The sequence below is a fragment of the Amborella trichopoda genome, chromosome 2 (genome assembly GCF_054954075.1).
Source record: "Amborella trichopoda isolate Santa Cruz 75 chromosome 2, AtrichopodaSantaCruz75HAP2 v2.0, whole genome shotgun sequence".
Taxonomy (NCBI): Eukaryota; Viridiplantae; Streptophyta; class Magnoliopsida; order Amborellales; family Amborellaceae; genus Amborella; species Amborella trichopoda.
Genome location: NC_142337.1, coordinates 37,774,804 through 37,846,892, shown reverse-complemented (window position 1 = coordinate 37,846,892; position 72,089 = coordinate 37,774,804). Strand labels below are relative to the sequence as shown.

The 72,089-nt window shown below is 36.7% G+C and overlaps 2 long non-coding RNA genes across 3 annotated transcripts; both read left to right on the top strand.

Annotated features, from left to right (window-relative positions):
- The first annotated feature begins 38,958 nt into the window (after positions 1-38,958).
- Positions 38,959-53,719, top strand: LOC110006377 (uncharacterized). 2 transcript variants are annotated; one of them, XR_016050560.1, is made up of 2 exons: positions 38,959-39,270; positions 51,014-53,719. It is a non-coding gene; the product is annotated as an uncharacterized LOC110006377 (long non-coding RNA). The 2 variants fall into 2 exon arrangements; XR_002279286.2 differs by having other exon boundaries at positions 50,522-53,719.
- Positions 53,720-61,551: 7,832 nt separating this feature from the next.
- Positions 61,552-62,804, top strand: LOC148783208 (uncharacterized). Its single transcript, XR_016050556.1, has 2 exons — positions 61,552-61,871; positions 61,961-62,804. It is a non-coding gene; the product is annotated as an uncharacterized LOC148783208 (long non-coding RNA).
- The last annotated feature ends 9,285 nt before the right edge of the window (positions 62,805-72,089 follow it).

Below are 72,089 nucleotides of genomic sequence, written 5' to 3'. Positions count from 1 at the left end.
CACTTTTCAGACGTGGTGACTTTTGATTGCACATACAAGATGAACTTATTTAACATGCCCTTTGCTCCCATACTTGGTGTGAATCACCACCTCAGCACAACCTTTTTTGGGTTTGCACTTATATTTGATGAAAAGATGGAGTCATTTGTATGGGTATTTGAAATGTGGCTAGAAGCAATGAGTGGCCGTTAATTAGGTGTAATTATCACTAATCAAGATTTTGCAATTACTACTACAGTGAGATAAGTTCTAAAAGAAAGTAGGCATCACTATTGTAAATGGCACATACTTGTAAAGGTGAAAGAAAAATTGTGCCATGTATTGGGTTGTCATCTCACTTTTCCAGAAATTTTTAAGAAGTGTATAACAAGCCCAACCGTAGAAGAGTTTGCGATAGATTGGAAATCCCTTATTGAGAAATATAATCTTCAATAAAATGAATGGCTCATTAAAATATACAATTGTCGAATGCAGTGGGTTGATGCATTCACAGCAGGTATGTCAACGAGTCAAAGAAGTAAAGGCGTAAATAAGCACTTTAAGATGTACTTAACTCCCACAACAAGCTTGCACTCTTTGTTGCATGAAAATAAGCTTTACAAAATGAGGGAGAATGACTTACAGAACATCAATTCTACCCTTATTTTGAGGACCTCTACTTTCATAGACGCATAAGTTTCGAAGATCTATGCACACAAAATGATGAAGTTTTTTGGGGAAGAAGTTGCAGATTCCTCAAATTACAATATTGAAGCTATTGAAGACAATGACACTATTGCCACCTATAAGGTGACAAAACCTGAAAGTGGATCAAGTGTATTTGTTGTGGAATTCAACAGTCATAATCAAACTGCTTCTTGTAATTGCTACTTGTATGACAGGTTAGGCATTCTTTGCAAGCATATGCTTAGAATCTTTTCGGTAAATAATATTTTTGAGATACCATCATATTTCATAATGAATCAATGGAAAAGGGATGTGCTGAAAGGGGCTGTAGTTGATGAAAGAGGCAAAAAAATTCAAGTGTCTTCTGATCTAGCCCGGTCCATTCGTTATAATGAAGTTTGTCAAATGGCTCGAAAATTTGCAAAGAATGCCTCAGAAAGTGTGGAACTCTATGAATTGATAATGTCATATTTTGCTGCTACATGTTCAAAAGTTGATGCCAATATTGCAAGTACGGTAGATTCAAGTGATGTTAATAAGAACCCCAATAGCAGCATAAGAAATGAGGGTTGCCCTCTTCAAAATATCCTTGAGCCCTCGCGGGCATGAACAAAGGGACGACCTTGTCTTACAAGATATAAATCTTTATCTGAGGTAGAGACAGAGAAGGCTAAAGCAACAAAAAAGGATGGTACTAGAAAGTGTGTAGTATGTAAGAAAAGTGGACATGACAAAAGATATTGTCCATCATTCGCTCATTTAAAGTATGCATAAATAATTGTTCCATCTTTGTACACTTTGTAAATATAACATGGATTTATTTGTTTATAAGGTATTTTCTTATTACAGGTTAAACGACACTATGGTAGCTATTGATGGGAGCTGTGAAAACATGGAACATATATAGTAATGGTGATGAATCATGTAAGTGTTGGGTTATATGCTACTGAATTTGTTGTGTTCTAATGTTGTGTTGTGTTGTTTAGAAATTTGCGACATCCATTAATGTGATGTAATGATCTTTTGTTACAGGAAGTAGAGTTTTTGCAGTCTTATAATTCGGAATAATTTACAGTATGCAGCTCTTAGTGCATTGAGGAGCCTCCCATTGGATCCAGGGAATTCAGCATTCCTTCATCGAGCCATTCAGGGGTATGAAGATTTTAATTTTATATTCTTTGCAAGCAGGACTGTATATGGTCCATCTTGCCATTAGAATGAAATTTCACCTTCTTCATATTCTTCAAAAAATTAGGCCAGTCTCGTCATAATTTTTTAGTTTCCATCTCTTTGAAGTTTCAATGTTCAACCATATTGTTTCCATTTTCTACTCATTCATTTGCATAACTGGATTTACAAATAAATTACATGGGTTGGTACAAAGAGTTTATATGTTTGCATGTCTTTGAAATGGGGCTTGGTATATTGCAGAATATTGGACTGACCTTTCTTTCCCTTTGTGTCGTTTATTCGTTTTGTTTTCTTTTGGTTGCAGCAAAGCATGTAGGCCCAGGAGGTGGGTTTGCTTCTTAACTATTCTCTTAGTTGTCTTATTTTCACATATCTATAACTGGATAATGACATATGCCAATTTGTGTTGTGCTGTTTAGAAATACGCTCCATACATTAATGTGATGTAATGATTTTTTGTTACAAGAAGTAGAGATGGAAATTGCCTTTCAATATTCAAGAAGAAGCTCAGAAAAGCCAGAAGCAGAAGTCACTGTCTTGTTCGGTTCCAATACCAAAGCTAAAGTGCCAAAAAAGTTGTTATAGTGGCATTTGATTTTCTAGAATGCCCTCTTTTAGTATATTTTGGCATACTAAATGTACAATGATGATTCACATATAAAGCTTCTCTGCTTTTCTATTTTTCTTTACTTCTTAAGAAATATCAACTTTGATGAATGACGATGCATTGCATCTTATGGTTAATGAGCTTTCATTCACTTCATAATAGCATCATGATCTTAGGACCTTATTTGTTGTAACTTTTCTATCTAGCCCAAAGTTGTTGGATGTAAATTTTATGCCCAGCATTTACAGTTGAAGTTACTGTCTCGGGTGCTTTATTTTTACGTGTTCATATTATTATTTATGTGTTCATATAATTGTATTGTTCAATTGAATGTGACTCTCGCCCCCCTCTCTCTCTCTCTCTCTCACACACAATCTCTCTCACACACAAACACAGGCATGCGTGCATACATTGTATCATGAGAATTTGAATGTCGGTAAGTCGATTATGTCATCCTTATCTTCAATTATGGGGGCTAAAATGGCTTCCTCAGCAATGACATTAGCAGCACAAATTTTATCTCTCTCTCATCTCTCTCTCACATACACACACATGCACACACACTTAGACCATGCAAAATAATGCCTTAAATTAATGAAAGTTACAATGTTTTGTGGAATGGCCATTGTTGCCAGCAAAGGAACCAACAAGAAAAAAAATTTCACTTAGCATCCACTACCCCCTATTCTTCTAAACATGTCTCATGTCCCATTGAAAATCTGCAAGCAGTTGTCTGGAATTGCTACATTACAATAAGCCTATCATTGGTTGATACCTTCCCTCTGAAAGCATTGTTGATTTATTTAATTCCAATTGGCAGTGCTTGACTAGAGCTCTCTGATGCTAGAGTTTCAAACAAACTATGTATTTCCTGTAGAACTTTCAATAAAGATATTGCAAATGACTAAATAGAAGGCTGATTTTACTTGATTTTCCCCTCCTTTCCCTTCTTCTCTTATTAAACCTGAACTTTTGAAGCCAACTATTAGCTATTCAAGTGAGAAGGTATATTATGAGATTAAGTATTTTACAGAGACATTAGATCATTGCAACTAGGTTCCATGGGGCTATGAAACTTTTCAGCAGAAGTATCTAATTAATACTAAACATTTCAACTATGTTTCTATGATAAACTCTTTGATATTTCAATTGTTAAACCACAGGGACTTCGAGTACCCTGTCCTGCTCATATAGATGCTAATGAGGTGCCTCGGATCAAAACCACATGCATTTCCCATAACCTTTTGAGCTCTCAACTATCACTGCTCAGAAAAGGAAATGCACGAATGACTAGGGTACGAATAACTTTGAAGCCAAAAAAATGAGAGACACATTGCTTTTTTTAAATGCAAAATGTAGTTTATTTACGACTAAGTTAGAGAAGTACACCTTACTCCTTTTTTATAATGAGAAAGAAATATACATTATGAAATATTAAACTCAAAGCTAATATGAATATAATTACACGCTTCTCAAAATTCTCTTGGGTAGTCAAACATTGTTGGTTCTCTAATAACTTGATCAATGACTTGAAGTTAGATGCCGTTGGCTCCAATATATTGTAGTTTTGGGAGTACCAGAGATGCATGTCAACCCACCCATTCCATAAATTACATGATTTGCACTTAAGGTACTTCCTGATTGGATTTTGTTCGCTTCTAGATATGTACATCTCACGTTTGTGGCCACAATTGCTGCAAATCTTGTCTGGATATGCCATGGTATTGCTTGTGGATAAACATGCCATCTTCCCACCTGCACCAATTAGAACACAATTTTACATCAGATTACAAGCAATTAGAACATAAATTCACAAACTAAACTAGAAGATTCAAATTACAAGCAAAGCAATTCTGCACCATACATTTTACATCATAATTTTGCACCATACATTTTACATCATAGAGTGTGGACTTCTTAAACTTAACAAACAAAAGAAATAGTGTGATTTTCCTAGAATACACAAAGAAAAAAAATAAATAGTCTTCTAGGGTCTAAGCTATACCCTTACATGAACAACCCTTCTCTCTTTGTCTTTTCGATCTTCTCATATCCCAAATCGATAGGCTTCTTCCCACCATAATCCGCAACAGATGACTTATATCTAGTCATGAATAAATTCCACGCTAAAAACATAGAAAGTGTAGCTATGACTCCAATGCCTATACTCCAAATAAGTGCTGCCTGAGTTCTACAAATTACATTTATTCTCCCTCCAAAACTTCCATTTTTCACTTCAAATGTCCTTGGATCAACTGACATTGAATGCAATTTCTTCCAGTTGTACCCAACATCAAAGCTCCATGAGTAAATGGCATTGGTTTGAGTCGAGTTCCCATTTGCACCAGTGATACCCAACATCAAAGCTCCTGAGCCTTGCTGGATTATTGCGAACTATTATAGTTTAAAAGGGCAACATGAAAAGGCCACCTTATATTTTTGTCTGGCATTGAGATTGAACTGTAAATATTTATCGGCGTGGTCCTCTATTGGGGAGATAAAACTAAAGCCGAAAGAGAGAGAGAGAAAGAGAGAGAAAGATGAGGAACGTACATGGTTTAGCAGTATTGCACGAAAGAGGGTGCAACAATCTTGAGCATGAGAGGGTGCTCCTGTAAGAGAGACCCTGGTTTTGCTATGGTTTTGCCATGGTTTTGCAAAGGTTGGAGGAGGAAGAGCATGGTTTTGATGGAGAGAGAGAGAGAGGAGGAGGCAAGGCAGGGCGAGGGTTTTGCAGCAGGCACAGTCACATTGAGAGAGGAAGAGGCAAGGCAGGGCGAGGGTTTCGCCGCAAGCACAGTCACATTGAGAGAGGAGGAGGCAGGGTAGGGCAAGGGTTTCATCGTTGGCATCGGAGAGAGAGAGAGAGAGAGAGGAGGAGGAGGACGCAGGCACGGGGGAGAGAGAGAGGAGGAAGAGTACGGCAACATCAAATATGATGAGAGAGAGAGTATTGAGGTGAGAGAAAGAACCACCCTCTATCAGGTGTCAGGAGAGAGAGGATTTCACATTAATGAGAGAGAGTTTGAGGTGAAAGAAAAGCCCACCCTATGTCAGTTGTCAGGAGAGAGAGGATGTTACATTAATGGAACGGATTTAATTTTGCAACAATATCGTTAGTCATTCATTCCATGACCAGTGGTTAATCACCGTTGGTGTATTCTCCTTAAATACGCGAGGCTGCTTACTCTATCTTTTTCCATATATATATATGAAAAAGTCTTCCCAACGCCTATGGGCGAAAATAAATAGTGATTTCGCTTCCTTTCATCACCGTCCAAGGTTCATCGCATAGTCACGATTGTCCGGTAATTTTTTATTTTTCATTTTTTTTACGAATCAGAATGATATGAAATTTAAAACGTGTGTACATCTTATTAAGGTGCACCAAATAAAAATATATAAAAAATAATTTGTGAAAAAATGATTGACCAAAATACCCTATAAATATTTCGGGGATATTTTGGTCAATTTATTTCATGTAAAATATTTTTTTGATAATTTTCATGATTCGCCTATTGTTTATAAACACAAGCTTCAAATTTCAGATCATTTTGATTTGTAAAAAAAAAATGAAAAATGAAACACTACCAGACAATCGTGACTGTGAGATGAACTTTGGATGGTGATGAGGGTAGGTGAAATCACTGTTTATTTTCGCCAAAATAATTGTTCATTTTCGCTTATAGACATTTTCATATATATATATATATATATATATATATGGGTATGGTTGTATAGAGCCTAGGCTCTAAACAATCAAATTAGAACCTACATTCAAATAGTGTCAAGAAATATGGTTTCAAAACTGGAAATCTTTTTGATAGCTTTAATCTTTATTTATAAAGTTTAAAGCTTCAAAAACAGTGTAGATTGAGAGATCTATGAAAACTTGAAAATCTTCAAAATTGATAGTCCAAAAGTGCGTTACAAAATATATTATTTCCAAAACTTGAAATCCATTTTTTTCTCAAGTCCACGCATCTTGATGTCGAAATAATGAATTTGAGGATACTTGAGAATCAAAACAATCTCTTCTTATGAAAGTTTTGAGGTAGGCTCGAATTTGATTGTTTAGAGCATCGGCTCTATATAAACCTTTCCTGATATATATATATATATATATATATATATATATATATATATATATAGGAAAATACTAATAGACAAAAAAGAACAGTGATTTCTCCTATCCTAATCATCGTCCAAAGTTCATCGCATGATCAACATTGTCTGATAATATTTCAATTTTCATTTTTTTTCTACAAATTGGAATGACCTGAAATTCGGTGCGTATGTACATCATAGTAAGGCAAACCTAATAAAAATATAAAAAAAAAATAATTTGTAAAAATATTAGACCAAAATACTCCCAAAAATGTTTGGGGATATTTTGGTCAATTTTTCATGTAAAATATTTTTTTGATATTTTTCGTAGATTCTCCTATTTTTTATGAACACACGCTCTAAATTTTAGGTCATTCCGATTTGTAGAAAAACATTGAAAAATAAAATACTACCAGACAATCGTGACCGTTCGATGAACTTTGAACGGTAATGAATGTAGGCGAAATCACTGTTCATTTTCGCCTATAAACGTTTTGTAGTCTCTTCCATTTCCATATATATATATATATATATATGGGATTTTTTCCCACAAGTTTAATATAGAAAAATCAGAGTTTCTTACAAGGTATCATATCAAGGTTTCATCTCAACGCACACAAACTGCATAATGTAACCATCCTCGTATACATATATGAGGTTTTCTCGCAGTTCAATACAGAAAAATCAAAGTTTTTTTACATGGTATCATAGCAAGGTCTCATCTCAACCCTATTCATATTTTCTCGAGTATGATGCTCTCTGTTCTACAATTGGAACCCTGCCTCGTTATGCTATCCCGGTCTCATTTACAAAATTAGTGAGGCTACTAAATCGATCTTTGACCTTATCGATCATTGTCGCGGAGAAACCTGATGAAGTAATTTGAAAGAGATCTTGCTATCAGGCCCCTCACTCGCAATCCTTCGTCCTTTATTTATGCCTAAGATTGATTGCAATCAGATCTAGAAATGTTGTTGATCTGCTTTGCTCCATCTTGCTTTGTCATTGCCACAACATTAAAGATTTTAACATTTGTTAATTTGAAGAGCGAAGGACGAATCATAAGGCGCCAAGGTTTGATTTTGTTTTTCTCTCTCTACGGCAAAAAATTAGAGGCCGTTGATGCCCCATGGATTAGAGAGATGGTTTGGACAATTTGGGGTGCAAATACTTAAAACCTCTTTTTTCTTATGTAGTTTTTTGGTACACATGTCAATTGTTGCATCCAAAGCCAAATATTTGAGTAACCAGGTTTTAACATAACCAAGATTTGACATAACAAGGTTTTGATTTGAAACCGGGGTTATAAACCCATGGAGCCAAATAAATCCTAAATTTTTTTTGAAAAATTCGTTGATTTAACCACCTCATGGAGCCAAATGAGTCCTAAAGTTTTTTTGAAAAATTCGTTGATTTAACCATCTCATAGGTTTTTCAGTGCTTTGACCATGTTAATGATAATGTTCATTTGAATCCAATGTAATCTAGGCTTATAAATTTCCATTTTAATTAATAGTTTGTACACTCTGCTCTTGCAAGAGCATATATTGTACACTTGTCCCCTTGAGCATGAGACTAACTTGAGAAGGATTTTTTTTTTCTTTTTATTTGATATAAAATTCTCCGACCGACATAAAATAACTAGATAATTATGGAAATAAAATATTTTAATTTCGAGTTTTCTAGCACTTGGATTTCATTATTCAAATTTTGGTCTTGAAGTATTAGTTTTTAAAGACTATATATAATGCAATTTAGAAAATTTTTTATTGAGTATAGCATATAGGTTGAAGAGGTAATAACCCCAAAAATTGGAGCCTTAAAAATACTATTAAATTGAATGTTGTCCATGGGATCAAATGGACAATATGCTCCCTCAAGAGCATGAAATCTTTTAAAAATTTATGGTGTAAAGTGCAAATCCTCCGCAGTTGACCTGGTGTTATCGTTGATGTTGGTCGTTTGGAAACTTGTATATAAGAATCCTGGGTTTACCTTGGGTATATCTGAATGCCTCTGTTTTTTTAATTCCGGCATATATGTAAAAGCTGGTTTTGAACACAATGTTGTTTGTCTGGCTGCAAAAAGAACCCAATATATTGTTTCCTCTTGCACAAATTAAAATAATTGGGATCACCTAAAACAAAATGAATATCCACCATTCACCAACACCATGATCGACCAATGGATGCTGCCGTCGTCCACACCCATAAATATAACACCATGATCGACCAATGGATGCTGCCGTCATCCACACCCATAAATATAAGTATGGAGAGAGAAAGAATCAAGTGATCTCATTGGCTTGGACAGGGTCCAACTCTACTGAACAACAAAGAAAAATTTGTTGAGGTACCTCCCTTTTTTCGACTCTGCAACCATCTTGTTCTCTTCTTTTGTCATTTACATAATCACTTTAATTAATAACACTAAAATTTTGAATTTTCTTAATATTTATCTGCATCAAATAGGTATGTTGTGGTCTCTAGGCGTCACGCCCCAAGAATTTACAATACTGATATTCCTGAGATGTAACAGTCAAAATATATATACATCTTGATATGACAAATTTACAGTGACGAAATCTTACAAAGTAACAAAAGAAAGTTTATGCACAAGTACAATATCTTCCAAGGTTGATCCTGACGAGCACTCAAAATAAAATCGCAGTTATCCTTAAAAAATGTTTACCATAATTTGATGAGTTTGACTAATCAGTAAGTGATCATCATAATCCTAAAAATAATCATGGTTGAAAGATATCAATATTTTCAAAAAGGAGATCTATTAACAGAAATGCATTAACAGTTTCACTTTCAAAAATACATAATTAAGTATAATCCGAATAATTGAAATGCATATAACATTTTAAGGGTAGTGCATAATTCAAAGGATTTCACAAATTATCCTACTGGCATCCCAAGTAGGTCACCTATATACCCCCTCAGCATCCTGATGGGTCCACTTAATCCTTATCGGGGCCCCAGATAGGTCCACTTAATCCCTGCAGGTCCACTTATCTCTCAACGGCAAACCGGATGAGTCCACTTGCATACTTAAAGTATTTCTAAATCTCTTTAAACATTCGAAAGCAGCAATATAAATTACTCAACATATCACTGAAATTCTTAATATGAATGTCACTAAAACCATTAATAACAGTCACTTTCAATAACATCTCAAAAATAACCAGTTAAATATTTTGGGCTCAACTTTAGAAAGGTAGCAATTCGTAAAGACATTTTAGCATAATTGCCAATCTAATATGTATAGAAAAATTCTTATAGAAATTCAAGAATACGGAATTATCACAATTTATGGGATGTCAATTTGCAAATAAACATTTCACAGACAATACTATAATCAAATGCAAAAATATTAGGTTTCAAATAATAAGGCAGTCATGTGCACATGAATTTTACAATGTCTAAATATTCAAAAACAGTAGAAAGAAATCTCACAATTTTACTAAAAGCAGAAATATCACATTTATTTCTAATAATTTTACAGTATCTAAAATTTTCTAACAACAGACAAGAAAAATAAATAAATTTATTTTTCTAAGAATTTACAGCATTTAAGATTTCTAACATAGATAAAATATCACAATTTATTAAAAAGATTACTTTTCAAAATAATGAGGTCGCTTGCGTATAAAATTTATCGCGCCTAAAATTCATGATAATAAGCATAAGTAATTATTTCATTTCATTTTTAAAAAGAACGGATTATTTTTTCAAGATAATGAAGTCACTTACCTAATATATTTGAGAGGAAGCTTCCGATAAAAATTCAGTTAGAGAGAGAAAGAGCTCACTGCGTTTCGACTAGAGAGAGAAAGATCTCAAAAATTTTCTAGAGTGGGGGTCATCGCCTCTCCTATTTAAATTCTTAAGATACCTTATTATATTATCTTATTAAGTTATACCTCATACATGAGGTATAACAATTATATTACACCTGAACGTTTAAAGCCCACGTCCACTAAAGGACGTGGCAAGGCGGCAAAAACTTAAACCAAAAGCTTTTAAAAGTAGTGATGGTCCCTAAGGACCATCATGCTCATATGGCCCATCACTTATTAAAAGTTTCCTTCTTTTTTTTTTTTTTTGAAATTTTAGGATTATTACATTAGGGCACATGAACTCAAGAAAATAGCCAATTTCAAAATTGGGGTTTACAATGCTTTAGAATCTATTTTTTTTGAAATAAGCCGGACTAAGGTAGAATATATAAAATGCATGTTTAATAATATAGGAGTAGAAATTAGAATTAGTGAATTAATTGCTAAGAAATACCCAAACAAGATTATTTTTTATATTTTAGGTTGATAATCCATTAGAATGGAGAGATTGAGGAAGATGTCGCACATAAATTAGTGTTGGTAGATGAAGTGAATAAATATTTCCGGAGTCTTATGTGATCGTCCCATATGATTGAAATTGAAAGAGATGTTTTATAAGAGGATAGTAAGACTAGTTATACTTTATGGGACAAAATGTTGGGCGGTCAAGAAACAACATTGTAGCTGAGATGATGATGTTAGGATGGTTGGGTAACAAAATAAGAAAAGATAGAATTTAGAATGAACACATTTGAATGTACTTGGGAGTGGCCTCAATAGGCGATAAGATTAGGGAAGATAGACTTGGGTGGTTTGGACATATCCAGTGTCGACCTAGAATAGCTTCAGTGAGGGGTCATCTGGCTCTAATGAAATGCTCTAAAAGGGCAATAGGAAAACCCACAAAGGATAGAGATGGAAGCAGTAAGAAAAGATATGTTGACTTATCATCTAAATGACAGTCTGACACTTGATAGAGCAAAATGGCAGAACATGATTTGTATAGCCGGCCCCAAATAGTTGGGACAAGTCTTAGATGATAATAGTGATAATAATGATTTGCAGGTTTAGCTTATTTTGAAGGCTTTCACAATTTAAAAGAGCCCCTCGAAATATGACATAAACATGTATAAAAACCTAATTTTTGACATTTGGTATTTTTTATTTTTACATGTACAATTTTAATGTTGTTAATTGTAACTTGCTAAGGGCTTTATAATATAAATTTGTAAAATCTCTTAAAATGTATTTATGAAAAAAAAAGAAAGAGAAAGAAAAGACGAAAGAAATTTGTTTGGTGAAATATTTTCTTTTTTTGAAATTTTTGTTTTTTTTAATTGCAATTTGCAATGACTTTGTGTTTGGGTGATGTTTGTGTAAGGTACTTTTATACAATAAGGAAGGCAAACCTCCAAATGTTGCACAGAGAAATAGTCCAGTATTGGATATTTTATGATGTCTTGAAAATCTATTTTCATCCCTTATTTTGAAATTTGAAATTTCAATAATGGTGCAGATCAAGCAAATATATAAATACTTAAAAATTTAAAAAATAGACAATCTAAATAATTTGTGTTTTAGGGCATAAAATTATTATTATTTCTTTATAAACCATGCAACTAAGGGTTGAGAAGATCAATTTGGAGAGTTTCCCAAAGTTGGAAAACTCTCTTCTTAATAATATCTGATATGCACTTTACTTTAATAGCATAAGGTTGATATTATATATATATATATATATATATATATATATATATATATATATATATATAGGAAAAGTCTTCCCAATGCCAACAGGCGAAAATGAAAAGTTATTTTTCCTACCATCATCACCGTCCAAATTTCATCATGCGGTCACGATTGTCCTGTAGTGTTTTATTTTTTATTTTTATTTTCTACAAATCAGAATGAGCAGAAATTTGGAGAATATGCACATCTTACTGACGCTCATCTAATACAAATATAAAAAAAAGTATCGACAAAAACTAATTGACAAAAATACCTCCAAAAATTTTGGGGGGTATTTTGTTCAATTGTTTTCATGTAAAATATTGTTTTTATATTTTTTGAAGATTCTCTTAATTTGATGAATACACGCTCCTAATTTCAGGCCATTCTGAGTTGTATAAAGAAAATGAAAAATGAAACACTACCAGACAATCGTGACCGCGCGATGAACTTTGGATGGTGATGGGGATAGGCAAAATCACTATTCATTTTCGCCTATAGACTTTGCATAGTATTTTCCATATAAGCAGTATTAATCACCTCTATAAGGGGTAAACTTAAAATTTTAACTAAAAGACAAGGGTACTCTACAAAAAAAATTCAAGGACACTGACTTCCAAAATGTCATTTTATAAAAATTTCAAATTTGTCATTGCTTAATGATAAATTTACCTATTTAAATAATTTTTTAATAAAAAAATAATGATTGGTTTGATAAATACACCCATCACAACCCCTTCTGACTTGAACCTTTGTATTTTGAGGGGGTTGTTAACTCTCGACAAACCAATATATATATATATATATATATATATATATATGAAAAAGTCGTATCCATGCTTATAGGCGAAAATGAACAGTGATTTCGCCTACCCTCATCACCGTCCAAAGTTCATCGTACAGTCACGATTACCCGATAGTGTTTCATTTTTTATTTTTTTACAAATTAGAATGACTTGAAATTTGGAGTGTGTCTACATCTTAGTGAGGCGCACCTAATAAAAATATAAAAAAAGATAATTCGTGAAAAATAATTGACCAAAATACGCCCGAAGGTTTTCAGTGGTATTTTGATCACCTTTTTTCATGTAAAATATTTTTTTTGATATTTTTCATAGATTTGCATATTTTTTATGAATACACGCTCAAAATTTTAGGATATTCCGATTTATAAAAAAACAATAAAAAATAAAAAACTATCGGACAATTGTGACCATTTGATGAATTTTGGATGATGATGAGAGTAAGAGAAATCACTATTCATTTTTTGCCTATAAGCGTTTTGTAGTATCTTCCTATATATATATATATATATATATATATATATATATATATATATATATATATATATATATATATATATATATATATATATATATATATATATATATGAGCAATGATCCAATGCAACAGTTGTATAATACTATAATGCAACGACACTTCCAAAAAACTATGTATGTGGTATTTATATGACCCCAAAATTTGCACACACACTCTCTTCCTCTCAATAATCAATTCGCCCTAAAAATGAACTTCAATTTGAATCCTAGATATGGTCAAAATGAGTCCTCTAAAAACGAAAATCTAGACCATTCATTTTGTAAATTTCAAGATCTTAGCCTTTATAAACTCTAAATCATTTATTTCTTTTTTAACATTTTTCATCTAATGATAATAAAGCAATCCAAAAAAATTGGAAATAAAAAAAATCCTTTTAAGGCCTAGATCTAAGCATCTCACCAAAATGAATGGTCTATATTAATTGAGCTAAAAAAAATATTTTATAGGTTGTGTTTTCAATGTTTTATTTTTTCGTGATTGTTCATTAGAATGAAAAGAGTGTATATTTCAAAATTTGGATCAAACAAATGGCTATAAGATGGTTTTTTCAGGTTGTTACAACATATTACTATACAACGGTTGCATGAAATCATTGGCCTATATATATATATATATATATATATACACTATAAATGCAATTAAAAAAATTGAACTGAAATTCTAACCCTATGCAAAACAAAAAATCAAAAGAGAGTAACACAAGAAACCCACATAGAAAAGCACAAAAACATTTAAATGGTAAAAAAATTTAATACTAGAATCAGAATTAGCACATCCAAGAACCATCAAAATGAATGAAAGTTTTTGCAAAGAGGGGGAGATAGAGAGAGAGAGGATGATGGAGAGAGGACATTATATAAAAAAGAGGATGAGCAAAGAGAAAAAATAGAGTGAGAGAGTGATGGAGAAAGTGGAGACACAGGATGACAAAAGAGAGAGAAAGTGAGGGAGAGCTCAGAGAGGCTGATCTAGGTTTCAGTAGAGTTTGGAAGCCATTACTATAGGGGATTTGAAAACCGTTGCAAAGGGTAGTTTTTAGGACATACAAACCACGTAAACTTTTACAAACCACCTAATATTATACAACTTTTAATATTGTATAATAAGTGATCATTGACCTTTGTCATGAGGAAGTTACAAGTAACCCTAGCCATCCAATTTCAAATTTGATGGCTGGAGAGGTGTCACAAAGTTTGAAATATTTTTCTTTGAACTATCAACCACCAGATATTAAATCAGATGGACAAGAACAGTTGTGACCTCCGTGTACCAAAAGTAATTGATCTCTTTTTATAACTTTCCACGATTTAAACTACATTGTTGAGACATTTTGATACGAACTTCAAATATATAGGTTGAAAGATTGTAAGGAAGAGATACGAAAAAGATAGGGATATGAGGAAAGAGAGAGTGAGGTAATTTATGAAAAGCGAGGGAGGAGAGATTTAGGAGAGTAAGACTTGCCGAGAGAATTAAAGAACTTTATGGAAAAAATTAAGAACTAAGTAGACAAAATTAGTAATAGACAAGATAAATGTTGCAAAAATAGGCAAGGTCCTTGTAATGTTTAATATAAAGTAGAGAAAATTATGATCATGTCCCTTATAATTCACATCATTTAGAATTTATCTAAGGACCTGTTTGGGTACCTGCATTGGACTCTCCAGGATAACGCTATCTAGGTATTGGGCCTTTATCTCTTGTTTGGGTAATACATTCATGCATGGGTAGCTGAATCCCAAAGAGTGGCCAATCCACGTTTTTGGGCAAAAAACGTGGATAATGCTATTACGCCAAAATAGGTGGAATAGGGCTCACAGTTTTTTGGATTGGCCAATCCATGTCGGACCCGAAATTTTACAATCCATTTAAGTTAATTTGAAATATTGAGGTCCACGAATCACAAAGCCATTTAACTTAAATATTATATGATATATTATATATAATATGATAAATATTTATATTATCTATAACAAAATATATATTAATAACATAAATATATAACTATATAAGATATATGCCTTATTTTATAATAAAATATATATTAATAACATAAATATATAAATATGTAAGATCTATACCATAATATAATATGAAATATAATGTATTTTATATTTATTTTTATTAATGTATATATCTCCACCCCCTAAAGAGAAAGTAGTTTTTGTTACATAATATAATATATTGTATTTTTATATCATATATGATACAATTAATATGTAGATTATATATAATGTATATAATATGTACATTATAATATATATATATATATAGTACTATATAAATATCATATATTATATAATCCAATTACATTAATAAAATAAATATAAATATATAATGCATATAATAAAATATAATATAATACAAATTAATTTATACTATTATATATTTATATTATAGTATATTATAGACATCATATTTTATTATATATTTATATAATATATATAAGATATAAAATGTATTATACTATATATTAATTATATAATATATAGTATAAAAATATCATATATTACATATATTATACATAATAATTATATATTAAATATAATACAATTAAATTATTAAAATAAATACAAATATATAAAATAATATATTATTTTTATAAAATATTATTTATATATTATATATTAATTATTATTGCGATATAATTTATATATTAAGGATACAATGGAAAAGAATAAGAAAAAAATAAGGACTTCATCTTAGTTAAGAAATAATATTGAAGTTTGGAATCAATGGGAGAAGTTAATCATTATAAAATTAAATGTAGGGTAATAATATAAAAAATGCAATTGAATATCCATGGATTCACATCTTCTAGGCAATCCAAATAGAGGACTGGTTAGGTACCTCGATCTCGCCCTCCGGATCAGGATGATCGGGCGTCACGTGTCTCGGGTTTCAGGGGAACCCGAGACTTAAGATCACTCTCTCGGGAATCTTGCTCAAGAGCAAGGGCAGGTGGACCAACCGATGAGAGAGGAATTTAAAGTGAGTTCGGGATTTACTCGAGCTAGCTTGCGTGGGCGGCCTCTTAGATCACGAAGAAAGCCCCCCAGTCGTAAAACTAGTATGGAATCACCTCCCTTGGCATGTATTCTCATGTTTCTGCAATCACACACATATAGCAAATGTTACAAGACAAGTGGGTCAAGGGACCCCACTTTGCCTTTGGGGAACATATACGAGCGTGCACATTCAAAAAGAGGAAGAGAAGAATGAGAGAATAAAGATTGGGGTTAGAAGAATTCGACCAGTTGGTGAGATTGACACAGTGACTAAACTAGTAAGTAATTGACACGACGTGGCAGTAAAATGGGCTCGATAACTTAGACCGGCACAACATAATTATTACTAAACGACAGTACCAATACCGACTAGCTAGCCACAATGGCTAGTCTGTTGTGGCGATAAAGCGGGCACAGTAACTCTGACCGGCACAACGACATTAGGGCTAAACGACAGGACTATCATGGAAGGTTAGTCTCCACCTCTCTTGGTCAAACGAAAGTGTAAGAGAAAGAAAGAAGAAGAACAGAAAGAGAGAGAGAAGAGAAGAAGAAGAAGAAAAGAAGAGAAAAGAGAAGAAGAAGCAGAGGAAGAGAGAAAACAATGAGAGAAGAAGAGAGAGAAGGGAAGGAAGGGAGAAGGAGAGCATGAGAGAGTATATAGGGAAAGAAAGGGTAAGGACAGACTCAGACGGCAATGAGAGATTGAGAGAGAAAACTTAGACGGTGTTGTGTCCCCGTTGGCTATGACATGAGGAAGAAAAATGAGGAGGAAACACAGGCAACAACAGGCTTCCGCCAAATGTGATATGAGAAAGAAGTAGAAGAAACTCAGGCCACGATGGTCCCCCGCTGATTGTGACATAAGGAGAGAAGAGAGAGAAAGAACACAGGCAGCAATGTGCTTCCACCGTCTGTGATGGAAGAGAGAGAGAAGGAACACAGACGGTAATAGGCTTGCGCCGTCTGTGACAGAAAAAGAGGAGAGACAAAGAACACAAGCGACAATAGACTTGCGTCATCTGTGATAGAAGAACAAGGATGGAAAACACAGGCGGCGCTAGGCTTGTGCCGGCAGTGATAGAAAAGAAGAAAAAGAGAGAGAAAACAAAGGCGGTGATAGGCTTTCGTCGTCTGTGATAGAAGAGAGAAAGAGAGAGAAAACGCAAGAGGCGATAGGCTTGCGCCGTCTTTGACAGAAGAGAGAATTTTGACAAAGGCCCAACATACTATTCATGACGGTAGGTCCGCCATACGTGAATGGAGAAAGAAAGAAAAGTAGGGAAAGAGATATATGATAGACCAGATGAGGAAGAGGGAGAAACAAATAAAGATGAAAGCATGAAAGAGAAGGGAAGAGACGAGAGAGAAAAGAGGAGAGAGATAGAGATGAGAGAGAAAATAAGAGAGAAAAAAAGAGAGATAGAGATGAGAGAGAAAATAGGAGAGAGAAAAATAGATATAGATGAGAGAGAAAAAGAGAGATAGAGATGAGAGAGAAAAGAGGAGGAGAGAGAAAATGACCTTACTAAGGGGTATCAGCCCTCGTCTTCTCTCTCTTCTCTCTCTCTCTCTCTCTAAGATGCACCCACGAGCTTAAGCAAGAATTGAAAACTTTATTGAATGATTGAAGAATGAACCAAATGACCTTTTACAATTAGGCTTTGCATGTTTATATAGAATTGGACCCAAACATGGGTGGATGCCCAAAAACTATCTAAAATTGAAGATAATTACAATTTAATTAAATTAAAAGAAATTCTAAAAATGGGTACAAAAGGACTGTTTTGCCCCTGCCTAACAATGTGTGGAATTCTAGAACAGTCCTTGCTGCTGCCCAAGAACTTGCGTGATCTTCCATGATTGATCCGAAGTTGCTCTAATGCCCGTTTGATCGAAAGATGATTTTTTTCTTGTAGGGTTCGGCGTGACGATCGATTTGATACTAACTTCGAGCTATGAATCATGTTTTTAAGCCATGATCATGAGACTTGAAGTTTGGATTAATCTTGAAAACTTCGGATCGATAGTGCGCTTGCTCCTTGATGTTTTTCTTCAGTTTCTTCATTGAATCACACTGAGCATGCCATCACGGTCACGTTGCAACAAACGCAACTCGATTTTGTGTCCGGACGAAGATTTCGTCGTCTTGGGTACGCGACCGTCATGATTTAGCTGCTTGAATGAGGCGTACTACTGCTGATTTTTTTGCAATTTTCTTCAATGATCAACAACTTCTTTCTAGTTTTTCTCTCTGTTCGGGCATCGTCATTGGGCGCACATATAAAAACGCTTGTCATGTTGAGACGAACATGCTCACAAAAATTGAACGCGATCTGATTCGGATCGAGTGAAATGTAGGCCCCGAAAGTCATTTCCCATGACTGTGAAAACAACCACCTTTAATGGTGTTTTGGTGCAGGGTGGCCACACGGGAATAGTGTGCGACCTACCCCTTTTCGGTATTTTACCCATAACTTTGTCCTGGAGTGCCCGATTAAGCCAAAACTTGACCCATAAGGAGTTTCGACCATGTTGGATCCAATGGTGGTAGTCCCATAGTAATTTGACGTACTGAAAATATAGTTCCAATTACAGGGTCCATTTCAGGGTGCGAGAGGCCAACTTTTTCGAAATTGTTTAATTTGTATTCATTGCCTTAGACATGTCGGATTGGGATGAAACTTGGCAAGTAGCCTTTTGGAGTGCTTATGAAGATCTTGATCAGTTTTGGTATCATTCTGAGGCTATCAAAATTTCCACTGTACGTTGAGGCTTTACTGACTTGCTTCCTCTTTATTCCGCATCAGGGAGCAAGGTGCTGAAAAATGTGTTCAAATAGCTTGCCCCATCGAATGTTGTGCTTCGAAAGAAGTGAGAAGGGCAACATTCGAAAAATTTCCTTCGGCTTTATTACTTTTTTCTTCATGACCATAGGACCACGTCAACGCCGAGGAGATTCATGCAATGCTGCAACTAGGATGCTCAAACGTTTGGATGCAATGTTTAGGTCCATCTGTGGAGACTTTAGGGGGAGAAGAGACTTTTTTGAGGGATCTTGTGGAAGTCATCACCCTCGCATGGGCTGTTTGTGATTCTGAAGCTGAGGAGTTTGTACGGATCTCGTTAGTCAGAATCAGGTCCATCTGGGAGTCGAGTGCCAGCTGAAGGGCATTTTTCCCATTTGGTCTGGGTTTGTTTTTTTTTTGGTTGATATCAGGTTTGCTTTTGACAATCAGGATACCTTTGTGGGCCCCATATGTTGGGTCCAATCTGGAGCATTTTGTTAGCCTGTCTCGAAAGTCTGGGTCTGTCGGCTAGAGGGACTTGTGGCGAGGCGGACTGAAGTATCTGACAGGTTCACTCTGGCTTTGTCAGTTTCTTGCCTTTGTGGTGGTCTTTAGCATTTTTAGAGTGTGTTTGTGACCTCGTGGGAGTACTGTCCTTCTTGGCGAATCTTCTGTCCTTCGAGTCCCTTTCATAAATAGACTCAGGCAGTCGGAATCTTTTCCTTAGAGCTCGTATTTTTGGATTCTGGTATTGTAACCCCAGGGATTTTTCTTTGAATGTGGGTTGAAGCCGCCTGTTGAGGAGAATGTTGCATTAACTTGTTTATTGATCCTAAGCGTTATTTGCAGATTTTCACTTGGACTTGGGAAGCAGAGCCGTAGAGACAGTTTTCACCAACTTCCTTTTTATTTGAGGCTCTTTTACCCATGACCTTTCGGCCATGTCCACCATTATTCTTTCATTGTTACTCATAGTGCCTTTTTGGGTTTTCACCGTGCCTGGGTTTTTTTATTTATAAAACTCTGTTACCTATGGTTTCATGACCATGCCCGTCTATCATTTTTACTCGTGGCGTTCCCTTGTTCAGGTATACACCATGGCCGCTTTTTTTCTCTTCTTCTTTTTTTTTTTGTGTGCAAGCGTGTTTAAGGTCATGCCTTCGGGATCTATGCGGAGCCTTTTATCGTCATGCCCCCAAGACGTGCACTACAGTTTAGGGTCATACAGATGGACCGTGATAGTGTTGAGTGGTAGTCTGTGGAGGCCATGGAGTGAGTATGGTGGTGGTTTCAGCTCACTTTGGGGAGATGGCATGAGGCGACCTGTGAAAGATGGATGATGCGTGAAACGTGGGTGAAAAATGATGACCCACTAGCTTTACGACAAGTATAGGTGGCGGGATGGTTCGCCATTTTGTGAGCACGGGTGAGACTCATTGGGGAATGATGAAGGATGATTGTAATGACCCTAATTTTTAGAACTGATAAAACAATAATAATAAATGTGATGACCTTAAAAAATGTAATGACCCTATTTTTTTAGAACTAATAAAACAATAATAATAAATGTAATGACCTTAAAATTAAAAAGTTTTAACTAAAAAATAATAGTGAACATAAGTAATAATGATAAAATAATAACAATAAAAATAAATAAAATAAAATAAAAATAAAAACAAAATAATTATATAAAGAAATAAACTTTTCTAAGAGTCCATGACACTAATAATACACCTGGGGACCATTAGGTTATGAAAAGTTCCATTTTATTCCGTTTGGTGGATCATACGTATAGCCTGACCCAAGAAGACCACTCCACCTTTTTCCTTTGGATCTTCTCTACAAGGTATAATTTCTCTTACGTGTTGGCCCTTGACAATCCACTATGACATGTAAGTAAAATTAAATGTGCCATTTTTCTACTGTAGAACCATGAGATGTGTCCTTTTAATTAGAACTTTTCTCTCTCTCAATGAATCGAAGCAAAAACAAATATAGGAAGATGAATGGGTCGCAGGGGCTGGAGAGATAGTAATAATCATTATGACAGTTATATATTCATAATAATAGGAATAACTCATTATGATAGTATATTTCTATAGGATGGACCTTTGGTCTACCATCGTTTCTTTTTGTTTGTCATTAAGTGCTGTGATATTATTGTTAACAGAACTAACTTAAATTTGATGGTCTAATTTGTTTTGGATGGACCTTAAATCCATCATATCCTATTTTCAATGTTTTCTCTTCTCATGGCCGCTCTCCACTTTAGTTAAACTTTCACTCTCTCCCTCTACATGGCAACTCATGGTATCATTATGTGTGAACACTCTCTCTCTCTCTCTCCTCTCATCCTGGTTTTATTCGAGTTCCTATTTTGTGAGATCTTTTGAATGATGCATTTATGTTAAAATGTTTATATGCATTTTAATCATTTGGATTATGTTTAATTGTGTATTTTTAAAAGTGAATTGTTATCCGTAAATGTTGTTGCTCGCAATGCTCTTCCTCAAGTTGTTTTTAATATACATTCTTTAAAAAATGTTTATATCTTCTAACCATGATTATTTTTGAGGACCATGATGATCACTTACTGAGTTGCCAAACTCATCAAACTATAGTAAATATTTTTTAGGGTAATTGCAGTCTCATAGTTCTATTGCAACAAGACCATGTTTGAAGAATTTGTAGGCATGATTGACCTTCCCCTTGTAACTTTGGACTCAAATGCACCATTGTCATTTTTGTTATATCAAGAAATGTATATACATATAGCCTTCATGTAGGTATTAGTTGTGAGTAAACTTCATTTTCCTCATCATTTGATGAGCCTGCTCACTATAGATAGTCCAATTAGGAGGGGCCTTGGCCTCCATTAGTGGTGCATTCACTTTAAACCCATCATAGCTTTTGGTCTCAGGAATGAACTCCTTGAGATGTTTTGCAGTGATATGCATAACCTTCAATTGGCTCTGAAGATTGCGAACTTCGCTTCTTAACTCTACTAAGGGATCCTGCCCTTGAGGGGAAGAAGACCGTCCTTTCTCAAATTGTTTTCCTGCCAAACCAGGGAAGTGCCGAACTTGTGACTGGTCACTGGTCTGTACCAGCCCTGTTGTGGGACAAGGAACATCATCTATGCTTATAACACCCGGGTTTTGAAAAATATTTTGTGGCGGTTGGCATGCCACTTCTGTTTTCAAGAGTGCAACAGGGATATGCAGGACGTTTTGATGGTCTGGAGTATAGGTGATCTTTGGAGCTGAGAATTCTATCCCCGTGACTTGCTAAATCTCAAGATTGACCTCTGGTTCATCTTTTGGCCAAGGTGGCTCAGAACTGGGGGCAGAGGGCAAAGACTCCTCTCCAAGTGAAGACGGAGTTTCGTCATGGATAATTATGGAGATGCTAAAATGAATCGGGGTTAGAGGGAGATTTCTGCCTTGCCTTTCTTCCTCTTTGAACATGTGTACCAATGTTCTCCCCACATCCTCATCATCTTCATGAGGCGAAGATCCTGTCTTCATTGTCGACTTGTGATCCCCATCATTCGGCTTTTGAGGTGACACCAGATCTGTGAAGTAATACTTAGCATTTGCATAGTGAGTTTCGGCTACATGAAACGGTCTTTTGTCAGCATAGACCGTATGTTGTCTCCCATCTCGACTATACTTGAGGCACTGGTGCAATGTCAATGGAACCACTCCTTGGTCATGGAGCCATGCCCGATTGAGGAGATTGTTGTAGGAAGTGTTAGTGTCGATTACATGAAACTGAGCATAATCATTCTGCTCACCGATCTTAAGATGAAGGCCAACTATGCCCGCTGGCTTCTCTCTTGATTGGTTGAACCCTTGAACTGTGACGTGGGTCCGAGTAAGATTTTCGGACCCTAATCCCAACCGAGTAAGGATCCTCCAAGGGATAAGGTTGACTGCCGACCCTCCATCTAACATAATTCGGTTGATAGGGCAAGCATGTAATTTGCCAGTCACGAAGAGATGGCGATTATGAAAATTTTCTCCCAATTGCAGGTCGTCCTCTGAAAGGGTGATTGGCATACATCCTCCTAAAATCGTCAGGTCCACCGCAATGAGTCCACTTCGGTCTCATACACCTCTGGATTAGAGAGAGCCTGAATCAAAGCCATATGATAATCCTTTGAGAGCATGAGGGTGTTGTAGACGCTGAGAAGGGATGGAAGCTTTCGTAGATGCCTTATCACATCATATTTCACCTTTTGTTGGTCAAGTCTTTGTGATCGTAGTCCTGCCACTGGTTTGGGTGGTATGCTGGGTTGGGGAGCGGGTTTGGGTGAAAGAGGTTTATTTTGGCCTGCTGGCTGATTTGATTGCACAGTGGGCTTAGTTTGGGTAGGCTAGTTAACCGGGATAAGGATTTGTTTAAGAAGAGCGGGTGTTCTAAGTTGGGTCTTAGAAAATGATTGAGTTTATGAGATCAAAGGTATCCTAGGGAATTGGAGAATAGGTGGATTGTTTGGGGTATTCTGATTAAGGAGCCTAGAGAGCTGTAGGATAGGCATATTGGTATTTGGATTAGGGAGAAGTGGCGAACTAGGAGACTTCAAAGTGCCCGACTTTTGCGGTGGAGGTTGTAGCGTCTTCACCGATCTAAGGCTTATTTGCCCCTTGTTGGGTGATGCTCCTGAAAATTGCACCACATGACAAGCCTCCTGAGAATAAAAGCTCTGCCCCCTTGGTTCTCTCAGTCTCCGCTTAAATTCAGGCTCAGGGGGCCACTGGGGTTTCTTGGGCTTTGACTCTTTGTGCTCCTTTGAAGAAGGTGACTCTGCTTTGGCTTTAGCTACCAGGGCATCAACAACTGTTAAGAATCCAGCTGCCTGGGCCAGGATCTTTTTCAACCGCTTCTGTTGCGTCCTGCTTATGTTGATTCCTTCAAATTCTCTGTCGAGAGTCTCGAAGTCTAGACATTTCAAGGTTGTACCTGCAGGAGACATTAGGGAAGAAGGATGAAAAGCAGAAGAAGGGTCAGAAGGTGGGGGACTTTTAAGGTTGTTCCCCCTCATCGGACTGATCTGGGCAGCTTTTTATGTCATCACTAGGGTTGGATGTGTGCAGGGAATCTTTCAGGTCTTTCCCCTGCTTAGACCGTTGGGGTGCTTTTAATGTCATCATCCTCATTGGACGTAATCTGAGGAGAAGATGACTCGGGGTCGTCCTCTTGATCGGATGGGGAAGGAAGATCGTGCTAGGGATAAAGTCCAGTAAAGTTGGCAATGGGGAAAGGGGCCTGAGAAATTCCTGCTCGACTGTCGGTTGAGCCATCTTGTTTCTCTGACGAGCAGCCCTTAGTGCCCGTCTCCTTCTGGTTTTCTGAGGAGGTGCTTCATCTCGCTAGGCTTGAGAATAGGCCTAGCTTGGAGAATTGCTTCTCGCCTTAAAGACTTGAGTCTGCTTCACCCATGGTGGACTATCCATAGTTGGGAAGTCAAGGGTTCAACAAGATCTATGTCATCTTTACCCAGGTCTTGAGTTGGGAGGTCTTACCGTACCGGTGGAGTAGTGACTTGGGGATCACTTACTGAAACGTTGTAGGACTCTTGACATTCCTGTATTTTTTGTGTTATATCATGGAAATTGGTACATTCGCACAAGTAATGCCCCCATATCTGATGGTATGGGCACCAACCGTCTTCAATTCCCCGGGCAAGGCATCGGGGCTACCTTGTCGGTTTCGGTGTGATAAGACCTTCTTGAAGCATTATAACGAAAAAGGCGTTAAGGAGACTAGGGGCTTCGTCTTCATCTTGGACCGTTACTGCATGGGAGGCTTCTAATGCCCCGAATGCCCTTTTTAACTCTTCAAGCTTGATCTGACCATTTTGAATCAGAGCCTCGATAATGTCTTTCAGTGTGAAGCAGTCATCTGTGGGGTGGTTGACCCTTGGATGGTAAGCATAGTAATTCGCCTGAGTATCGAGCCCAGCTTGTTCAGGGAACTTGGTCTCCGAAAGCTAGATCATGTTTTGTTCCAATAATCATTGAAATAGCGCAGGGACCCATTCCTTGTCAAAGGGGTAGACCTTGTTTATATGATTAGTCCAATAGTCATCCCGATTAAGATTCGTAGGTGGGGGTACTCGACTGTTGTTGCTTGCCTACCTGAAGCGTTGTCTTTGTTGTGCTCACGCCTTTGGAAAGGTCCAAAGTTTGAGAGGAAGCCTTCTTTGGATAAGTGACCGTGACAGCTGCACTGATCACTCCTTTTTGTTGGTTGCCCTGGGTGTTAGTCCGAGATCTACAATTGCCCGGATTGTTTCCAGAGCTTGCAGACGGTTGTCGTGACTTGCCATGGTGACGTGATAGGCTTTCTATGCGGACTGATTTGGAGATCAGCTCTGACATGGAAGTCTGATTGGAGGCCTCAACATGTAGAGCGATTTTAGGTCACATGTTCCACACACAAGTTTGAACTGCTTCCTTCTCAAGCATAGGATTGGGATGGCGAGCAGTCAAATTTCTCCATCTTGATATGAACTGGTCTACGGGCTCATTGGGATCCTGGGTCAAGGTGAGAAGCTCGATGGTTTGAACCTCTCTCTCGACCTCGTAGAAGTGCTGGTGAAAGAGTTTCTCCATTTCCTCCCAAGTATGCACCGAGTTCGAGGGAAGTCGAGCATACCACTGAAAAGCTGGTCCGTCAAGGGTTTCGGTAAACTGATGGAAGAGGAGTCTCCCATCAGCCGCTGTTTCTTGACACGTTGTTTGGAAGTGAGCGATATGCTGATTCGGTGACATGGTTCCATTGACTAGGGGAAACTTCCCTTTCTTGTAATATGAGGGAAACGACACCTGGTCAATGTGTGAAGGGTACGACCTTTGATAAGGCGTTGCACCCTGTATCCCAGGAATTTGTTTGTTCTTTAAGCTATGGGTAACCATAGCATCGATGTCTGCTTGTGAGACAAGGTGAGGGACAGAATCGTTCTATGCGGCAGAGGGAAGTGGCTACCTTGGAGGTGCACCATCTGAGTGATGGGAATTGACCTCATGGTTAGCTGATTGTCGTACAACCTCTATACGATCTGTCTTCTCCATCATTGCGCGTACCATATCTTTGAACTTGTTCATGTGGTCTTCTTATGAGTCAGGTTCATTTATAACCATTACGCTGACTGTTTCTTAAGGGAGGTCAGCTTTAGTTGTAGTTGAGGGCTTGCGAACTTGACGGGTTGCGTGCCGCAAATCGGTCAGCAGGGGGTCAGCATGCCCCGACTGGACTCGATTCTAATATGTCGATTGCATGAGGACCGGTTCTCGACGGTCTTGGGACCGTGGCTGTTGAGTGGCTGGGTCATGTTCAACAACATTAACCATAGTGCAGGGCTCATGTACTTCTTCTTCAGGCTTCGTCATCTGAAAAGGGTAGAAGGGGTTCGAGCAAAGAGGGTCATCAGAGCTGGTTGCCCCGACCCCCTTGGTCACTTCCTTGGTTGGAATTTGTAAACCTCTATCGCATTTATCTTTGAGGTTTTGATGGACCTCACGCCAAAACTGTGATCGGGACTGTGACTGATCAGCCCTTCTAGTACAAGAGAGCTGTCTCTATCAGGTGCGACAAAGGATGAGGGCTAGGGGCTAGAGTCATTCTGGGTCAGGGAGGATGAAGGACTCGATCTTCCATCAGGCCTTTGCCTCGAGCTCTCTTATGAGCTCCAGAGACATGACTGAGCTGATGAGGCTAGTTCAGGATGGCACTCTTGGGGAAAGTCTTAGAGTACCAAGGCTGGAGGTGCTTGCTCGAAGGAGGAGGAACAAGCAAGAGCAGGGTTGACTCATGAAGACGCTTGAGTCAAGGGCGAGGGGCTGTCTGTGGTGGACACCCCTTGAAGAAGGATCACAGGCGACTTGGGGATCAGCCCGGGCTTGAACAAGTGGTCTGGCCTTAGGATGCCGAGATATGCGAGCAGGTGTTTGTAAGAGAACAAGTGGAAGCCTGCCCCTTATAGGGTGTGCTAGTGTGCGCTGAGTAGGAGGATGAGGAGGTCATCTTCTGTGTACTCGGGCTGGCGTAACGATGGCGTTGCCTCGAGCAGTGGGATGCATATGAACAATGTGTGCAGGACCTGGCCTTGGGAGGTCTGATCCTGGATGCTGACTCGAAATAACATAAGGGTTGCCCCGAGGTGTGGCTCGAGTGGATGACCCACGAACCTTGTGGTGTGTGTAAGAGGTTGTGGCCCCAGGGTCTCTGCCTCGATGTGTCGAGCCTCTTGGAATAGAGACTCGTGATAGTGCACGAATGTGGGGGGTAGCCTAGCGGCGACCCGCAAAAGCAATGGCAACTTGTTTGCCTTTTGTAGCAAGGGATTGGACAACCTTCCGGCGTACCTTGGCAATACAACCGACAAGTGACTTGTCGGTGGCAGGGTACATGTTGTGTGGGGCAACAGATGTGCTGCCGATGCAAGGGGCCTTGGTGGAAGTTCCACCAGAGCTAGGAGACGGGGAGTTAGGGACCCTTAAGCCCCTCCTCCCACCAATCCAGGGTAAGACTTGGGAGCTAGACTCGGGGTCTTTGTTCAAAAGGAAGTTCGAGCAACTGGTTCCCTGGGGACACTCACGAGTGCGGGGATACAAAAATCCCCAATCCGAATGAATGGGTTACAAAACCCGGAAGTCACAAGTGCAGATACAAAAAAGTAAAAGGAGAAATTAGTCAAACAAGCATGATCCGATTAAGGGGTAGTAAGTCCCCAGTGGAGTCGCCAAGCTGGTTATGTGTCTCGATCTCACCCTCCGGATCCGGATGATCGGGCAGCACGTGTCTCGGGTTTCAGGGGAACTCGAGATTTGAGATCGCTTTCTCGGGAACCTTGCTCAAGAGCAAGGGTAGGTGGACCAACCGATGAGAGAGAAATTTAAAGCGGGTTCGAGACTTACTCGAGCTGGCTCGCGTGGGCACCCTCTTAGATCAAGATAAAAGACCCTCAGTCGTAAAACTGGTTTGGAATCACTTCTCTTGGCATGTATTCTCCTGTTTCTGCAATCATACATATATGACAAATGTCACAAGACAAGTGGGTCAAAGGACCCCACCTTGGTTTTAGGGAACGTACACGGGCGTGCACATTCAAAAAGAGGAAGAGAAGAATGAGAGAAGAAAGATTGGGGATAAAAGAATTAGACCAGTCGGTGAGATTGACACAGTGGTTAAACTAGTAAGTAATTGACATGACGTGGCAGTAAAACGGGCTCGGTAACTCAAACCGGCTCAACAAAATTACTACTAGACGACAGTACTAATATCGACTAGCTACACATAATGGCTAATATGTCGTGGTGATAAAGCGGGCACAATAACTCTGACCGGCACAACAACAATACAGCTAAACGATAGGACTATCATGGAGGGCTAGTCTCCACCTCTCTTGATCAAACGCAAGAGTAAGAGAAAGAAAGAAGAACAGAAAGAGAGAGAAGAGAAGAAGAAACGAAGAGAAGAAGAAGCAGAGGAAGAGAGAAAACAATGAGAGAAGAAGAGAGAGAAGGGAAGGAAGGGAGAAGGAGAGCGTGAGAGGATAGAGGGAAAAGAAAGGGTAAAGACAGACCAGACAACAATGAGCGAAGGAGAGAGAAAACTTAGACAATGTTGTGTCCCGCTGGCTGTAGCGTGAGGAAGAAATATGAGGAGGAAACACAAGCGACAATAGGCTTCCGCTGGCTGTGATATGTGAGAGAGATGGAACACAGGCGGTTATAGGCTTGCGTCCAATGACAGAAGAAAGAAGAAAGATGAAGAACACAGGCGGCAATAGACTTGCGTCGTTTGTGATAGAAGAACAAGGATGGAAAACGCAGGCGGCGTTAGGCTTGTGTTGGCTGTGACAGAAGAGAAGAAAAAGAGAAAATATAAGTGGTGATAGGCTTGCGCCGTTTGTGACCGAAGAGAGAGAAAACATAGGCGGCGATAGGCTTGCGTCGTCTGTGACAGAAGAGAGAAGAGATAATTTTGAAAAAAGCTTGGCCCACCACTCTGGATAAGGCATGACTTACTGTTCATGTCTCATGAGCAGGAAGGCATCACACCAGATGATAGGTCTGCCATGCGTGAATGGAGAAAGAAAGAAAAGCAGGAAAAGAGAGACATGATAGACTAGAGAAGGAAGAGGGAGAAAGAGATAAAGATGAAAGCAGGAAAAAGAAAGGGAGAGATGAGAGAGAAAAGAGGATAGACATAGAGATGAGAGAAAAGAAGAGAGAAAAAGAGATAGTGATGAGAGAGAAAAGAGGAGAGAAAGAGATGAGAGAGAAAGAGAGAGATGAAAAAGAAAATAGGTGGAGAGAATTACCTTACCGAGGGGTACCGACCCTTTTCTTCTCTCCTATCTCTCTCTATGAGACGCACCCATGAGCTTAAGCAAGAATTGAAAACTTTATTGAATGGTTGAAGAATGAACCAAAGGTCCTTTTACAATTAGGCTTTATATATTTATATAGAATTGTGTCCAAACATAGGTGGAAGCCCAAAAACTACTTAAATTGAAGATAATTACAATTTAGTTGAATTAAAAGAAATTCTAAAAATAGGTACAAAAATATTATTTTGCCCCTACCTAACAATGTGTGGAATTTCAGAACAGTCTCTGCTGCTGTCAAAGAACTTGTGTGATCTTTCATAACCGATCCGGGGTTGCTCTGATGCCCGTTTGATCAAAAGATGATTGTTTTCTTGTAGAGATCGGCATGACGATCGATTTGATACCAACTTCGAGCTAGGGATCATGTTTTTAAGCCATGATCATGAGACTTGAAATTTTAATGAATCTTAAAAACTTCGGATCGATAGTGCACTCGTTCCTTGATGTTTTTTTTTAGTTTTTTCGTTGAATCACACTGAGCATGTCGTCACGATCACGTTGCAGCAAACACAGCTCTATTTCATGTTCAGATGAAGATTTCTTCAGCTTGGCTTTTTGGCCGGAGTATTGCAATTCGTCGACTGAAATTTACCTCAGTTTTGACGCATCTGTGTTTGAAATCCAACCGTTCATCGTACGCGTGGTTCAGACCAAATATAGCCTCGGATCTTATGCACATAATGCAACTAGTTTCACGTCGATCGGGTATGTGAGCGTCATGATTTGGCCACTCGATTAGGCGTGTTGTTGTTGATGTTTATGCAATTTTCTTTACAGATCAGCAAATTCTATCTAGTTTTTCTCCTTGCTCAGGCATCAGCACAGGGCGTACCATATATCAAAATGCTCGTCTTGATGAGATGAACACGCTTACAAAATTTGAACACAATCCAACTCGGATCGAGTGAGATATGGGCCTCGAAAGTCACTGCTCGTGACTGTGAACACAAGCACCTTTAATGGTATTTTGGTGCAGGGTGGCCACATGGGAATATTGTGCGGCCTACCCCTTTTCGGTATTTTACCCATAACTTTGTCCTGGAGTGCCCAATTAAGCCGAAACTTGACCCATATGAGTTTTCGACCGTGTCAGATCCAATAGTGGTAGTCCCACAGTAATTTGACGCACCGAAAATATAGTTCCAGTTACAGGGTCCGTTTCAAGGTGCTAGGGGCCAAATTTTCCGAAATTGTTTCTTTGTGTTCATTGCCTTAGACATGTCGGATTGTAATGAAACTTGGCAAGTGGCATTTCAGAGTGATTATGAAGATCTTGACCAGTTATGGGGAGATACCGAGACTGTCGAAATTTCCACTGTATGTTGAGGCTTTATTGACCTGCTTCTTCTTTATTCCACATCAAGGACCAAGGTACTAAAAAATGTGTTCAAACATGGACAAGCATATTCTCTGTTTCTTTTTTCTTTTTTTGACCAAGATTCATATTTTTCATTAATTGATTAAAAGGAAATTACATCGTTAGAAATAGTAAGAGAAGAAAGAGAAATACCCCTTTTAGCCAAACCTTCATCAATGTCATTTGATTCACGGTAAATATGGGAAAAGGAGACTGATAAGTTTGTCGTCGCATCCAAAGTCTGTAACCATAAAGATCGCAATTCCCCTGGTACCCTCTTCTCTTTCTTACACCATCTAATGACATTAGGAGAATCCCCTTCTATTAGACAATTTGAGCCTAAATTCTTCCCAATGAAAATTTCGATTCCTCTTAATAGCATCATTAGCTCCGCACAATTTTTCGTAGCAACACCAATTGGGCCATCATAAGTAAGCAAGACATTTCCATAGCAATCTCTAACAACCCCCCTAATACCTTCTGGCTCCGGATTCCCCGCCGAACTACCATCAAAGTTTAACTTAAAGCTACCAATAGGCGGGGCATACCACCAACTTTTAAGCCTACTAGGTTTAAAACCCAGAGAAAAAAAGTTGGTCAAATTTATCATAACATCAATCTTAGTACTGCCCCACCCATCCTTATCCACCGATAGAGATGACAAGATAGATAGCTTAATAAGATGGATAAGCTTATCTACAGGCAACGCCACACCCTCAAATGCCCTTCTGTTTCTCTCCCTCCAAAATTCTCAGAGAGGCATTCCTTTTGCAATCCTCCAAATCGTGCTTCCAGCCTTAGGCAAACATGGAATACTAAATTGTGATATTATCCCAACCACTTTCTGAGGCAGCGATAAAAAGAAACCAGCATCACTAATAAACCAATGCCATATCTTCAACGTATATGGGAAGTGGATCAATGGATGGTCAACTGACTCACCATCCAATTTGTAGAGCAGACAAATATTGGGAAGAATTTTCCCCCGTTTTTGCAAATTGTCAATTGTTAAGATTTTATCTTGCGCAGCTAGCTAAATGAAAACTTGAACTTTATGTGGTATTGGCCACTTCCAAATTTGCACAATTTTGAGGGACGACCTTCTCCATCGGTTGTGAAAGAGAAGGTTATAGCATGATTTAACTGAAAACATACAATCCCTTTCAATTTTCCATACCATAATATCATCTGCCCACTGAGAAATATAGACTTTATCCAAGAGTTCCATTAGTGCGCACCATTGGGATAGCATGGCATTATTTGACCTTCTTTACAAGAGGGGTATGTCCCACACGAACTGTTGACCTCTTCTCTCAACTGCATCACTAATTTTATGATAAGGAGAGGCAACAACCCTAAAAAGATCAAGGAAAACATACTTCAATGGGTACTCCTCAAGCCATTTATGATACCCAAACAGAATTTGATTACCACACCCCACATTGCATCTAAAGTATCCCAAGACCATGGTTCTGCAATTGAAAATAGCCCGCTACATATAAGACAATTCCTTCCCTCTACCACCCCCAATCCACAAGTTGTGCCTGTTCGTCTCATATTTTGTCCATAAAACTTGATACCATAGATGATTCTTCAGGTGTAAATTCCGCCACCACCATTTACAAAGCAATGCGTGGTTAAACTTCATAACTTTCCGTATACCCAATCCACCTTCACGCTTGGGTGTGCAAACTCTATCCCACTTTAATAAATGGAACTTCCTACTCTCCCCACTCGATCCCCAAAGGAAGTTTCTCATCATCTTCTCAATTCTCTTTGCAAACGATGCTGACATATGAATTAGGGTCATTTGGTACACGGGTAGATTGGCGAGGCAGGACCTAAGCAAAGTGACCCTTCCCACCAGAGATAGGTACTTGTGTTTCCAAAGGTCAAGCTTGACTTGAATTCTCTCAAATACCCTATCCCATATTGCAATAGGGAATTTTGAATATGAAATCGAAAGGCCTAAATAAGTAACGGGGAATGAATCCACTCTACATCCTATCATCTTAGCCAACTCACTCACAGGTGACTCACTATAGTTGACACCCACCATAGAGGACTTACGAAGGTTAACCTTTAGTTTTAAAGTCACTTCACAAATTTCTAAAAATCTCGTGACATTCCTCACTTATGAGGTCTCAGCATCAATAAAGATTAAAGTATCATCCGCTTACTGAAGAGCGGAGAAAAATATCTGAGTTTGCAATTTGGAAGCCCTCAAAAGCCCCCGCGCTCTCTACCTTGCTTAGCATAAGACTAAAGCATTCGAAAGGGGATCTCCTTGACGTAAACATCTAGTAGCATTAAAATAGTCTATCGGGCTACCTTTGAAAGTAATAGAGAAATGTGTTGAGGATAAGCAACCAAAAATCCAATTTCTCCACTGATCTCCAAATCCCATCCGTTTTAAAATCTCTAATAGTACTCCCCATTCCACCCTATCATAGGTTTTTTCCATATCCAGCTTCAACAATATGCCTGCTTTCTTACTCAGAACTCATGAATGAATACATTCTTGCCCCACTAATACACAGTCTGTTATTTGGTGGTCTTGAATAAAAGCTGACTGTGTAGTTGAAATTTGAAAAGAAAGAACCGTCTTAAGACGTTCTGCAAGAACCTTTGCAATAATCTTGTAGATACTTGTAAGTAGACTTATAGGCCTAATATCTGAGAGCTCATTAAGCACAGATTTCTTCGCTATCAAAGCAAAGAGGGGATACCCTTAAAAATATGACCAGTGATCATAAACTCTTTCACAACCACCAATAGGTCATCTTTGACCAAGCTCCAAAATTTTTGAAAGAAAAGCATGGGAAAGCCATCTGGACCTGGTGCCTTATCACTAGGCAATTCAAAAACAACATGATGCAATTCTTGGACAGAAATCTCACTCTCAAGAGAACATCTGTGCTCTTCATCCAGCATCTTAAAAGGGACATTCGAAAAGCTTGGAGTTATCACCACCTCTTTAGTAAAAGCTTTCTTAAAATGGTTGATGACATCCTCTGCCATGGCATTATTATCCTCAAGATCTAACCTAGGAATGGTTAGACCCAGAATATCATTCTGCCTTCTTCTCACGCTGGCTATATAATGAATAAATTTAGCCTTTAGATCACCTTCCTTTAACCATTTATTCATGGATCTTTGTTTCCAATAAAGTTCCTCAAATCTTCTCAACTCCTCTAACTCCTTCAGTTTCACCCTACGATCCATCACCAACTGTTCCGTTAACACCCCACAGGTTTGAGTATTAATATCTATCAGTTCAATCTTAGTTAGGACTCAATCGATCTTAGCCTTAAGATCGAATTTATTCTCTTTCTTCCATCCCAACAATTTGTGTTTATATTTGATAATTTTTTGTGTATCTGGAAATCCATGGAGCCCACCACGACAGTATTGGACCACTACCTCTTAATCAGCTCAACCACTTCTGAATTTTCTTACCAGCTAACCTCAAATCTAAAAGGTTTTGGCCCACCCTTGAGAGAACCCGTATTGAGAAGAATAGGGAGATGATCAGAAGATAACCTAACCAAGGCTTTCACAGAAACAAGCGGGAAAGACTCGACCCACTCTGAAGCAAACAAAAACCTATCTAACTTCGACATAACCAGATATGCAACACTATTATTGGACCAAGTAAAGTTGGAACCAATAATAGGCAGATCCAAAAAAGCATTACTTTCAATGAAACTGTTAAAATTCGTCATGAATGTATTAATAGGGTGACCTGCAAGAGACTCGCATGACCACCATATCAAATTAAACCCCCCCCCCCCCCCCCCCCATCCCAATCACCATCGAATAGTGGATAGAACGAACCACCTCATTCATCGCATTTAAAAGAACAACTTTCAATGGAGAAATAGAGGGCCCATACACATTCATAAAACCTCAAGAGAACCTAGCATTAGGGCTATAAAAACCCAAAAGTAAGAAATTGTCTTTAACCAAAGGGTCCCACAAAACCCATAAACCTCCTGAACTACCTACTGCAATGATCCCACAAGAAAAAACCTCACCTGAGCCCCATACCTCCCTAGCACTCGAAGATTGGGACTAAGGAGTTTGGTCTCCTGTAATGCCAGAATCACAGGTTTGTACTTGGATACCAAAAACAACACATCCCTTTTCCTACTGGGGTCTCCCAACCTCCTAACATTCTAGGATAGAATATTTATTCAAATTAAAGAGAGGAGAAAGAAGATGAACCTGGTCTAGAGGGACCAGCCCCAAAAAACACATCTTCCAGCATCCATGCCTCAATGAACTCGTCGTTTATATCTTCTGAAGAAGAGGAAGAGCCTAAATCGACATCCACCACCACCAACTCACGAAAAGCAACAACAGCTGTTGAGTAGCCTCCTTTAGGGACTCCACAAGCCTCGAGCCTGGCCGAAGGGTGCACCCCTCTTCGAAAAACCTTGTGCTTTTTGCCAGAGGCGGCCCTTTTACCCTTCGTCGTCGATGTGACCACTAATCGTTTCTCAGCTAATTCCTCAGACATTGGAACGGTCTCCGCCTCGTTCTCGACCCCTTTCTTTGTATCCCTTCGCTTATTAATCTGCGCCATCACCACTGCAAGGGGTACGTCCTCCATCCCCATTTCCATCACCATCTTCGCCACCAAGGAATATTCATCGCCATTGTTAATGGGTGGAACTGTAGCCTGGATAGTAGGAGGGTCAGTACATCTAAGTTGGGCCATAGGGAAAGCAACTACAACCAACTCTCTGCGAGCCAAAATGAGCTCCTCTTGCTGGCCAGGTGCCTCGTCATCCATAATAGCCTCCTCTTGAGTATTGTTGTCAAGCAAGAGTTGGGGCTCCTTATGATCAACTACAACAATGGCTAAGGGATCAATCAGCAATGGGTCGAAACAAGAGCGACTCTTCCATGATTGTCCCTTCGCTGTCGCCAACCGGAAAAGGAGAGGATGCATCTTTGACCTGAGAAGCACAAGCACAAGCACAAATTGCCAAACCTGACCCACTTCTTCCTTGTAAATCAGTAGCAAGACCAGCAACAGCTGAGGTCTGGTCTGCACGTTTCTGCACCTTTCTTTTTATAGCTTGATATTTTCTCTCTCATCAATTAAGAGGACTAATTGATGAGAGAGATAAGGCTGCCACTTGTACAGAGCAGTCTTCCCCAAACATCCCATTATGTACCCTACCCATCACCATCTCACAGGGAGATTTCCCTGGCCTGCCGCCTTAGGAGCCTTTCCATCTCCTTCCATTCGAAAAAGACAAAGTGGACCCTCATGCCCACCCAGATAGACCCAGCCAGTTAACTGTACTCATGATATGTCATCCAAAATCCAATCTTTCGGTACAGGCTCAAACGTTTCCAAGAAAACCGCTTTCTTATCAGTCATAATACTGCCACCTTCCTTAACCCCTACCTTCCATTTGCTTGTGTGTTCTGATAGACCCACAGAAAAAACTGGGAACCTTCCCACCAGGATCCACCGTTTAGAATTTTAGGAGTTTTCAGACTTTGAAATTCAAATTTCTGAACTTCTAGCCGTGGTTTCCTAATATGCTTCAAATTTTTCGAGAATACATTTCCAGCCGACGACCTTCCCTTCTCCGGTACATTGTTCTGATCCTTTAGGTTTACAATGTTGTTCTGCGTAGCTGCAGGAGCTCAGCACGATTTTTCAATATTGGATGCAGGAGAGATCAATATCTCAAAAGAATCATCACCAATAGTCAGCAGGACTTTCGTGAAAGAGGGGCACATTGTGCTTTCAGAATTTTGATGCACACAGCTTTGCATACAGAACTCAAAAAGGAGTCCCAGTTTAAGTCACAATATACCCTAAACACCCACTATTCTTTTGATAATTGCCAAATTTCAAGTATATAGTGAGATGCCCCATAGGTCAATCCAAAGGACTTCTTTCAGGATGAAGGATACATGATCAAAAGGTTTCCACAAATCTAAGGAGAGTACGCTTCCCGGGACTCTGCAAAAACGATTTTGAAGGGCCCTGCTGACTTCCTCCTTGGATCGAAGTTTGAACACAACCTTGTTGGGTCTAATGACCTTAACATTAGGGAGATGAGAAAGGTTCCATCTCCTCTTAGCCCAGTCAGACAAGCCGAAAAAACTCGAAATAGGGGTGAAAATGAACCACACACGAAGAATTCCGACCTGATATCAAGCTGCATCCATGCCGACTTCTTAATACAGACAGTAGGATATGGGGAACCTCCTGGATCTAATCCAAAGCAGGAATTCCTTGCCTTCATTGCATCTCCAAGGCTCCTTCTCTTCACATTTTTTTTCAAAAGCCGATTAGAAAAAGGCCCAGAGTTAGAGTATGTTAAAGATTTCTATGTTTCTTATTAGGTGCTATCCAAATAGCAGACACCCCTATCTAGGGACAAACGAATTACAGGAGAACCCAATTACCGGAGAATCCTATTCCCAGGATAGGCTTCTCCAGGTACCCAAGTGGGCTCTAAATGTTTTTTGTTTTTATATTCGTACATGTTTCTTCCACAAATTTTTTTAGAGAGACCAAATTCTTCATATTTTGGTTCTTCAAAATCCAAAATTATATAGTTCTAAAATTTTATTTTTATAATTTTTGAATTGTGAATATTTGAGAAGTTTTTAGCAATTTTTTTGCTTCAATTTTAAGATTTTTAAAGTTTCAAATTTGTAAAGGAAGAAAAATGAAGTTTGTTTTGGGCTTAAAACTTTCGGATACTCTAAATCCAAAAATTTAAGAAAATTAAAATTTTGAGATACATAAATTTTGGGTATTAAAAATCTAAAACCTATATAAATATGAAAGTTTTGGGTTAAATAAATTTTCAGATATTAAAAATCTAAAAATCATGAAAACTAAGAAATTTTAAGTCTCAAAATTAATATATATATTTGAAATTTAAATAACTAATATTAAAAAATTGTATAGTTTGGTAGGGCCTATTTAGACCTTCTAAAAATTGGAAAAAATTGGATACTAGTATGAAATAGAGTAATATTTAAAGGGAAAAGTTTCTATAGAGCCGAGGCGCTAAACAATAAAATTAGAATCTACCTAAAAAATTTCACTAGAAGATATTGTTTTGATACTCAAATATCCTCAAATTGATTAACTCGACATTAAGATGCATGATCATGAGAAAAAAATGGATTTCAAGTTTTAGAAACAGTACATCTTGTAAGGCATTTTTTGACCGTCAATTTTAAAGTTTTATATATCTTCTCAATCTACATTATTTTTGAAGCTTTAAATTTTATAATTAAATATAAAAATATATGGAAAAATTACATACATATTCATTATACTTTACGTTATTACGGATGTACCAAATAGTTTCCATTATTATATGTCTGTCATTTTTTTACTTTTTATAACACAATTTTTTAAAAATATGATTTTACCCTCCTTAAGGTTTTTGGAATTTCGCAATCACATTTTCGGATGTTCGAAAATGTGACTGCGAAATTCCTCGCAGTCACATTTTCGGATGCTGGCAATGCAAGCTTTCTGAAATGCGATTGATATTGTTTAACAACAAAAAATACATTGAATTCGGATATTGAACATCCGAAAAACCCTTCAATTCGGTTGTTCAACATCCGAAAAAAAGTAAAATCGTATTTTCTTAAAATTTGTGTATAAAAGGTAAAAAACGGATAGACATATAATAATGAAAACTATTCAATACACTCGTAATAATGTAAAATATAACGAATATATATGTAATTTTGTCAAAATATATTTTAAAGCTATCACAAAGAATTCCCGTAATGAAACCACTAGACACTATTTGAAGGTGACTCTAATTTGATTGTTTAGGGCCTCGACTCTATCCAAAACACACCATTTAAGTAAATGCCATAAGCGTTAAGGATACGCGTGTAATTTAGCAGGGAAGAAAATTTTAGCCGTCCAGACAAAAAGTATAAAAAAGGAAGGGTCTCGCGGGGACGGGCTCCGTAATCGCTCGCTCTCTCTCCTCGCGCGCGCACACCCTCTCTATCGATCGCCAATTGCTGAAGTTTTCTGTGATATTGTTACTATTCTCTGTTGTTTTTCCATAGATATATTTATGTGCTTTTCTCTCTATTTTGCAGGTAATTTTTTTTGGCTCATTTTCTTTGAGTTAGGGTTGCAGGTTCTCAATCTTCCTATGCATGAATCCTCGAAGAGCAGATGGTTCCAAGAAAACCACCTTCAAGGCAATAGGTAAGATTAAACCTCTTTTTCTATGAGTTTAATATTTTCCTTGTAAAACTTTTAACTCATAGAATTATATGTAACTCTAGAAGAATTAAGGGATTAGGGTTTTGGTTATTAAAGGATTTGATCTTGATTTCAGTTATTCAAGGCAATGTGTAAGATTTAAGCCTTTTTTCTATGACTTTAATCCTTTTCTTGTAAAACTTTTAACTCATGAAATTATATGTTATTCTAGAAGAACTAAGGAATTAGTGTTTTGGTTATTACAGGCTTTTTCAATCAGTGTTCGCAAAATCGAACCAGAACGGTGAACCGGACATGGGTCCGGAAGCAGTTTAACCGGCCTAACCGGTAAACTGGTGATTTCAACCATTCTAACCGGGCGGTGTTCAAAAGTGTTGAAAAAATAAAAAAGACAAAAAAAAAGAACACTAAAATAGGAAAAACATATAAAGAATAATTAAAAAAAACACATTCAAATAAACCTGAAAATTAATGAAAAAATGGATTTTAACGAATCGATTTGTGCGTAGGGATATTTTTAAATTTTTTGAAAAAATTGGGAAAATAGAAAAGTGACTAAGAATGACTAAAACAATTTTTAATCTTTACCATAATGTAAAGAATATTAAAAAATACATTACAAACCAAATTCTTTATTTTTGGTAATTTATATACATTTTTGTAATTTTTTTTAAAATACCGGTCGATCAACGAAACAGCCCAAAACATTCCGATTTGATCTGGAGGTTAGCGGTTAGATCGCCCGGTTTTTCCAACAGTGATGTCAGTTATTAAAGGGTTTCAATTAGGGTTTAATTATAATTTGGGTATTATTCTATATTAGAACTATTTTGCATGGTTGATTTTTCTATTTGTTTGGATCTTTGATAAATCAGCTTTCCTTCACTGGTTGGGCGTCCCACCCCATGAGGGAGGGACACCAATGGAATTGTTCCTTTTTGATGAAGGGCAGTTCGGGAATATGGAAAATGGTGACTTGTTGATTAAGTTTTGTTTCCATAAGAATAGAATCTGAGGTTATGCCTTTTGGAATGAGAAGATATTCCTCTTATCTCCTTTTAAAAAATAAATAGAAATAGACCACTCAAAATGGTGGTTATGGAATACACTTTTAATAAGGTAGTTATCCCTTGGCCCATACATAAAAGGAAATTACGTGAGAGGCTATGTGGGCGCTCGTGGTTGGTTAAACTAAAGCCACTTCTTTAGACCATTTTGGGCATGAACCTCCCTGGGCTATTTTTGGGCGCGCATCTCTCTGTGCGCTATTGGTTGGTTAAACCAAAGCCGTCTCTCTAGGCCATTTTGGGTGTGAACCTCTTTGGGCCATTTTTGGGCATGCATCTCTTTGAGCCATTTATTTAGGCAGACTCTTCTTGGTGTATTAAAAATACAGTAAGCTGTAGAGAAGAAGAAGATATAGATTCAACCTCTCTGTGAGAGGTGATGAAGAAGATAGAGATTCATAATTTTCTATGAGAGAAGAAGAGAGAAAGAATTATCCTTCTTTGAGAGAGAAGAAGAGAGAGAGTTAACCTTTTTTTTAGAGAGAAGAAAAAGATGAAAGAGAACTAATGATCCTCTTGTTATATCTTTTCTTTGTTGAGAGTACAAAGAGGGAGAAGGGAAGAAAAAGGAGAGAAAGAGAGAACCTTTTCTTTTAAAAGAGAAAGCCTCTAAAAAGAAAAGAAGTCTCTGAGATCAGAGAGGGAAATCGGTATAGTGAACCTAATTGTTGTAGAGCGAGTAAGGTAGAAAACAAATCGTGCTCCTTTATTCTTAGTCACAGCTCCGGGCTCTGCCTCGACTTAACCTTTCAATTAATTAGGCTTAGGGGATTTTTTGGGATTCAAACGCTCATGCGAAAGTTTTGTGAAAATTTCAGCAAATGCTTAACGAATGGTGGATGCAGTTAACGATCGAACGACACTAATGATCGGGCTGCAGTTAACGATCGGGCGACAGTAACGATCAAGCGAAAATAATGATCGGGCGACAGTTAATAGTAACGATTGGGTGGTTGTTAACAGTAACGATCGCGAGGCAGTTAACTGTAATGATCCGTCTGCAGTTAATCGTAACGATCGAGCAACAGTTAACCGTAACGATTGGGCAGCAATTAATCGTAAGGTCGGGCGACAGTTAACCGTAATGCACGACTAATAGCTAACCGTAACGCACTGGGAATAGGCAGTGTGTGTGGATAAATAGATTCCAGTACCGGGAGCAGAATGATATCGGTCAATGGGAATAACTGGATCATTTGGAAGCCAAAGATGAAAGATCTACTATACTGTAGGGATTTGTACGTACCTATTGAAGGGGTAGAACACAAGCCCAAAGGTATGACAGATGATGAGTGGAAGAGACTGGCACGAAAGGCTCTCGAAACTATTCGAAAATAGTGGGAAGAAATTGTGTTCCACCATGTGTCGATGAAGACATCCTCGAAGTCATTGTGGGATAAGCTACATGACTTGTACAAGAGGAAGACCATCGGAAATAAGGCGTTCTTATTCCGGAAGTTAGTGAACATGAAGTTCAGGGACAGGGAATCCGTTGTGGAACACTTGAATGAGGTACAAAGCATTGTTAATCAACTCGCAACGATGAAGTTGTTCGTGGAAGATGAGCTACATGCTCTGTTCACTATCGGACAGTTGAGAGACCCTAGTAGTCTCTGTGAGTAACTCAGCACCGGATGAGATAGTGACCATGAGTCAGATCACTAGTAGCTTGCTGAATGAGGAGGTGAGAAGAAAAGCCTTCTGACACATCGAACTCACAAACCCTTCTAACAAATCGAGGAAGGTCCAGGAATGGGGACCAAAGCCAATCGAAGACAAGAAAGGGAGTCAAATGTTTTCATTGTGGCAAGGAAGGGCACATCAAGAAAGATTGCCAGAAGCTCAAGAATGGGTGGAATGAGGACAATATCATGGATGATGGCAAGTATACCACTGCAGTGGCTACAGATGATGGTGTGGATGAAAACTGTGGTGAAGGGTGCATTAATATTGCATCATGCAACTCGGATTGGGTTGTGGTTACCGGAGCATCGGATGTTACTTCACAAATTGTGGGTAAGGGAGATGCATGCATCTCTAACCCCATGTGACCATTGTTTGCTAGGCAAACAACATAAAGTCTCTTTCTCCAAGTAAGGGCTCTAAGGAAATCCTGAATCTGGTGGATTTAGATGTGTATGGTCCCATGGATGTCAAGTCGTTTGATGGCGCATCATACCTTGCCACTTTCATCGATGATGCTTCATAAAAGGTATGGGTGAAATCAAAAGATCAGGTGTTTGAGATCTTTTACGATTTCCACGCTAGGGTGGAAAAGACACGCAAGCTGTTAAAGTGTCTCAGAGTTAGGAGCATGTGATCCACCACCAAGATGTATTGGGGTGAAGCAGTCCTCACGGCATGCTATCTAATATTGATCATGTTGTTTCCTCTGAATGGTCAGATCCCAGAGAGAGGTTGGACCGGTAAGGATATCTCTTATTCAAACTTGATGGTGTTCGAGGCATTGGTGCACATGTCGAAGAAACAAAGATCCAAGTTGAATGAGAAAGCACTTCTATGCATCTTGTAAAGGTACTCTGATGAAGAGCTCAGTTGTAGGCTGTGGGATCCTGTGTACAAGAAGGTGATCAAGGGTATGCGTGTTGTCTGTCAGGAAGACTGTGGCTTTTCTATAAGACTTTACTATTGAAGACGTAAAGAAGGTAGCAAAGCTATGAATCTTCTATGGTTCAGAACCGGTCATAGTTCCTCCACCGTAGTAAATGAAGATGGGGGTGAAGTGAAATAAGAGAATGGGTCCAAAGAGTTGACATGTCGGGTGATGAGGAGCAAGGGGAGCAGCCTGTTTAAGGAGTGCCACCAACAGTTGAACCGTGAAGGTCCTCTAAGGGACATAAACCCTCTATCAATTACCCTGTAAGGGGTGGATCAGAAATCTACCAGGACGTCAGGTTGACAAACACAAAGAGGTGTGGGTTAAAGCAATGTAAGATGAGATATATCTTTGCATAAGTATCACACCTGTGATTTGGTAACGTTGTCGTAAGGCAAGAAGGCACGGATTGGGTGCCAGGAGATCCCTTCAACCAAGAGGAAGTAGAAAGAAACACAGAAAGTTCCTTATGAGTTGGTCGTAGGGAGCACACGAAGCATACGCATGGTGAGCTTAGTTAGTGACTGTTGGGAGTACTCACTGTGCAAAGAAAGTCTTAACTGACAGACCATTAGTCATCACCTTGACCAACAGTGAATCGTCATTGTGCAAAGAAGGTATTTACCAATCGACCATTAGTCATCACCATGACCAACAATGAATCACCACTGTGCAAAGAAGGTATTGACCAATGGATCGTCAGTCACCACTTTGACCAACAGTGAATCACTTTAACCACCAGTGGCTATAGACTGACAGTTACGTCGTGAGCAAATTCAAGTAATGCTAATCTTGACAAGGAACACTAGATAACAGCCAATTTGATATTTAGGTATCTCAGAGGAGTATCCAAAGTGTGTGCTTTGGGGGACGAAAACCTGTATTACATTAGTACACAGATGAAGACATCGCTGGAGAACTAGACTCTAGGAAGTCAATCTCGGGATACTCGATTACTTTTGCAAGGGGAGTTGTATGGTTGTCCAAGCTGCAAAAGGGTGAGAAACTATTGCAACTAGGAAAAATTCTGTCCGACAGGAGAATGTCGGATATGATGACGACGACTTTGGTCAAAGACAAGCAAGAGTCATGCAGAAGCATGACTGGCAGGGGTGTCATTTGAGCACCTGTTTGATCTGCAAAGGAAGACCTCCCTCCTGGGATTGGAGGTGGAGATTGTTGGGCATCCCATCCCATGAGGGAGGGATACTAATAAAATTATTCTTTTTTTATAAAAGGTAGTTCAGGAATATGGAAAAGGATGACTTGTTAACTAAGTCTTGTTTCCATAAGAATAGGATCTCACGTGATGGCTTTTGGTATGAGAAGATATTCCTCTTATCTCCTTCTAAAATAAGATAGAGATGGACCATTTTTTTTGGTAATTGCGGGATACATTTCTAAATATGGTAGTTATCCCTTGGCCCATACATAAAAGGGAATTACGTGAGAGGCTATGTGGGCGTTCCTGTTTGATTAAACCAAAGCCACTTCTCTAGGCCATTTTTGAGTGTGAACCGCTCTGAGCCATTTTTGGACATGCATCTCTCAGGGTCATTTCTTTGCGTTGACTCTTCTTAGTGTATTGGAAAATACATATAGCCTCCTACTGTAGAGAAGAAGAAGATAGAGATTCATTATTCTCTGTGAAAGGAGAAGAAGAAGATAGAGATTCATTATTCTCTGTGAAAGGAGAAGAAGAAGATAGAGATTCATTATTCTCTGTGAGAGAAGAAGAGATACAGAGTTATCCTTCTTTGAGAGAGAGAGTTATCCTTCTTCTTAAAGAGAAGAAGAAGATGAAAGAGAGTCGGTGATCATCTTCTTAAGTCTTTTTTTTGTTGAGAGAGAAAAAAAGAACTTTTTCTTTTAGAGAGAAAACCTCTAGAAAGAAAAGAAGTATTTGAGATCAGAGAGGGAAATCCTAGAGAGAGAAGTCTTTAGAAGAAATCGATGATCGTAAGAAAGTTGTTTTTTGGAAGACTATTCTAACCTTTGAGTTACTAGTGGATTTGTCTCTTTTTCCTGTGGACATAGCCTGAAAAGGTGAATCACGTAATCCAGTGCTAGTAAGATTTATTTTTTTATTTGCTTCATTGCATGTTTTTCCACTCATACGCATACATTGATTTTGGCATATTTTTGTGTCTCATATAGCGCATATCCGCATTCGCTCGATAGGGCTCTAAGTGGGTGGGACCAACATCACTTACTTATCATTTCTTTAGTTCTTTGCGATTTCTAAATAAAGTGTAAATTTCGATATGTGATTTTAACGGAATTCAGCCTTCTCTTCATATTCTTTGCTTTCCATTTGATATTTTTTTATTTTTGACTGTTTTCCATGGTTGATTCCATGTTCCTAATCATTGGAACCTATTCCACAGAGTATTAGTTTTTTCCAAAATTAGAATGCCTGGTGTTTGATTATCTATATTTTTTGAGAGGTCAGTAAATTTGGTTTCCCCTTTTTGTTACTATTGAACTTGGGCCTATGGAAAGCACATTTGAAACAGTTTCTGAGTATTATTTTATAATTTCAATCTATTTTCATAGGACAATTCCATGTTGTGTTGTTCTTGACGAAAGGATTTTACCCTCTTAAGGAGTAGATAGTTCTTAGTGTTTTTTAATCGTCATTTGTTATGATTTTGATCTTTTTTGGTAATTTTTTAATTTATGGAATTATATGTAGAAGAATTAGGAAGTTGGGGTTTCAGTTATTAAATGATTTCGTCTTGATTTCAGTTATTAAAGGTTTTCAGTTAGGGTTTCATTTTTTTTGGGGTAATATTGTAAATTAAAATATTTTTCTTAGTTGATTTCACCATATGTTCTAGTCCTCGATAAATCACAAATTAACTTTCCTTCGCTTTTATGATTTCTATTGTTATTTGTGATTTCTGAGGAAATTTTAAATTTGGGCATCTGATTTTTTAATGGAATTCAACCTACACTTCATATTTCTTGTTTTCTGTTTAATAATTTTTTTTATTTCTGACTATTTTCCATGGTCAATTTCTTGTTTCGATTCAGTGAAACATAATTCCACATAATATTTGCTTGTCATAAATTAGTGTTCTCATAAATTAGGAATTAGGATTGTGTTTGTGTGATTAGAAGCTGACTTAGCGGCACCACATCTCAAGTTCAAATCCTAACGCTAAACTGCGGCCAAAAGAAATTTTTTTCTAATAAATTAAATCACTTGATATTTAATTATTCTTTTTTCGAAAGCGATTAGTGACTCTGGTTTCCTCTTTTCTATTATTATTGAACTTGAGCCTAAAGAAAACCCACTTGTTCCTTTAGTTCTTGAGTAATATTTTTTAATTTCAATCTATTTTCAAAGGCCAAGTCCATGTTGTATTTTTTAATCCAAACAATATCGTATCTTATTTAATTTCACTTTTTATAAAACAATATGATAAATTTATTCTAAATAAAGGAGCGATGGACGTTGACATTGCTCAATATATGCTCACGGATTTGAGCCTGAGGAATTCAAATAAAGAGAACGTCATTGCTGATTCACCAGTCAAGAAGGCTCTCGTCAATATTGTTTTCCAAATTAAGAACAGCCCCCCTGCCCCAACTAAGAGTATTTATGAGGAAGCTTCTCTGATAAGCATCAAGTGAGATCAGCCAAGTTTCGAGGACATATTTCTTTAGCTCAACTCTCTCTCTCTCCTCTCTCTTTCAAATTCTCAATGTTATTCCTTTTTTTACATTTGCAGTCAGCTATGGACGTCTCTGAAGTGCCAGACTTGTTGAATGAGTACTACTTAAATATATTAGATTGAAGTTGTAGCAATATTAGATTGAGGTGCCAGACATGTGTTTAGGAGGGCAATGGCCAAGATATTGCTACAGTTCCAATCTAATATATTTAAGTAGTAATCGTTCAACAAGTCTGGCACCTTAGAGACGTTCATAGCTGACTGCAAAGGTAGAAGGGGAATAACATTGAGAATTTGAGAGAGAGAGAGAGAGAGTCAAACCAGAGAAATTTGTCCTTGAGGTTTGGTTGATCTTACTTGATGCTTATCAGAGAAATTTCCTCACAAACACTTTCAGCTGGTTGAATTAGCAATGACATTTTTTTTATTCGAATTCCTCTGGCTTGAATTCGTGAGCATATATTGAGCTATGTCAAAGTCCATTGCTCCTCTTTTTGGGGTGATTCTATCATACTGTTTTATAAAAAAGTGAAATTAAGTAAGATACGATATTGTTTGGATTAAAGAACAAAACAACATGGACTTGCCTTTCAAAATAGATTGAAATTAAAAAATAGTACTAAAAAACTAAACAAACACGTGGGTTTTCTTTAGGCTCAAGTTCAATAATAATAGAAAAGAAGAAACCATGGTTACCAATCGCTTTCAAAATAAGAATAATCAAACATTTAGTGATTTAATTTATCAGAACACTTTTTCTTTTGACGACAGTTCAGTGTTCGGATTTGAACTTGAGATGTGGTGCCGCTTAATGTCAACTTCTAAACGCACAAGCACAATCGCAATTCCTAATTTATGAAAACACTAATTTATGAGAAGCAAATACTATGGGGAAGTGTGTTTCAATGAACGGGAACATGAAATCGACCATGAAAAATAGTTGGAAACAAAAAAAAAATATTAAAAAGAAAACGTAAAATATGTAGTGTAGCTGGAATTCCATTAAAATCAGATGCTCAAATTTACGATTTCCTCAGAAATCACAAATAACTACAGAAATCATAAAAGTGAAGGAAATTTAATTTGTGATTTATCAAAGATCAGAACAAATGGTGAAATCAACTATGGAAAATACTTTAATGTACAATATTACCCAAAAAATAACGAAACCCTAATTGAAACCCTTTAATAACTGAAATCAAGACGAAATCATTTAATAACTGAAACCCCAACTTCGTAATTTTTCTAGAGTCACATATGATTCCATAAATAAATTTTTTTTTGAAAAAGATCAAAATCATAACAAATGACGATTAAAAAACACTAGGAAGTATCTATTCTTTAAGAGGGCAAAATCCTCTCGTCAAGAACATGACAACATAGAATTGTCCTTTGAAAATAGATTGAAATTACAAAATAATACTCAGAAATTGTTTCAGGTGGGTTTTCCTTAAGCCCAAGTTCAATATTAACAAAAAAGGGGGAACCAAATTTACTGACCTCTCAAAAAATACAAATAATCAAACACCTAGCTTTCTAATTTTGGAGAAAACTAATACTCTATGAAAATAGGCTCCAGTGATTAAGAACATGGAATCAACTATAGAAACTAGTCAGAAATTTAAAAATATCAAATGGAAAACAAGAAATATGAAGCGAAGGCTGAATTCCGTTAAAATCACATATCCAAATTTAAACTTTCCTTAGAAATCACAAAGAACTACAGAAATGATAAATAAGTGATGTTGGTCTCACCTACTTAGAGCACTATCGCACAAATGCGGATGTGCGCTGCAGAACTAGGATATTTGAGACACAAAAATATGTCAAAGTCGATATGTGTGTATGAGTGGGAAAACATGCAATAAAGTAAATAAAGAAATAAATCTTATTAGCACTGGATTTACGTGATTCACCTTTTCAGGCCACTTCCATAGGAGAAAAAGACGAATCCACTATTAACTCAAATATTAGAATAGTTTTCTAAGAAACAACTTTCTTAAGTTCATGGATTTCTTCTAGAGACCTCTCTCTAAGATTTTCATATCTGATCTCAGATATTTCTTTTCTTTCTAGTGGTCTTTCTTTAAAAGAAAAGGTTATCTCTTTCTCTCATTTTTCTTCCCATCTCCCCCTTTTCTCTCTCAACGAAGAAACGACTTAAGAAGAGGATCACTGGCTCTCTTCCATCTTCTTCTTCTCTCTACGAAAAAAGATAACTCTCTCTCTCTCCTTCTCTCTCAGAGAAGGATAACTCTCTCTATCTCTTTTTTTCTGATAGAGAAGGATGAATCTCTATCGTCTTCTTTTCTACAGAAGGAGGCTTCATGTAATTTTCAATACACTAAGAATAGTCGGCTCAAAGAAATGGCTTAGTGAGATGCACATCCAAAAATGGCCCAAAGAGGCTCATGCTAAAAAATGGCCCAGAGAGGTGGCTTTGGTTTAACCAACCAAGAGTGCCCACATCGCCTCTCATGTAATTCTCTTTTATGTATGGGTCAAGGGATAACTATCATATTTAGAAATGTATCCCATAACCACCCAAAAGAGTGGTCCATCTCTATCTTGTTTTGAGAAGGAGATAAGAGGAATATCTTCCCATATCAAAAGCCATCACGTGAGATCCTATTTTTATGGAAACAAGACTTAGTCAACAAGTCACTTTTTTTCATATTCCTGAACTGCTCTTCATTGAAAAAGAACAATTTCATTGGTGTCCCTCCCTCATGGGATGGGACACCCTACAATCTCCCCCTCCAATCCTAGGAGGGAGGTCTTCCTTTTCAGATCAACCAGGTGCTCAAATGGCACCCGTGTCAGTCATACTTCTACATGACTTTTGTTTGTCTTTGGCCAAGGTTTGCGTCATTATATCCGACATTTTCCTGCGGTATGGATTTTCCCTAGTTGCGACAGTTTCTCATCCTTCTGTAGCTTGGACTGCCATGCGATAACTCTCATTGCAAAAGTAATCGAGTATCTCGAGATTGACTTCCTAGAGTCTAGTTCTCCAGCGATGTCTTCATCTGTGTGCTAATAATACAGGTTTTTCTCCCCTAAAGCACAAACACACTTCGGATATTCCTTTGAGATACCTGAATATCAAATTGGCTGTTGTCTTGTGTTCCTTGCCTAGATTAGCGATACCTGAATTTTCTCATAGTGTCACTGTCAGTCCATAATCACTGGCAGTTAAAGTGATTCACTGTTGGTCAAAGTGGTGACTGACGATCCATTAGTCAGTAACTTCTTTGCACAGTGGCGATTCACTGTTGGTCAAGGTGATGACTAATGGTCCATTAGTCAATACCTTCTTTGCACAGTGGCGATTCACTATTGTTCAAGGTGACGACTAATGGTCTACCAGTCAAGACTTTCTTTGTGTGAATCACTTGTTTCTTAATCTTCATTAGACTATTGGAGCTCTTAATCTCTCTCGCTCTCTCTTTAAACTTCTAGTCCACAATATTTATACATTTTACCATAGTGGGTCCCTCTTGATTCCATTGATTTCTATTATAAGAACATTATTGATGGTGCAAGTAGTTTTTTGTTTGGTAAATTAAAACACAAGCTGTTCTTCTACTGGGTAAGACGCAAATGGTCGAGGACATGTTTTCCGTAGTTTTTTAATGCTAAGATTGATTTAATGCGGGGTTATTCTAAATTCGCTGAATGCAATGTCATGGATAAATAAATACACTTGTTGTTGGTTCTTGCTGCTTTTTTTCTTTTTGTCGATTTTTTTTTGGAGCACAACGAGCATGATGTATATCACCTTTTTATCAACACTAGTTGTTGCTTATTTAAGGATATTTCAGTATACCATCTTCAAATTTGCTCAGATGTTTTTCTGTTTTCTTTAGGGCTTGATGGTAAGAGCCTTCTTCTATTGAAGTTGCTGATTATTGCAGAAAATAAATATAATGAGTTCATTTGCAACAGAGATTTATATCTTCTAGTTGCAAAATTGTTTTCCTCCTTAGTAGGTTGAGATCATTCTTGTCGTACTCTTGGAATGGTATGAAATATTCTTTTCTCAGTGTTTCATTTTTAATAGATTGCTACTTTTGTTTTCCTCTTTCAATAAGAATTATTTACTGGAATGAGGTGCAGTTTGTCTCTGTTGGATGGATTTAGTTGTTAAGGGTGATGTAGATTCTAAGTGAACCAGGATAATAACATTGACTTATTGTAAATGGGAGACTGCATCCATGTCCAATTGTCCATAAATGAAAGCTGTAATCCAGTTTTCCGCATAGGAGAAACTGTTGAACTTGGTGTTCTTTCTTGTTGGATTTTAAATACTTTAAAAGTGTACATATTGGGTGCCCTGTCTTAAAGTCCTATGTTTGCAGGCATGGTGGCAGACGAGGCAGGGATCTCTCAATTTGGGTGCTCTGTTTCGCTTTGATGTTCCATATAACTATTGTTGGTTCTTCCGAATATGTTTTCTTTATTGTTTGCTTCTTCTCATTATTTTAATTTCTTTTCTTTTATTGGTTTATGTCCTTTGGATGTAAGTTACATGCAGATTGGTCACTGGACGAGATGGTCATATTTTGATTTTATTGTCAACTTTTGTAGATGTATTACTTATTAATTAGCTGTTAGTTTTTTACCTAGCCACAAATGTATGCCAAAGATAGATAGGGGTATAATTGAAATGACATGCTTGTATTAATGGCTGGAAAGATCATCATCATCGTCATCACCATCCAAGCCTTATCCCTACTATTTGGGGTTGGCTGCACAAATCCTGTTATGCCATTCCACTCCATCAAGGGTCACACCCTTAGTTCGACCATAAGTCACCACATGCCTTCTCACTACTCAATGGTTGGAAACAATACTCCAATAATTTTGGATAAATTCTATTTCTTGTTCTATTCATAGTTACCAAGATCTTCCAAATAGGTGCAATCCCGCTCTGGGATCTCACTTCCGTGCTCAAGGAAAGGGTTCTCAATTTCTAAATTTTGGGATCTCGATCCCTGCTGTTAGTAATCCTTATTCCTACTATTAGGGATCTCGATTCCAACCTTAAAGACTATGACAACAAGCAAACTAATGATTTTCCTTACTTATAGCTAGTTAGCATGATAAGTACAATTCCAATATAGTTGCATTGCTTGTTGGCTATAACTAAAGAGATACCTACTTTAAAGATTGTATATGATCTTAGATCCAAGAAGGTTGGGATCAAGATTCCCAAAAAGTTGGAATCTCGATCTCTAACATTAGGGATCTTCACCCCTAACATATGCACTGCATGGACGACACTCCCAACCATAGGGATCTTGTAGCATTTCACGATCCCTCACTTCTGATCTCAATTCTGCTCCCAAAACCAACAACTATGGTTCTGTTGTATTTTAAAATAGTTCCCAAATGGGAACATTCATGAGTGGCACAAGATGAAGCATGGAGTGGACAAATACCATGGGAGCATCTTAAGTTGTTTGGTTTGGTTTCATTCTTGTGACACTACTACTCATAACGAACCTCTTGGCAAGGTTGTCCATTTGGCTAGACATGATCTCAAACTATCTCTTGATTATTTTACAATTTTCTGCTTAAGGAATTCCACAATACAAGATTCTGTCATTGCCAAATTGTTGATGGGTCACCTTACTATCTCAAGGTGTGAAGCTATTAATGCAACCATGATAAGTTCATCCACAAACCTCTCAAAAGATCAGAAAATAAATTTTAAGAGGAAAAATTCATGTCAATATCCCTTTTGAAGGCATTCTATACCCTTAAATATACCTTTGGGGTTTTCTTGACTATGATTGTGATGGATATCAAGAACATGCAGTTTTAATCCATCTATTACCAAAACTCATCCAGCCATTGAAGTAGTCAAGGAAGTCACCATCAACATGGTCTTGAGCCATTCCTATGTCTATAATCACCACCATACCGAGACTTCCATTGTTGTATTTAGTCTTTAATACCATGGACTTCTGGCTAGGATTTGCTTTTCTCTAAGTACATATCCCTGCAAGGGAGTTTGACTATGTTGAAGGATTATCTTAGGCATTTATGACAAGTACTAAAACCAAAGATAGAATGGGTAAATGCACTCGCAAGGTAATATACACACACACACACACACTAACTCTGCCATGACTGGTCTCAAGCCCGGAAAAAGGAGGAGGGTTGTGTGAGGTGGGCAGCTGGCATGAAACTTGTTTAAGATGTATGTCCCTTACTTGGGATTAGGCTCGGATGATGATGACGATTATGATAATATATATACACAATAGCTTGTTTAAGAAGTATGTCCCTTGCTAAGCTGATTGATTTTTTAAATATTGATGAAACCGTACATAGTGATTGATCATTTGAATGAAAGCCATGTCAGTATTGATCATTAGTCTTAGCGTTTTAATGCGAAGCCAATTTGGTCACTTGATGCAGTGTAAAGTGGGTTTGCTTGAGGTAAATTCCTTGTTGGTATGCTGTTATCAAATTTTCATGCTGCATTTTAAACAGCTAGTCTTTCTTTGTGGTGAATTCATTCTTGTGATTTTTTTTACACTCAAAAGTGGATGATTGGTGTTATTGCTATCATGTTGCCTTTGTTTGCAAGTTGGTTGATTTTGAGATACTAAGAAGCTTTTGTGGGGGAGTGCTATGTTGTCTTTAGTTTCAGGAGATCACATGAAACCATTATGCTTGAGGCGTGTGATAACTTGACCGTGAAGTGGATCCTAACCTGCAATATTTTCACTCTAGAAAGTGGTACAGTTTCAAAGTGTCATTGAGCTTTGCATAATGAATTGGGGTTGGTTTTCATGGATAGTTTTAGTCTTGAATTGGGGTTGTCATGGAATCCCGAATAAAATGGATGCCAACTGAGATCGAGCTCTAATCAGGACAATCAATGCAATATGGGTTTTGTTTGATATTGTAATTTACCAGACAAGGAAGTGCCAGATTCAGATATGTTTCAAGGCTTTCAATGATTTTTTTATTTTTTTTCCTTCCATATGTTTCATTGGTATATTGGCCTATTTGATGGGCATGAAAATGCAAGTGATGGTTACTTTGTATAATCTTAATGGTGGATGGTTTGTTGTTTTGAACCTTTTGTTAGCTAAGCATTCAGATGTAAATGCAATATCTGACCAACTGGGTTGACATATTTGGCACATTAATTGAGTGGTGAGAAATTTAGAAAATGATGATATCACTAAAAATTTGGAACCATCATACAAGTCCTCTCTCTCTCACGCACGTGCTGATACACCTCTTAGTCGAATGGAAGAGTAGAAGCTGAGAGAAAAAGGGAAGTAAGTCATGATAAATATGGAGCACAGCGGAGTCACAAATAATAGGTGGTCCAAGGTTCAAATTTTAGAGTTTTGTTATGAGGGCTAGCCAGCTAACCAGCATAAAATTTGCCGGTGGAGTCTCCACTGTCCAACTTAGTTTTACGGTGCTGGTCCTTATAAAAAAAACCGTGTCTAAAAATAATAGGTGGTCCAAAGTTCAAATTTTAGAGTTTCTTAATTCTCTTTCAAACTCTTTCCCATACTCTTTCATTAACATAGTAGATACTTTCTACTATGTGCTCTCTTTTTTACAAGTTTACTATGTGCTCTCTCGAACCTTTTTTGGCATTCTCGAATGACCTACGGATTTTTAACACTAAAATTCAAATAATAACACAATTTGCTTATGTTATAAAGAAGGTCATAATAATTCTCGGTCATTGGATGTGAAATCAGGTGGTTGGAAAAGTATAGTTGATCGGGCACAAAGTTTAAAACAAAATTTTTCAAATATTGTAACAATTCAATATGTCGGATTTCACATCTAATGGTAAAAAATGAATATCACTTCTTTGCACAAAAAATAAACGGTTTTATAATAGACAATATTTACAATATAATCCCGCATTAAAATAACCCGACAGAGCTTTTCCCTACAAACATCTTCCTATAAGAACACACGCACATGATCTTCCTCGCATTAGAATAACGTGACATCAATGTTACAATGAAGTATGACACTGTAATTTACAGTGCAAAAATACCAATTCCATCTAGCTACTCAAAACTGTGAGAACATGATGACATAGATTAGTAGGAATAATAATTTACCATGTCATCTAATACATTTGGTGACCTGCTTTACTATAAATGAGATTCTCTATAGGCACATTGATGATGAAATGGATAGATACAAAAATCGTATCCAACATCTTTCTTTAGTATTGTGTAGTCACACCATCTAATGATTGTTTCATCATCCAATCATATGTTATTTAGGGCATACAATAATAGTTATATCCTGTTTTTAACATATGTTAACAACTATTATTGATAAGCGGGTGTTACATAAGAGAAATTACATCATCAGTTACCACAAGTGTAGGCAAAGAGGCACCACTCTTAGCAAGAGAATCGGCCAAAGTGTTAGCCTCCCTAAAAATATGATGTAAAGAAACAATCAGTGGTTTTGCCATATCTAGAATATGCAGCCACTCCGATTTAAGCTCCCATGGAGCCTTTTGTTCTTTATTGCACCACCGAATGACATTAAAAAAACCCCCCTCAATCAAGCAACAATTTCTCAGATTTCGGCTAATAAAAAGTTTCAATCCATGAAAGAGTATGAAAACTTATGCGTGGTTTGCTGTAGCCTCACCAATTGCACCAGCATAGGTAAAAATAATTACCCCATTCTAACCCTTACCACCCTATCTATACCAACCATACTTGGATGGCCGAAAGAGCTACCATCAAAGTTAAGTTTGAACCCACCTTGTTACGGCGGCATCCACAAAGTTCTCAACTGAAATTTGATAAAGCTTAGACTAAACATATTTTACAGATTTAATGAAACATCTACTTCTGAAATGCCCCACCCTTCTTTTGTCGGTGACAACCAGCACCACAAAGTATGCTTGATAATGGTAAGGACTCTATCAAAAGATACTCACCCCATCAAAAGTTCTATTTCTTTCTTTCCACACATCCCACACAATCATACCACCAGTTATCTTCCATATGACATTACCTACCTTTGAAAGATGTGGCAAAGTCAATTGAGTGGCAATCCCCAACAAACATTGATGCATTACCATCCACACCTCAAGCTCTGTGAAAAACCAGGACCAAATTCTAATAACGAAAGAACAATGCATAAATAAATAGGTCCTAGAGTCACCATCTTCCTTACATATAAGATAAAACGTTTGGCAAAAAATTTTCCCTCTTCATAAAATTATCAATAGTAAGAATCTTTTTTTGGGCAAGAGGGATGGGTTACTTCCAAAATGGAGCAACTTGTGGCAACGACCAACACATCGATCATGATAAGGCAACCGATAGGTAGATTTAACCATGAAACTGGCATCACTTTCAATCTCCCATACTATCCCATCAACGGTCTCATTTTCATGCTCTAATCATAGTTTGTATGATGTTGCAATAAACATTTATGGATGGGGTTTCTATGGATCAGCCAACTCATATTGTACATATGTGGGCTCCTATCAAATCTATATTAAAAATAGATTTTTAATTCAAAATTTTAGGGGTTTATGATCTAGGCTAAGCCAATCATGAAAAATAAATAACAGCATTTAAAATGTGATTATCTTAAGGATATTTTTACACCATCTATATCAATTTTGGCTTGGTGGGGTCTGTGCAACGTCCATTTTAAGATGGATGTTGGTGAGTCAGCAGGCTCTTGCGCACGCCGAACAACTTTTCTAACATTTATTTTTGTGTGTGCACTGAAACAAAGTTAGATCGTCAAATTATATGGATTTTTTAATTTACTTCAAAAATAAAAAATATAATTCTGATCTTTCGAAAAGTACCAGTATGAAAAATATTAGTGTGTATAAGCAGTATTTCTTCTATATAGAGAATATAGAGAACATATATATAATAGGCATTCCTTGCCACTGGGCCAAGCTTTACGGGACCAGGCCTTGTTATTTAGGACTGGGCTGGTTTGCCCCTAATAGTGGGTAACAAGCCGGATCGACCTGCCTTCCTGACGAACTGACCTGATTTGGGTCCTGCTCTGGTCTTATTTCCCGATGAGCTCGGTTCAGAACTAGGGACACAATATTAGGTCAGTTGCGATCCAGGTCTAGGTTAAGTCGACCTAGTCCAACCCCGGATATTTGCTATATAAGTTTTATTATAATAACATTGTATATTATACAATCTAATATTATTTATATCCAAAATGATATAATTTTTAATATAATATATTATTATATAATATCTTAGAAGTTTAAAAGGGATTCTTAACAAGAACCTTTCTATCTTCTTCATCTATTGTTTTATGTTGTTGAGAGTTCAAGGCGTAAATGAGAGAGAGAGAGAGCTACAAAAATTAAGCAGTGCTTAACTTGACCAGTCTAGGTCTAGGTCTAGCTTGGATTCTATCGGGTCTGATTAGGTTCAAATCAAGGACAACCCATCATCATTATATTAGTATAAGTTACATATAAGTATACTAGTTAAAAATGGGCAAGCTTTTTATGTTTCTCCTACAACATAAAATCTATATATTTCCTCTTATCCAATCTTCCATTATGAATGGAGGGCTAAGATTGTCCCAATTACAATGTTACGTCTTTACACTATTTTATTTTTATTTTTTTTTATAAACTATTTTAACACCAAATTTTATACGTTCAATCTTTTATTAAACTCGCACTAGCGAAAAATATAAAAAATATATTTTTAATAAAATAAAATGACCAAAATACATTTAAAAATTTCAAAAGTATTTTGATTATTATATTTTATTGAAAAAATACTTTTAATTTTTTTTTTTTTGTAAGTGCGCCCAATGAGAAGATATCACTTACAAATGCTTCAAACCTAAAAATATCATTTTACCCCTTCCCTCCCTCTTCCTCTCCTTTTGCTTTGCGAGCCTTTCCTATCTCCACGATCCTCCCCTCTCTCTTGGTCAAGCCTTTCCTATCTTCACGAGCCTCCCCTCTCTCTCGGTCACCCTCTTCTCTCCTCTGTTCTACAAAGAGCCATTCTCTCTCGTTTGCCCCCTCCCCTCTCTGCAAAGCCCGAACATGCTCACGTCTGTTGCCCTCTCCTCTCTCCACGAAGCTTTGGTTCCGCCGGCAACACACGCCACACACTCCTCTTGTTTAGGGCACCAATCGGGTGAATGATTATCTCTATTTTTTTGCTTGAACCCAACCCACAATCTTTGAATATACTCCAACCCAAATAAAGTTTTTTAAAAAACGAGATTACATGGTTAAGTTCTGGTATAAAACGAAATTTATGAATAAAACCCTATGTTTGACATATAATTTATGAAAATATAATTATAGTGCTCTCCATTACTCTTTTGGAAAAACCCAATTTTTTTTCCAGCAAATCGAAAACCCTACGTTTTTTCTCAAAAACCTATAGTTTTGATCAGCGTTTAAAAAATCACCGAGTTGAACCGGACTCGCCCGGTTCGACTCGGATTTCACGAAAATCGACCGGATCGTTTCAAGAATCGGGAATCGTCCGGTTCTAGAGAGAACCGGACGATTCCGCACAGTGACTCGTCGATTCACTGTGCGGAATCGGCGAGTCCGTGAAGAACACGGGTTGCACAGTGTTCTTCACGAATTCTTTCAAATTTGTCATTTTTTGATCATTTTTTTTGTTTTTTTTGGCATGTGATCTGATTTGCAGGCTGTAAACAGCTTTATTCAGCTTTTTCAAGAATTAAATGGTGGGAAAATTGGTTGTTTTTGGATCATGAAAATTTCGGGGTTTAGGGTTTCCGCCTTTTCTGAAATTTCATGCCAAATAGGGCATGAATCTTTCAAAATTTGTAGGCATTTTGATCTTAAAGCTGTGAATCAAAACCTTTTGTCACTAATTTGTGATAATCGTTGAGAAAAACAGAGTTTTTTGGAGATTGAAGGCTTCGGTTCACAAAAACAGGTAAGAACTTTGGGTTTTTTTTTTTTTCCGCCATTTGATTTATTTCACGGCATATTTTGAACAAAATGAGTTCAATAATTAGGATTTTTAATCTTTATTGTGTCTAGTATGATTTAAAATTTTCAATTTTACGTAATCTAGTCAATTACAGCAAGAAATTTAATATGAACAGTGAGATGTCTGCGGAACCAAATTCCGCTGTTTTTTTTTTTTTTTTTTCCGCCTTTTGATTTTGTTTTCATGATATATTAGAAATAATGTGTTAAAAATTTAGGTTTTTGATTCCTTATATTGTTGTTTATCAGAAAATATACTCAATTGGATGTAATTTATTCACTTAGAGGTGAATTTTTTGTAATCCATGATCGATTTTTTAGAAAATTTATGATTTTTTTTTTTTAATCCATGATCGAACTTTTTGAAAATTTGTTAATTTTTTTTTTTTAATCCATGATCGAATTTTTTTTTTATTTCTTTTTATCCATGATCGAATTTTTTGAAAAATGATGATTTTTCGAAAAGATGTGAAAATCGTGATAAAGTTTTGATTATCATGATGTATTAAACATTTAAACCCAATTTTTAATTTTTATGGTTTGAGTTTGCTGTAATTTTTTTTTTTTTTTTTCCATGATCGAATTTTTTGAAAAATGATGATTTTCCAAAAAGATGTGAAAATCGTGACAAGGTTTTAATTATCATGAGGTATTAAACCATATTTTAAATTTTTATTGTTAAAGTTTTTGTTGAAAAAATTGTATGTTGATGGATTATTTATGCAAAAAAATGCATGTTATTATATTTTCAATACAAAACTGTATTTTTTTTATATGTTGTTCATGGATTTTTTAGTTGGAATGACTGATGTTAGCCGGCTCTTTGAAGAATTGTTTTTATTATTAATTTTTTAATGCAAAAAATGTATGTTCTTGATAATTGAGTTGTAGCCATGTTTGGAGCTTGCATTTTGTATTATTCTAAATGTTTGTAATTGATATGTACGAAAATATTATTGTCCTTTTGCAATAACAAATAACAACGAATATGACTACATGAACTACCGCAACATATTATCACTACATATGGGGATTATTTTTCTTTTTGAACTGTCAGGTTAATTTAAACTTTTTACATCTTAAAACAGTTGAATCATGTCAAGATCTACAGAAGACCCTGCATGGCAACATGGGGTCAGACTTGATCCCAACAAGAAAGACAAAATTATTTGTAATTACTGTCAAAGAGTGATAAGTAGTGGGGTACATAGGTTCAAGCAACACTTGGCAGGGGTTAAGGGAGAAGTTTCTGCATGCACTAGTGTCCCTAGTAATGTAAAAAAACAGATGGTGGCAATTCTTAATGCTAGCAAAGGTAAAAAAATTGCCAAACATAGGATGAATGAGGAGATAGCTAGTTTATATACACCATCAAGCAGGAATGATACAGAAGAGCAATATAATTATGACCTAGAAGAGCAATACAATAATGAGCTGGACATGGCCACAAGATTGAGTTTACATGAACAATATCAGAGGGAATGTGGGTTTAGAATGCCTGGTGGGTCTAGCTCAGACATGCATGGTGGGCCTAGCTCCGATATGCATGGTGGGCCTAGTTCATATATGCATGGCGGGTCCAGCTCGAGCATGTATGGCGGGCCCAGCTCAAATATGTATGGAGGGGTTGGTGGCAATATGTATCAAGGAGAATCAGTTGTTGAAGAAATTGTTTCTAAGTTACCTAGGAGTACCAGTATTGCAGGTCATGGTCGTAAAGACCCATTTCTCTCAAAGCCTAAGTCACAACAGATGACCCTAAAAGGCATGGTTAAAGGTACAAGAAACATGTTAGGGAGATATGTTGGTAAATGGTTCTACGATAAAGGGATTCCCTTTGATGCAGCCAACAGCCCATATTTTCCACCTATGGTTAGTGCAATCCAGAGAGCCGGGCCCGGGGTAAAACCCCCGACGGCATATCAGCTCAGTGGGCCAATATTAGATGAAGAGGTAGAGGAAGTTAAAAAGTGGATTGAAGAATATAAACAGAGTTGGCCAAGGATAGGAATTACTCTCAGGAGTGATGGTTGGTTGAATAAAGTTAGCAAAAAGGAGTTTTTAAACTTCTTGGCCTATTCCCCAAAAGGTACAGCTTTTTTGTCTAGCAAAGACGTATCAGGGACGAAAAAGGATACAAACTTCTACGTACGACTATATGATCAGATAGTGGAGGAGGTGGGAGATAAGCATGTAGTCCAGTTTATTACGGACAATGCGAGTGCATGTGTTTCTGCGGGAAGCAAGTTGATGGATAAGAGGAAGCATCTAGTATGGACCCCGTGTGCTGCACACAGCATCGATCTTATGTTAGAGGAAATCGGTGAGATCAAAATTGTGAAGGAGACTCTTGATGAAGCAAGGTTGGTGTCGAGATTTATATACAACCACTCTAAAATATTATTTCTGTTTAGAGAACACTCTAAGAAAAAAGAGATAATCAGGCATGCCATAACCCGCTTTGCAACCGATTACTTAGCTGTGGACTCCATTCGACAATCTAAAGGTGCATTAAAGAGATTGTTTACTTGTGAAGAGTGGTTAAATGACCGCCTCTCGAAGTCCAGTACCGGTATAAAAGTGGACAACATAATCTCAAATAGGTTGTTCTGGTCTCGATGTTCCAGTGTTGTAGAGGCCACTGCCCCTTTGGTCACGGTGTTAAGAATGGTGGATGCTGATAAGAAAGCTACCATGGGTATCCTTTATGAAGGTATTGAGAGGGCGAAATCAGCTATTGGGGAGAAGTGTAATTTTGCTAGCAAAGTGATCGAGATTATAGAAAAGAGGTGGAACACCAAATTCGAACGTCCAATTCATTATGCTGGTAAATATATATTTATATCATTACAATGTTTCAGTTTAAATCATTTTTTTATGAAATTGTAAATGACATTTTTCTACCTATATATTTTTTAGGTTACTACTTCAACCCAAAATTTTTCTATTTGACATCTGAACAACCCCACAAGATTATGGAAGGGGTCAGATACATTATTGCAAGGTTGGAGAGAAGCCATCGAAACCAAGTTGCAGCAATACAAGAGGTATTATTTAATGTTTGGGTAAGAACTTCATTGAGTTGTTATATTTGTGAGGAATAATGCACTAAAACGTAATATATTTGTTTTAGCTTGCTATGTATAGGGATGCTATAGGATCCTTCGGAACTAGACTTGCCAAAAATTCTCGAACTATGATGGATCCAGGTTATCCCCTCGCTAATATTTTGTTTATTCATATATTTAATCTTATGAATTGTTCTTGCCCTTACAATGCTTTTTACATTTTAATCCAGCTGAATGGTGGGAGATATATGGTACTGATGCACCTCACCTAAAGAGGATAGCAATCAAGGTGCTCTCCCAGACATGTTCTGCTACTGGCTGTGAGCGCAACTGGAGTACGTTCCAATGGTTGCACACTACTAGGAGGAATCGACTCGCTTCTGAGAAGCTTCATAAACTAGTCTACGTTCATTATAATTTAAACCTTAGAGAGCGACAAATAAGAAGGAAACTTGAAGACTATGGGCCGATAGACTTAGACACAATATTTGTCACAGACACAGCAGACTGATGGGTAGTAGAAGAGGAGGAGCCAGTGTTGCACAAGAGAGCGTTCCTTGAGGCTATCGGTGATGAAGATATTGAAGAAAGTGATGAGCGGTATGAAAGAGGAAGCAGCCAGCCAATGTATCCACAATATGTCGGTGATATTGCACCTAATGAGGGAGAGTGGGAAGGGGGTCTAAGAGAAAATGAGAGAGATGATGATTCTGAGGCCACCCTATCCCAGCCATATTATTCACATATCGAGTCCCAACAGCAACAGTGTAGGGATGAGCACGACAGTGCAGGTGAGCATGAAGGATGGACAAGCTTCGGGGATTTTGGATTGAGAACACAACAAAACACTAACACTCAGGGATTTGAGAATAGTCAGACGCCCGCTAATATCGATGATTCGTTTTTAGATCGAATCAATGAATTGTCAAACGAATTCAATCAATGGCACCAACGTGACCAAGAAGAACAGCAACGTCGTCTATCATTTTATTTTTAGATCGTATGTTACTAATTTTATGCTTTATTGTAGTCCATGTATGTTGATATACTTATTCCATGATAATTCTTTGTTTATCTTTTTGTGTGATGTAAATTAAATGTTGAATGGGGTTCATGCACGGGAAGAACATATCAATATTCGCATATTCATTCAAAAACATGAAAATTCTTAATGGAGTACCCTCATTTTTTATTGAATTCCTAAAAAACAATATTTATAATGAATTTTAATAATTTTTTCGGATTTTTTTGAAGCTTTATTCTGACCGATTCACCCGATTCCGATCCGGATCGCCGATTTACCGATCCGGATCGCCAATTCGCCGATCCGGATCGGTTTTTGGAAAGCCCGATCCGGGTCACCGATCCTGTTTTTAAACCATTGGTTTTGATATTTTGAGTAGTAGGGTTTTATTTATAGTGATCTACCCAAAACCCTACCTTTTGTTTACTTCCTTTCTCTTCTTTCTATTACTCTCGTGGAAAGCCCAATTTTTTTCCAAAAACTAACCCAAAACCCTACTTTTTTTCCTCTTATCTTTGGAGCAATAGGGTTTTATTTATAATGATCCACCCAAAACCCTGAGTTGTTTTTCCTTCCTTTCTCTTCTTCTTGTGCTCTTATTTTGTTTCTTTTTTTTTTAGAGAAAACTTTTGTAGTAGTTTTTTGTTTTTCTTTTGCCGATTGATTGCGTGTTTTTTTTTGGTAACGTTTCCTAATACTAGGAACTAATGTGCAAAAATTATTTATAAAAAATAAATATTAAAAAAAATTATATGTTTGTAATTTGATTAGAAGCATTGATGTGGAATGTTTGTGATTTTGAGATTTATCCCAAGACATTGAGTTTATGACGTTGAAGGCAAATCGAATTTGTAGCGGGTGAAAATATGGGTAAATGGCCTGGTTCTCCCTGTTCACTTTGATTTTTGCTGGTCGCCCTGTTTTCTTTCTTGGAGAAATTTTATATAATGAAGCATGTTAAATAATTTTGATTAGATGGTTCATTACTATGAGTTCTTGTTCTTTTTGCTTTGAAGTTTTGTTGCGTGTAAACATCTATATTTATTTTGATAAGATAATATATATATATATATATATATATGAGTAAACTTTTCAATAGCTTGGCATCTGTAATGAATAGTAATATAGGTAGAATATCAACTTTCAGATTTTCAACATGTAGATCAGAGCCCATATCACCATATTAATTTTAATTTTCTTTTTATAAATCTGATTAAAATGAAATTTTGGGTGTATATACCTAACACTATTTCACACCATATAAAAATATTATTTTCAATAATTAAAAATGACCAAATTACCTCCGTCATTTTTTAGGGGTATTTCGATTATTTAATATTTTGGAAAAAAAAATTATATATATTTTAATTGTGCACCCTATTTTTTAGTACACACGTCTAAACTTTCATTTTTATATGATTTCTAAAAAACTATTAGAATTCATATAGTGATATGCATTATGAACCATATGATGAAGATCTGACGATACTCATTCTACCTATATTATTATTTATTATAGTTGTCCAGCTATTGTTTGCTTCGCTCTCTCTTTCTCTCTCTCATTATATATATATATATATATATATATATATATATATATATATATATATATATATATATATATATATATATATATATATATATATATAGGAAAAGATGAAATGCGTACTGGTACAGTAAACGCCCATGACCTAGATTGAATTTGGGTCGATCTGACGTTCATGGGTGTCCGATAGTGTTTGAATTTTTAGTTTTTTTTCTATGAATTCAAATCACTTGAAATTGTAGGCGTGTGTTTTTAAAAAATAGGCGAATCTACGAAAACTATCAAAACAAAATTTTTACATGAAATAAATTGATCAAAATACCCTCGAAAAATTTCGGGGGGTATTTTGATCAATTTATTTTTCGAGAATTATTATTTTTATATTTTTATTAAGTACATCTTGATGAGAAGAACACACGTCTAAAATTTCAAGTGATTTTGATTTGTAAAAAAAAACTTAAAATTTAAACACTATCGGACATTTATGAGCATCAGATCAGCCACAGAATGGTCTAGATACAATCTGGGCCACTCGCATATGGGCGTACAGTAGTGGCTCCCATAAGATACTACAAAACGCCTATTGGCGAAAATGAACAGTGATTTCGTCTACCCTCATCACCATCCAAAGTTCATCGCATGGTCACGATTGTCCAATAGTATTTTATTTTTTATTTTTTTCTACATATTGGAATGATATGAAATTTAGAATGTGTGTTCATAAAAAATAGGTGAATCTAAAAAAAATATCCAAAAAATATTTTACATGAAAAAATTGATCAAAATACCCTGAAAAGTTTTGGGGGTATTATGGTTAATTTATTTTCACAAATTATGTTTTGTATTTTTTTATTAGGTCCGCGTCACTAAGATTTATACACTTGCCAAATTTCAGGCCATTGTGATTTGTAGAAAAAAAAATGAAAAATGAAACACTATCAGACAATTGTGACGGTGCGATGAACTTTAGACGGTGATGAGGGTAGGCGAAATCACTGTTCATTTACACCTATAGGCATTGGGAAAAATTTTATATATATATATATAGATGAGTAATGATCCTATGAGACCCTCCCACACCCATGTGTGTAGGACTCTAAAGGATCACAATTAAATTTGCCACACATCTCTAGAAAAGTTATCACATGTGTGTAGGACTTGACTTTTCTAGAGATTTGTACCAAATTTAATGGTGATTTTTTGGGATTCTACACACATGGGTGTGGGAAAGTCTCACAAGGTCATTTCCCTATATATATATATATATATATATATATATATATATATATATATATATATATATATATATATATATATATATATATATATATATATATATATATATATATATATATATATATATATATATATATATGAGTACTGAACCTTCCCACACCCATGTGAGTAGGACCCCCAAAGGATCACTATTAAATTTTGACGTAGATATCTAGAAAAGTTATGATATGGGCATGAGACTTTGGTGAGTAGGTTTATTGATAACTTTTCTAGAAATATGTATCAAAATTTAATGGTGATACTTTGGGGTCCTACTCACATGGGGGTGGGAGTGTCTCATAGTATCATTACTCATATATATATATATATATATATATATATATATATATATATATATATATATATATATATATATATATATATATATATATATATATATATATTAAAAGCTGGGATTAGTCCACTAGCTCATATGAACATATGACCCAATGAACCAGATTGAATATAAGCCGATTTGACGATCATAGATATTCGGTAGTGTTTGAATTTTTTTTTTTTCTACAAATTCAAATCATTTTAAATTTTAGGCGTGTGTTTAAAAAAAATAGGTAAATCTTTGAAAAATATCAAAAAAATATTTTACATGAAATAAATTGATTAAAATACCCCTAAAAAGTTTCGGGGGGTATTTTGGTATTTGTTTTGTATATAATTTTTTTAAAATTTTTATTAGGTGAGTCTTGATGATAAGAATACACACCTAAAATTTTAAATGATTTAGATTGGTAGAAAAAAAACTAAAATTTAAGAAATATCGAACATCCGTGATATGGGCTCATATTTAATATGGGCTATTGGACTCATATGTTCATACGAGCTAGTGGGTTTATCCCAGCTTTTTCCATATATATATATGGTGTGGTTTGTATAGAGCTTAGGCTCTAAACAATCACATTAGAGCCTACCTTCATATAGTGCCAAGAAATGTAGTTTCAATACTTGGAATCTTTGTAATAATCTTAAAATATTTTTTCATCTTTATTTATAAAGTTTAAAGCTTATAAAATAGTATAGATCGACATATCTATGAAAACTTGAAAATATCTAAAATTGACGGTCCAAAAATGCATTACAGAATACACTATTTAAAAAACTTGAAATCCATTTTTTTCTCATGGCCATGAATCGTGATTTCAAGATGATCAAATTGAGGATATTTGGGCATCAAAACATCTTCTAGTGAAATTTTTGAGGTAGGTTCAAATTTGATTGTTTAGAGCCTCGGCTCTATATAAACTTTTCCCATATACTCATATATATATATATATATATATATATATATAGATGAGTATAAAATGCAAAAATAAAGTTAAATGAGGAATAAAAACTTGTTATTAACGCAAAAAATACTTGTAAAAGAAATTAAAGTAACAAAATCAAACCCATTCTTCACAAAATATTAGAATTTATGCTATTGCTATTAAGTACTTTTAATATCTTGGAATGACACGTGTGTTAAACCCCTATTAAGCATCAAACGAAAAAGCATGAAATTTTCCGCAATTGAAAAAAAACACTGTTAAGAAATAAAAATACGTGAATCATGATAAATATTAGCAACCATGATATCTCAAATCAATTACTTCTAATAAAACAACCTCAAAAGAAGATCATAAACAAATTAATTTAATGCACTCTAATCCTTGTTCTATAATATACAGGAATCAATAAAAGTTTTAAAAATGATAACAAAAAAGTTTAACAACATACATTTAAAGATGAATGTGCTTGTTGATCATTACAAATTGGGAAAAATACTTGGAAAAAATACAAAATGGGATAATGGTAAAATAAATAAATAAAAATTAATGCAACTTACCTTTGAGTTCAGCCTTGTTATACATAATGTAACTTGTAATCTTTATCTCACCAAGAATGCCATCTAGTAAAGGGAAGCTAGTCTTTTATGTGATGCCGATTGTCACCATTGAATTTCTTTGTGAACTATCATTTCCAGACCCTAACAATGAAATTCACAAAAAATGTATATAGATTAAATTCCTCGTCTAATATTAATATGCAAATCAAATAGAAAGAGTGAACATTCAAGGAAAAACAAAGGATAAGAATTTATGCCCAAACCATCATATCATTAAAAAAATTAATAATTTTTTGCATCAAAAAAATGAAAAATAGAAAGAAAATAAAAAATGTAGAGCGACTTAGTAACAATGATAAAGGAAATAGCTTTTGCGTTTCAATTAAATGCTTTTGTGTCAATACATCGAAGAGGCATTGAAGAGGCCTTTATTAGGGAAAAAAATTACAACAAATTAAACAAAATAAAAACAAGAAGGATAGATAATTGTATTAGAGCAAACATGCGAGGAACTATAATTAGGGGAAAAGGAAGATGAGACATAGAATCCGTAGAAAATATTGGAAAGAGAGATAACATCTTGAAAAAATATTGGAATTGATAATTATGGAAGGAAAAGAAGAGATGATGGGGGTGAATTTGGAAGAAAAGGAGATAGAGAATCTTTCGCGTCTCTCACCGTATATTTTTCTAGGAAAGCATTTCTCATAAATATATTTCTACACGTCTTATTTCTTAGAATATCTCTCATTCAATATTTTGGAAGATTGCTCATATCTCTCTCTCATACTTCTCTCATGCACCACAAAAGTAGAACTTCAATAACTACTACTGATTTCCTCCAATAACAAAACATAGAATCAATTAGTCAAATTAAATGAAAGCTTAGGGAGAGACGGTTCGTGCTTTTTTAGGACAGAATTTTTAGGATACCTCTTCTCTTGTATGGATGTGACAATAATTCTCACTTATTAGATATCTAATTGGATGACTTGAGATGAATCACGAAATCTAAGATTTTTTATTTGTAATTTTGTGTCTATTCAAGGACACTCTTACAACCACCCATTTTAAAATTTAAGGGACAATAATGATTGTGAACTCCATGTACAAGAGATAAATAGGGCTGCCAATAGACCGGGTTGAGCCTCGGGCTTGGTTTCGGGCCACTAACGGGCCACTAACGGGCCGCTAACAGGCTCTGAGCCTCTAACGGTTTTATCACCCAAATAAAAACCAAAGAGAAAATATCTTCATGGACCCTAATTTGGTGTATGATTTCCCTGTAGATCCACTCATTTAAAATGTATCTAGCGGCCTCAAATCATCGAAAGTCTTTCCTCTAACCCCCTGAACAGCTAAACTCATCAAACCACCTTTTTATTATATATTTTCATCCTAAACATATTTCAAAATACCACGGGCCATCTTTCTCTCTCACTATCCTCTTTTCCCTCACCATCCCTCTTTCTCTCTCCTTTCTAATTCGTTAATTCTCAACCCCTTGTAGGGGTCCTTCGAAATCATCAACACAAATTTCTACTCCCAAGTTGCAAACAACTCCTCAGACATAGGCGCGGTGGCTCCTCGTTGAGAAATAGGTCTTGTTCAGCTGCAATGCATCTACCCTCGCTCCTACTTCAATGGCATTTTTCCTTATTGATTCTGCACGCATCTAAGAGAGGCAGTCCTCATCGATTGCGAATTTGGGGAAGTTGCACTGAGCCAAAAGACCAGTAAATTTCAACAGAGCAAGAAAGAAACGTCCCATGGTTTCTAAGGCACAAGCAATGGCTGTATTCAAGATGGAAGCTCCCTCAACTTCCTAGAGAAATACATAATGAGTTCTTCATTTGTTTATTTTTATTTTTTTGTCTTTTTAAAATTTAACATGAAAGATGTACATGCATTATGCTTTTCAAATTCGTCAATATTGATTGTACAAGTCGAATAAAAAACCTTTCATCTATCATAGGAGCTTTTGCCATGAAAATTGATTTGCATTTTCATTAAATAAACATAGCTTCTTTATGTGATTTCTCTCGTGAATGTACATGTGGTCAAGGTGTTCTCGAAATGCAAGGAAATATTTGTGGACGAGCAAATGAGGCCAAAATAGATCTATACCCCCTGATGAATTTGAGAAGCCATGGTAGAACGGCCCCTTCTCTCATTCACCTACATGTCTCTCTCACCATCTCTTTCTAAACCAAATTATGTTCGACCCTTCCCCTATCCCATCCAACTAGCAACAAACATCTCCTCTCTTCTACCTTCAAAATGTTGGGATGTGATGCAAAGATCACACCCTGTGGCCCCATGGTATTCTCCTTCCTATTAAAGGGTATTTTTGTCACTAAAAATATACTTTTTATCACTAAAAATATACTTTTTTTGTGAAGGCTATTAAAAGAGTTTCGAGAGAGAGAGAAAAATGTGGGTGAGTGAGGGAGCTATTATAAAGAGAAAAGGTAACTTGTAGAGAAAGAAGCTTAGAGTTGGAAATTGGAGGTTTTGCAACAAAACCCTAGCACCACCATTGGGGCTCATCTTGGGCCGTTTTTTGTCAGCAGTTCTTCGCAGCATCGGTGAATCGAAGAAATGAGTCAATTGTAGGTGGTTTTGTGGTGGGAAGTTCTTTTGTTTGAGTTTTCCTTGTGATTGTTTGAGGTAACTCTACATAACAACAATCTTGTAATTATTCCTCTTGATACTTAATACATCTTTGTCGTCTTACCCGTGGATGTAGCTCATCTTGGGTGAACCACGTATATGTGTGTGTCCCTCTTTACTTTCATTTGTGTTGTTCTTTGATGATTTCTCATATTACTTACTTTCTTGTTTATTTATTTTTTCCAATTATATTGCACTTGTAATTGCATCTTGGGCATGTTATTTGAGTGTTGAAATCATTATGGTGGAGTGCTCACCACATCTAGTGGGATTTGAGTATCCTGATTTGCTCAAAATGGGTGATTGGGTTATCCCGATTTTACAACAAGCGGTATCAGAGCTTAAGGAATTAGTATAGTATTTTTTTTTGGGGAAATGTCATCTTACAAGTTGATGTGGAGAAGTTTAATAAAAAAGATAATTTTGAAATTTGAAAATTAAAATGCAAGATTGATTGATACATAAAGGACAACACAAAGCATTACTTGAAAAAGATAAGAAATCGGTAAATATGATCGATGATAGTTAGGACGAACTCGATATGAAGGCACGAGTCACCATTCGCTTGTGTTTAGCGAATGAAGTTTTGTTTAATATTGTTGGCGAAAAGATCGCTAAAGATTTGTGAGAAAAATTGGAAATTTTATATCAAACAAAATCTCTCACGAACTGAATTTTTTGAAAAAGAAAATTGTATTCCTTGAGAATGAAAGAAGGTGCAAATGTGTCAAAGCACTTGAATGAGTTTAATAACATCAATTGTCAACTTGAGAGTATTGATGCGAGAATAGACGATGAAGATAAGACGATCACTTTAATTTGTTCATTGTTGTAATCCTACACTAATCTTGTTACTATATTGAGTGAACTCTTCCAAAGCTCCTAATACGGGAGGTAAAAAGCCAAGTGAATCCAAGAATGAAGCAAATCAAGTTGAAGAGTCTACATTTGGGTTCATTGAAAATGAAGTATTCATGGTGCCATATAATTCAATATTTTATCAAAATTGAATACTTGATAGTGGAGCCACCCATCACATATGCCCACATAGATCCTGGTTTGACTCATATAAGTCATGTGAAGGAGGATCGATATCCATGGGTAATAATTCCACTAGCAATGTAGTTAAAAGGGTTCGATTCGCCTAAAGATGTTTGATGAAACTATTCAGGTAATTAAGGATGTTAGGCATGTGATAGAACTATAAAAGAGCATGATTTCCCTCTCTTCTCTAGTTTCGGAAGGTTACAAGTTTACTGATCAAAGTGGAGTAATCAAAATATCCAAAGGAGCTCTAATTGTGATGAAATGAGTCCTAGTTGGGAGCTTGTACAAGTTATTGAGAAGCACAATAATAAATGATGAAGTGAATTCTGTGGTAGAAGGTGAGGAAGTTCTCTTTCACTTATGGTATAAAGGATTAGAGCATATGAGTGATAAAGGTCTAGAGGTCTTGATGAAGAGGAATTTTATTCTTACACTTAAAATTTATGAATCAGAATTTTGTGAGTTTTATGTCTATGAGATACAACATAGACAACCTTTCAAGGCCAGAAAGCATACAAGCAAGTGCAAACTTGATTATATTCACTCGGATGTATGTGATCCTTCATCAACTACATCTTATGGAGGTGCATTATATTTTGTTTAATTTGTTGATGTCTTCTCAAGAAAAGTATGGATCAAAACTCTCAAGTCTAAAAGTGATGTGTTTTATGCATTTAAGAATTTTAAAGCCAAAGTTGAAAAATCTATAAGGTATCACATCAAATTCTTTGGACCGATAATGGTGGAGAGTTTGTATCAACAGAGTTCGAAAATTTTTGCATGGCCGAGGGAATTACTATGCATTACACAAATTCCTACAATACTCAACAAAATGGTGTGGCCGAGAGGATAAATTGTATTTTGATGAAGTGTGTGAGGTGTATGTTAAGGAATGCCGGCCTAGAATAAGAATTATGGATAGAAGCTGTATCAATGGCTTGTTATCTTATCAAT